We start from the raw sequence: 69813 nt of genomic DNA on the forward strand, positions 1-69813 counted from the left end.
GCATTGGAGGCAAATTACTGCTATGGATAAAGGGATGGTTGAGTGGGAGAAGACAGGGAGTGGTAATCAATGGACACTGCTCATCGTGGACTAATGTTATTAGTGGAAGTCCCTCAGGGTTCAGTATTGGATCCATTGTTGTTTTCTGTATTTATAAATGATATTGATGATGGTATATCAGGCTTAATGTCCAAGTTTGCAGATGATACGAAAGTTAGCAGGGTTGTTAATGACACTAATGACAGTACGCTGCTGCAACAGGATCTAGAAAAGTTGAGCAGATGGGCTGAGAGGTGGCAAATGAAGTTTAACATTGACAAATGTAAAGTAATACGTATGTGAAGCAGCAACCCCAAAGTGATGTATCAACTCTGTGGTACTACACTGACAGCGGTAGAGAACGAAAAGGACCTGGGGGTAATTGTACAGGCAGATATGAAGTTTTCTGAGCAGTGCAGACGATCTGCAAGAGTAGCTCATAGTGTCTTGTCAATGATATACAGGAATTTTTCTAGCAGGGATAAGGATGTGATTATCCCCTTATATAAGGCAATGGTTAGGCCACACCTGGAGTACTGTATACAGGTCTAGAGGCATCGTTTTAAGAAGGATGTAGAGCTGTTGGAACGAGTACAGAGAAGGGCAACAAGATTAGTGAATGGAACAAAGGGTTGCTCTTACGAAAAAAGGCTTAAATTTTGCAAATTACAGTGTCTGGAGACTAGGCACTTCCGAGGTGATCTGATTGAGGTGTATAAAGCCCTGACTGGTTTGGGCATGCTCAATGCTGATGGAATTTTTCCTCTTTCTCAGAATAATCATCTGATAGCGCATAAATTCAAATTGAAGAAAGACAGATGTAGGATTGATGTGCGGAAGTTTTCCTTTAGCCAGCGGGTGGTTGGTTGGTGGAACAGACTTCCATCCTTTGTTGTGGAAGTCGATAGCCTAAATAAATTTAAGGCTGAGCTGGACAGGTACATGGAACGAATGGAGGGGTGAAATGGGAGCGTGTTTTTTTTTTTTTTGGCTGATGCTGCATAAGTTTGCTTTCTTGCATCATATGGCTCTACTAATGCTAAACTGGCTTAAGTCCGCTGCCTTTCCCATCTGAAGAACAAGAGGAACGCTGATTAACCGAGCTCAGTATCAGGTGTTTTTTATACCGTGTCCTGACCCGCGCACGCGCCGCATTTCACCTACAGTTGCTTCGATTTTCATAAAGATTCACTGGTCATAATGTTTTGGCTCATTGGTGTATATAAAGAAGAAAATGAATAATGAAAGAAAGAAGGAAATAATAAGCAAACTAATGCAATCTAAGGCAGCTAATGCTAAACCTGAACAATGAATGGATGATAAAAAATAAAAAGAAATAAGAGAAATAAAGAATGAGAAGGAGAAAAAGCGAGAGAGAAAAAAGATGAAGAACGGAAAGAAAGAGATAAGTGATAAAGAAGGAAATAAGTGAACAAGGAGAGAAAGAGATAAAAAAATAAATTAATTAACCATGAAGGGATGATGCCATACAACATACAACCCTGGCTTCTTCACCAGGCTTCAGCCGCCGGAATTGCAAGAAATAACAGTAATATCATGTCTATTTCTGATGTAAACGTTTCAGTATGCATAAATATCTTGAATAGAATACCAAGGAAGTGGAAACAAGAAGGCAGAAAAATGGGAAAAAGAGGAAATGGCTCTACCATGTAAGTTATTTTTTCCAAGGCTACTTGCTTTTTAACAGGAGATGCTCGTTGGTAGGCACTGCAGAATTGCAGCGTCCCCAGCTTCTTAAATCTAAATATACAGACAAGAGAGTTATATGAAATTTTATGAAGACAATGCAACTCAATGCATATTTTTATTAACAAGGCCCGCATATAGTATACTCATCTTCTATTTCCCATAATAAAAAAAATAAATAAAAAAATTTTTAAAAATTGATAAAAAATAAATAAACAAAATAATTGTTTTATGTAATACAAGTATTAAACAGAGCCTGGGCCATTCAGACCTAACCATAGCCTAAGATAATCATTTCAATAATAAACGAATAAAAACACGAAATCGTTTTGAATATGGAAGTTTAACCGTAGGCGGAACTGTGGGCTAGATAGGCTCACATTTTGCTACCTGTGGTTGAGTTAATGTCTGGTCGGTGGGTTGCCAATACGCATTTTTTTACAGGGGACAAAACTGCGGAGTGAGCAGTGCCGATTTGATCGTTGACTGTGAAGGGTGTGCGGCCACAATGTCTGTGTTTTCTTGTTATTCTCAGGATTCGCCCGAATTCTCATAAGTAAATTATATCAATGTCAACAATGCACCAAACTTGAATGAAAGCATTATTAATCTATTTTCAACAAATATAAACCGAAGAATGGATTTTATTTTTAAATAAAATTTCAAGATCACCTAAATCTGTTAATGGTAAGTGTCCAGTTAATGATTTACAGCATTTTTAATTTGCTTATTATTATTATTACTATCTATGTCTACATGTCTTATAACCAAGACAATTTAATGTAACTTTAAAAAGCAGCACTTCCACACATCAGAGTCACTGGCCGCCATTGCTTTATACTATGTTTTCAAATCTCTATACCTTTACTTGGGTTAACCCAATAAGTTTTATCTTTTATAAATTTCTGTTTTCGATTCAGTTTTTTTTTTTTTTAATTTCTCGTCTTCATGATGTCAACTACAAAGTTCCCAATTTTCAAAATACTCCCTCCCTTTTTTAATCGTTGTGGTTTACATCAGAATTGAAGACCTATGATGCCATTTTGCTTGTAATCCTGGCCTTGCAAAATGAGCGGCAGCAGCAGCAGCAGCAGCGGCAACCGAGAAACAACTACAGCGACTACTCCGGATCACCGAAGAATTCAGCAATGATATTAGGATTGAATTTGGTCTAGACAAATGCAAAACCCAACGACTGCAAAATGGAAAATTAGTCAACCGAAACTACCAGCTGCAGACTTGTAAAGAGATCGAAACCACGACAGAGGGAGAGTCCTGCAAATACTTCGGAATAATGCAGGCTCAGCAGTTACAGCACATGGAAATCAAGGCCTGACAGACAGAAAAATACCATTAGAGACTCAGAAGCCTGCTGAAAGCAAAGATGAATGGAGGGAACACAGTTAAAGCCATAAGGACCTATGCAGCTCCAGTACTAACATACATCTTCGGGGTCATAGATTGGACTAACACCGAGCTAGATGATATCATTCGAAATCAAGGACAATGATCACCAAGAGTCACCACCCAAAGTCAGCAGTGGAGAACTAACAATAGCTTGGAAAGAGGGAGGAAGGGGCCTGATAGAGCAACAGAAAACAGCGATAGTTAACCTGAAGGTTTACTTCGAGAACAACGCAGCACCACTCCACCAGGCCATAAGGAAGATAGATAAGTGGTATACCCCACTCAACTTAAGCGAGGATCCCCCTCCCACCTAGATGGCACAAAAGAAGCTAGAAACATGGCCAAAGAAGACACGACATGGTATACACTACAATGAGTTTCATCAAGATCATATAGATAAAATTGCCTCCAATGCCTGGCTCATGAGCGGGGAGCTCATCCCCGAGACTGAAGGATTCTGGCTCGCCATCCAAGACCACGTAATCAACACCAGAAACTATAGAAAATACATCATCAAGGAGCCCGAAGTGAACGATAACACATGTCGCGATGCCACCTGGCCTCAGAAACGATCCAACACATCGCCGCGGGATGCACAAGTGATCACCAAGACTGAGTACACTCGTAGACACGACAAGGTAGCCAGGATAATACACCAGAAGCTAGCAAGAAAACACCAGTTGATCAGAGAAAGTGTACCGAGCTACAAGTACAAACCACAGGTAGTACTAGACAGAGGTGTATTGCTAAAAAAAATAGTACCGGAATTCTCGTTCTCCAGAAGACTATATGATAACGCCACATCGACTGTACAGTAACTGAATCAGACTTCAGACTCACGGTTCATAGAACAACCAGTTCAAGCATTCAGCTCATGGCGAATCAAAATGCAGCGTTCTCACGCATCACAGTATACAGGCAGTTCTCGCTTTATGAGTTCCCAGGTTTACGAGTTTTTTTTTTTTTAAAGTAACCTAAGTATCAACAAAATCGAAAATATGAACATTAATAGCAAAAAATGAATGTTAAACAGTCATAAATACCGAATTTCAAACCACGCGTGTAGCTATACAATACAGTGTACCCTGCTTTACGACATTAATCCGTTACCATCGTATCGCGAAAATATCGTAATGTGAACCCAATAACACATTGTTTTTTGGCAATTCATTCCACGACCAGAATCTTCTCTTCATTCTTTTTTTTAAGCTTCGTAAACTTGCTACTCCGCGCAAATCGTGTTAGTTGCAATTTGTGCGTTCCGCTAAAAAATGCTTATGCATGCTATTGAAATTTATAAAGAAAAGAGAAGATTATCTTGGAAATAAACGCCTCTTGAAGAATTTCTGAAGAAGATGACTCCTTGTGCAACAAACCAACGAGTGCGAGCCACAATAATGAGCGATCAACGGGTGTTCATTTAGTCGATGATGATGATGAAGAATAAAAATTCTTTAACATTTGTAAGTCATAAATAATTTCTTTATTATTATAATTTGTTTTATTTTACAGGTTATGTTTTCATTTCTTTGCTTAAATCAATCATTGTTTAAACAAACTAATTTCGTTGTTGATAACGTAACTCCTATTTTTAACATTATGTCTATGGGATATAAATTCCCGCTTTACGTGTTTTCGCTTTACGAGCGCGCGCTAGGAACGAATTAACTCGTAAAGTCGAGAATTACCTGTATCTCATTCGTTGGATCTTTTTATCTAACACATCGTACTTTAGTAAGAAACGTTCAAGTTTCATTGCGAACTTTATAATTTTGTTTCTAAATAAATTTTTAAAGAAATCTATTAATTTTAAAGATATATATAATTATGTATATAATATATATAAGATATATATAATTATATATTATTGCAATTAATATATAATTACAATAATATATAAGTAGCAATGTTGCAAGTAGTAATCAGTAAAATAGATATTTCTTCTTCCCTTTTGATTATGCCATTGTTTCATATTAGGTGGATAAATTTAATGATTTTCTATTATGACATTTAGAAAAAAAGTACCAGAAGTTGTTCCGGTGCGTTCCGGCCCGAATACACCACTGGTACTAGAGACTCCAACCCACAAGCTGTACTGGAATTGGGCCATAATAACGGATAAGACAATCCCACACAACAGACCGGACATAACCATTGTAGACAAGGAGGAAAAGGCTACCTGTCTGAATGACATAGCGGCCCAACACTGGCAACCTGCAGAAAACCCAAGAGATAAAAATCAGGAAATAGACGAACCTAAGACAGGAGATCAAAGGGATGTGACATAAGCAACAAGTAACGACCATCCCGATCATCGTGTCAACCACCGGTATGGTGCCAAATACCCTATATAACAGCCTAGTGGCAATAGGTCTCCCTTGCGACACATACAAGGAACTCCAGAAAGTCGCAATCCTGAACACCTGTAGGACAGTCAGAGAGTTCCTCGACCAACAGTAACACCAGACATAACATCAGCCGTCTGCACGGGTAGCACAGTGGTATCGTCACCGTCTTCCCCGGGGCGTCTCCGTAGCCAGGTGGGCAGGAGCAGCAGTGCGTAGCACATGCTTCTTGATTAGACGGGTGTTCGAGCCCATGACCACCAAATACGGAGGATGCGGAAAAGTCAAGAAATGACCACCGCATATTCCTGGAGCAATATGGCCTTAGTTGCTAATGCTCCTAAAAACCAAATAACACCAACAATCGTCTTCCCCACACCGGATTGAAAAGGCCCAGGTTCGAATTCCGTCGATGACGCGAGGAACTTTAATAGGCCTTTTTTCATTCTGTGGCTGAGTTAGTCGGTCACAGGCGTAGATAGCAAGTTCTTTTTTCCCCAGAATGTAAAAAATTACGGATGGCCCTAATATAATAATTTGATTTGAAAACATCGACCATCCCGTGTACTTGGTAGCAATACCGGTCGCGAGGTGGAACCCCCAATCAGGGAGAATTAATAAAAATAATAATAATTATTATTATTTCTAATAAACCATATCACTTGAATATTCCTCACTGAGTCGCAGTTATTTAGCACTCGGTCTGTCATCGGGTCTGCATAGATTTGCTCCTTTTCTTGCCTATTGCAATAATTTTTGACTTTTTGAAACATTTTTAATAGAATACGTTAGGTTTCACAATTGTGCTACGCTTGTATACAGTAACTCCCTGACTTACGTAATACTCGGCTTACGGAAATTTGACTTTACGTAAGTTTTTGCCAGCCAGTGCAAACTTAAAAAAATCGTGGAAACGTATTTTGCATCCCGTAGGAATAAATGGAAGTATCGTGAAAATGTCGTAATATGAACCCAATAGCACTTTTTTTTAATGCGTTCCAAGTCCTTGGAAGTTGAAAATTTCGCTATACTGTATAACTAAGAAGAAATCTTTATTGTACAATAAAAATACAATTAGCTTTTTATTTCTCTAAAAGGTCATATTTATAATGGAAATTGCACCACTCTTTCATCGTTATTTTATGTTCCTGTTATAAGAATCAAATTTGAACAACTTTGTTGTGATATATTTCTAAAGGAAGTTTCTGTAGGTAACGACCAAAAAACAATATGCACTTTCCCGTTTATTGGGCTTTTCTGTTAGTGCATCTAATTATAAACGGGTAGTAAACTTGTTCGATCGCATTTGCGATAATACCGATAACTGCAATTATGTGAGTTTTTGCGCTATTATGGTGACATGTGCTCCCCTTCACTGAAATCTTCAATCATATAAAAAACAATTTTTCCGAAACTTCTCTTCATTCCTGTTTACGTATTACAATGATGAAGGAAATGCGACCAACGGAAGGTGCAGGTGGTGGTAGTGCCAGGACACGAAACCAAATTGATTTAAAAATGAAGGTACGAAGTACGAAAAGACTGAGATTGAGATCAACAGTGACCACCAAACAGCGTTCAGGTGCTATATCGAAGATGGAACAGCTATTAATAAAATCGTGGAAAATCAGATTCAGAAGCAAGTTCCCCTGAGTCTAATGACCATTCAAGCAAAAGCAACAAGTATTTATAAAGATATTAAAGATAAGTACGGCGAATCCCAACTCAAGTTTGTGGCAAGCAACGGGTGGTTTAATAAGTTCAAGCCTTGAGATTGTCACAGACATTCTCTCAGATATGCCAGACAAGCTGTACTTGTTACCTGGGAGTCTAAAACGCTGATGGAACTGATATTCGGGTGACGCTCAAGTCAAGTGGACCCAATTTTGGCGAAGTCCGGATGGTCTGTGACAGTCAAATCCTCTGCTTGCACCTTCAAGATGGTGGGACTGTTAGTAATCCTGGGTATAACCTCCATGCACAAGTACATGGTGGATGACCACCCAGGTATGAACCAATGTAAGCAGGGGTCGAGGTGTGGCGCCCACACCACATGGAGGAACGCCGCCCCTCTGTTACCAGGCGTAACTAGGTGGTAGATGACTCTCATCAACCGGTGCAACACCACCACTTTGCTTATTGAAGGCTTGAAGTGGTGGAACCCATGTTTAGTCTCTAGAGCTAAGTGCCGGTCAACCCTTCCCCACCTCTTCCATCATGCAGCATGATTGATGACTTTTGAGGTTATGATGAACATCGTGGCGAGATCCAATATTCCTTACATTTCGAGGGTACAGCTCTAAAACGGTGTTCGCAGGCCAGCCGCTAGTTAGTACACCGGACCGAACCTATTGGTAACTCTCTAGGAGGCTTCTGGATCTTGCTGCCTCTACTCTGCCAGATAGTGACTGGAGGGAGTCAGAGTAGTGTGTAAGCGGACAGCATTGTCGAGGCCACGTTATGTCAAGGATCTGGGTATATTCTTACCATGTGTACGCCATATCCAAAAATTTCATTACTTCATACAGCATGTCCCACCCACTTTTTCTTACTATTGAATACACCATGAATTGTCAAATTAATAGAGCAAGCTTATCTGCGAAAAGATCTAAACCTCCCAAGCACTTCCTAATTCATTTCACAAATATACGTGGTCTCAACTCTAATCTCAATGATGTCCATTTCCACTTGCAATCTGCCAAATCCCATGTACATTTTATGACAGAATCTCAGTTATCGGTTGATTCAACTACTGCTCATCTCAGATGCCCAAATTATTCGCTGTATGATTCTTATCGCCTCAAAGGTGGTACTTGTGCATATGTCCGTTCTGATATTCCCTGTCAGAGACTTAGCAATTTGTAATCTCCTCTCTTTGATCTTCTCTGGCTTAAAATCTCTCTACCTCATTGTGTCAAATTCATCTGTTGTCTTTACCTTTCTCCCAACTCCACTAATCACTTGGAGCTCTTTGACTTCCTCTCTTTGCAACTTGACTTTCTCCAGTCCAACTTTCCTAACAGTGAGGTAATTTTCCTTGGTGATTTTAATGTTCACAACTCCAGCTGGCTTCCGTTTTCTAGTCACACCGACCCAGCTGGTCGAGATGCTGAGGCTTTTGTAATTACTAATGACCTTGCACAGGTTGTTCATTTACCTACAAGAATACCGGACAATCCTAATCATACAGCCAATATGCTTGATCTTTTTCTCACAAACAACCCTTCTAAGTACACGGTCGAAGTGAATGGTCCTTTAGGCACTTCAGATCACAACTTGGTGATTGTCTCTTTTCCAATGGAACCTTTATCTCATGGTTATTCCCAACCTCGTGTTGTTTGGCATTACAAGAATGCAAAATGGGATGACCTGCGAGACTTCTTTTCTTCTTTTCCTTGGTCGGATTACTGTTTCAAACCTTCTGATGTCAACGTTTGTTCAGATCGTGTCAGTGAAATTATTCTTGCAGGAATGGAATCCTTTATCCCACACTCCTCTTTAAAATCTCGTCCTTTATCTAAACCTTGGTTTTCCAATAAATGTGCTAAGGCTGTTCAAGAAAAGAATGTTGCATATCGTAATTGGCTTGTTTCTAATTCTTCAGTTTCATTTTCTGCCTACACCAAAGCTCGCAACAACTGTAAAGCAGTTATTAATCAGTCCAAACTAGAGTTTGAACAGGCTAAGAGTAGAAAACTTGCTTCCTGCCCTAATGGTAGCCGAGCATTCTGGTCTCTTGCCAGAATGTTCGGCACGTAAAAGGCTTCAAAGGATTTGAAAAAGACGAATCATATGAAGAATTACAGATGATATTGTAAAGTTTGCAGAGCTACTTCAGTTGGAGGTTTCATGCCAAAGACATGGAGGAGTCAATAGAGAAAGAAGAGAAGGAATTATATAACAAATAACTTATTTACTTGCAGGCAGCGATATTGAAAGAAGAAAATGCTGACGAAGCTCAAAATGAACGAAATGAAAAGCCGGAGCACGTCATCACCAGAGAGATGGCAATGTCATTTCGTGAAATTGCATCGGGAATGGCGAGGTTTGCGAAGATGGATCCTGACAGCGAACGATTCTTAAAAGTTAAACCAGAGGGGTGAATGATATGCTTGCCCGCTACAAAGAAATCTACGATGAAAACTAAAAAGCCACCATCAAGTCATTCATTAATGTGTTTTTTCGTAAGGTTGAGAGACTGACACCTTCTAAATCTCCACAGCCCTCAACCTCCGCAGTGGCGTACTTATCAGCTGAAGACGTCGATTCTGGCAACGATGCTCGAGAGTTAAAACTTACTGACATTATGCCTGTCTCCTCTCTTTTTTTGTACTGTATAAAATTTTTTTGTAATTTTATAATTTTGATTTTTTAAAATTGCACGCTTTAGTAATTTTTCCTGCGCATGAGATAAAAAATTGAATAAATACAATAAATAATTCTATTTACGTGCTCGTCGAACATTTCTTTTTTGATTCAATCAATTTAGCGAGCACAGTTGCGACTGCTGCACAAACATGGAAATTTCGACTTGTGTAAAATCTGACATACGTAGCATTCCGCGGAACGCAACGCTTACGTAAGTCGGGGAGTTCCTGTACTGTTATTAGGCGTTTCCAAAGTTTTATGTACAGGTACTAATACACGAGTCGTTGTTTGTGTGGCTGCATTTTATAAGTAAGGAACGCATGTGTAACTCGCTTGATAATAGTTATTCTTCGTACACAGTACTCAGCGAGTGTACGTACATTTAAATCTGTAGTCATTATAGGTATATCCCAAAATTGGCATTGCTAAAGTTAGAATGCCATTGACCTATTGTTATTCTTTTTTGTTTGCTTACTTAGTATGTTTGTCTTCGCTGGTTGCAGGAAGTACTGAAGGTCAAGGCAACGAAGAGGTGCTACGGGAAATACGGCAGAAATGGGGAGCATCGGAGATCGTCAGAGACTTGGCGTAAGTAAATTCTGCCTGTGATAATGTGTTGTTCTTAGAATCCAACCTTGAGGTCGAGACAGGCTGTTTGCTCTACAGTCCATAAAAAAAATCGCTTCTCAGCCTTCTGGCTTAGATTGTATTGTGTAGTTCATAAAAAAACAAAAACAAAAAAATAATAATAAATAAATAAAAAAATTGAATCACCTCATTCGCAGCGATCAACAAAATTTCGTTTAAAAACATGAGGAAAGTGATGCTAGAAGTTTTGTTTAGCCATTGTGATATTGTGCACAATACATTCATTTCTCAAAAGTGCCGCCGTAAATATGGGAAGATATCTAGAAAGACAATTCGGCAAAAGCATCTATAATGGTGGGCAGTGAAATGTTGAAATTGTTTCCTAATACCTGCACCGGTGCAAATTAAGGCCCGTGCTAATAGGGCCCTTGCCCGAGGCACAATGAGGCAAGAAATATATATATATATATCCTTAGTAAAAGGGCACCAAAAAATCAATCTGCCCGGGGTGTGGAAATACCTTGGTCTGGCTCTGACCCTCTCATTTCTCATAGATCAAGCTCACTGAACACAATATTGTGTTACCACAAATTCGTACCCGCCCCCCCATGCCACCAATTTTTTTCCTTTTCAAAAAATGAAACAGAACCTATGAAACTGTTGTGGTGAAGAAGAGGTTATTGATGCAACTCAAGGAGATATCTAGTCAGAACAGTCCTAGTTCTGACTAGATATTACCTAGTAACAATTGAACTGCTACTGTCAGCGTTAGCAAAACTACAGTATTTACGATGGTGCTGAATATTTACCAACAATTTTACAAAAGAATACTCTCCTTAGGCAATAATGTAGAAGTACATTACCATGCAAGGAGAGCACTTTAATCCTAACATAAATAAACATATATATATATATATATATACAATTGTACAAAGAAATTGAGTGGGCCAGTAAATCAGAATACCTTATAGTGGGAGGTGTCTCCATAGCCAGGTGGGAAGGAGCAGCAGTGCGTAGCACACACTTCTTGATTAGACCGGGGTTCGAGCCCATCACCACCAAATACGGAGGATGCGGAAAGGTCAGGGAATGACCACCGCATATCCCAGAGCAATATGGCCTTAGTTGCTAATGCTCCTAAAAATCAAATAACAAACAAATAATAACAAACAAAGCCTTATAATGGGAGATTTTAACTTTTCTAATATTGACTTGAACTTTTGAGTTGGTTACTCGCACACTAGCAAGAATTTTGTGGGTTTATTGGAGGAATGTTTTCTACAGCAACATGTTTGAGGGGGGACAACCAGAAGGGATAATACTCTTGATCTGATTATCAGCAGTGATTATTGATGCATTAAGAATCTGCAGATAAAGGAACCACTAGGTGGCAGTGATCACAGTGAATTGATGTGGGATTCACTTAAAGATGTAACTATCATCAAGGGTGAAGGGAAGGACTTTTGCTTTTGTAAAGGTGACTACAGTGGTCTCAGACAGTTTTTAAATTCTGTACAGTGGGATCAACTGATGATGTTACCAACAGCAAATGCTGTATGGGAAGCATTCAAGGAATTAATTTTGGAAACTACTAAGCTTTTCATACCATTAAGAAATACTGTTGAAAGTTTAGGCTTAAATCGATGTCAGATAAAGTAACGAGACTTGTGACAGAGAAGAAAAATGCATGGGATGCACATGAATTATTGATTGACACAGAAGCCTATTGTAGATATAAACTAGTCTGAAATCAAGTTACAAAGGAGTTTAGGCAAGCAAAGGCAGATTATGAGAAATCTCTGGCAAAGGATGCAAAGAAAAGTAGCAAAGACTTCTTTACTTATATTAGCATTAGCATTAGCATTAGCATTAGTAGAGGCATTTGATGCAAGAAAGCAAGCTTATGCAGCATCAGCCAAGAAAAAAAAAAAAAAAAAAAAAAAAGTAACATAAATAAATAAAAATAACCACTTCCACTTCACCCCTCTGTTCGTTCGAAATACCTGTCCAGCTGAGCCTTAAACTTATTTAGGCTATCAACTTCCACGACAAGGGATGGAAGTCTGTTCCACCCACCAACCACCCGCTGGCTAAAGGCGAATTTCCGCACGTCTATCCTACATCTGTCTTTCCTCAATTTGAATTTATGCCCTCTCAGGTGATTTTTCTGAGCTAGAGGAAGAATCCCATCAGCATTGAGCATGCTTAAACCATTCAAGGCTTTATACACCTCTATCAGATCACCTCGCTGGTGCCTAGTTTCCAGACACTGTAATTTGCAAAACTTAAGCCTTTCTTCGTAAGAGAACCCCTTTGTCCCATTCACCAATCTAGTTGCCCTTCTCTGTACTCGTTCCAGCAGCTCTACATCCTTCCTGAAATGAGGCCTCCAGGCCTGTATACAGTACTCTAGGTGTGGCCTGACCATTGCCTTATACAAGGGAATAATCACCTCCTTATCCCTGCTAGAAAAATTCCTATATATCATTGACAATACACCATGAGCTACTCTTGCAGCTCGTCTGCACTGCTCAGAGAACTTCATATCTGCCTGCACCACCACCCCCAGGTCCCTTTCATTCTCTACCACTGTCAGTGTAGTACCACAGAGTTGATACGTTGCTCTGGGGTTGCTGTTTCCCATATGTAGTACTTTACATTTGTCAATGTTAAACTTCATTTGCCACCTCGAAGCCCATCTGCTCAACCTTTCCAAATCCTGTTGCAGCAGCATAGTGTCAGTAGTGTCCTTGACAACCCTGCCAACCTTCGTATCGTCTGCAAACTTGGACATTAAGCCTGATATACCATCATCAATATCATTTATAAATACAGAAAACAATAAAGGCCCCAATACTGAACCCTGAGGGACTCCACTAATAACATTAGTCCACGATGAGCAGTGTCCATTGATTACCACTCTCTGTCTTCTCCCCCTCAACCACCCCTTTATCCATAGCAGCAACTTGCCTCCAATGCCACACTGCTCCAATTTGTGCAGCAGTCTTCCATGTGCAACAGTATCAAAAGCCTTTCTAAGATCCAAGTATATAATATCAAAGTTATTCCCTGCATCCAGTTCTTTTGTGACTGCATCATAGTATCCAATCAAATTGGTCAGGCAAGACTTCCCCTTAACAAAACCATGCTGTGTCCTAGCTATAACTGAAGTCTTGTCTAGATGATCCTGCAGTGCTTCTTTCACCAGTGCCTCCATTAATTTTCCGGGAACAGAAGTTAAACTCACAGGTCTATAATTACTTGTGTCAGCCTTTGATCCCCCTTTGTGAATTGGGGTCACATTTGCACATCTCCAGTCAATGGGTACCTCCCCTGAGTCCAAGGAAGCTCTCATAATTATGGCTAAGGGTTTGCTTACCTCCTTTGCTGCCTCCTTTAATATAACTGGATAGATCCCATCCACCCCAGGTGCCTTTCTTGTGTTTATCTTCAACAATTTCTCCTCCACTTTGCTCTCAGTTATTACAAGATTCTCTAGCTTACTGCTAGAGTTGAATACACCTCTGGCATTCCCCTCGCTGAATAACTCCTCATGTGTGAATGTCGATGCAAAATATTCATTTAGTTTGTTAGCTACCAGAGCAGGGTCATCAACAGTTGACCCATCGATCTCAAGTGGACCAATCTGATTCATCCCCTTCCTTCTAGAGTTTACATAAGTAAAGAACTCTTTGCTGTTTTTCTTCGCATCCCTTGCCAAGGATCTCTCGTAATCTGCCTTCGCCTGCCTAACCTCCTTTGTAACTTGGTTACAGATCAACTTGTATCTATCATAGGCGTCCGTGTCACGTGTTAATTTGTATGTATCCCATGCATTTTTCTTCTCTGCTATATGCCTCATTAGTTCATCTGACAACCATTTAGGCCTAAACCTTGAACAATATTTCTTAGTTGGTATGTAAAGCCTAGTAGCTTCCACGATAAGTTCTTTGAATGCTTCCCATTTTGAATTTGCTGTTGGCAATATCATCAGTTGATCCCACTGTATAGAATTTAAATACTGTCTCAGTCCATTGTAGTCGCCTTTACGAAAGCAATACCCCTTCCCTTTACCCCTAATGGTAGTTACCTCTTTGAGTAACTCCCACTTCAGCACACTGTGATCACTGCCACCAAGTGGTTCATTTATCTGCAGATTCTTAATGCATGAAGAATCACTACTGATAATCAAATCAAGAGTATTACTCCCTCTAGTTGCCTCCCGAACATGCTGATGTAGAAAACAATCATCCAATAAATCCACAAAAGCCTTGCTACTGTGTGAGTGACCAGCCCCCAAATTCCAGTCAATATCTGGGAAATTAAAATCCCCCATTATAAGACTCTCTGATTTACTGGCCCACTCTATTTCTCCGAACAGTTTCTTATTATACTCATCAGAGTCATTAGGCCTATAGCACACTCCTACTCTCAATTTTGATCTCCCAATGCTTATGTCACACCAAACTGACTCGACACTGCACTGTCCAGCGATGTCCACTGGCTTCACTTCCTTGGATTTTATGTGTTTTTTAACTAATAGCATAACCCCTCCTCCCTTCCTATCCTGTCTATCCTTTCTGTAGACATTGTACTCCCCAAATTCCAGTTCTGCATTTCTTATATCTGTGTGACACCACGTCTCTGAAATCCCCACCATATCTGCCTTTGATGTTTTGAGCAATACCTCAAATTCATCAAATTTATTTACTAAACTCCTAGCATTGGTGTACACACAAGTATACATGCACCTGTTCTTTTTCTTAGCTACCCTAACACAACCCATGTGTTTACTTGTACCCCAATGATTCCCAGCAGTCTCTGAAATATCCTGCATCTTAATTTCCAGGCTGCGGCTCATTCCAATAGAAGCAGTGCAAGAATCACTTTCACCTCTGCCAGTGGCTACTGTTAATCTATTAGTCCTTGTATCCCCCCAATCTAGCAGTTTTCCGACCCACCTAACATTGCCTCGATAGCATCAGCAAACATTCTTGCACCCTTTCTATTTAAGTGTATCCCATCCCTGTAGAAGCAGTCTCTCCTGTTAACAAGTACAGACCAGGCTGAAAAAAATTCTACCCCTTGAGCCCTGCACAATCTTTCCAGGGCCGAATTGATTGACAGGGCTCTCATCATATAGAAAGCTCTCATTATATAAACTGTAGAAGGAAGGGGATGAATCAGATTGGTCCACTTGATATCGATGATTTGACTGTTGATGATCTGCTCGGGTTGGCAGCAAACTGAATGAGTATTTTGCAGCTACGTTCACACACGAGGATGCTTTAGGGAAGTGGAGGCAAGAAGTTTATCAAACTGTAATAGGGAGCTAAATGATTTTGTAATAAGTGTGAGGAAAGTGGAAGAGAAATTGTTTAAGTTAAACATAATAAAGGCACTTGGGGAGGATGAGATCTAACCAATTATATTAAGGGAGGCAGCGAAGGAAGTAAGCAAACTTATAGCCATAATTATGAGAACATCCTTGGATTCAGGGTGAGGTCCCTGCAGACTGGAGATGTGTAAATGTATCCCTAATTCACAAAGGGTGGGATCAAAGGGTGACATGAATAATTACAGATCTGTTAGTTTAACTTCTGTCCCAGGGAAAATAATGGAGTCACTGGTTAAAAAGTAATGCAGGATCATCATCTAGACAAGACAGCATGGGCTTTTTAAGGGGAAATCTTGTCTGACAAATCTGATTGGATGTTACGATGTGGTCACAAAGGAACTGGATGCAAAAAATAATTTTGATATCATATACTTGGATTTCAGGAAAGCATTTGATACTGTTGCACATAAAACTCAATACTATTGCAATGTATTGTTTGCAACTGACTAATGACTTTATTCAATGATGTATATTTATTTATTTCAGGATCAGAGTGAACAGAGTTCAGGTTTCTTTACATTTAATGTATGAGCCTGGAACTTTTCTGACCTACATGACTGTCATATAATCAAGTGCAGATTATTAGTAAGCTAAAAATGATACGCATAAAAAGAGATTAAATAAGCAAGATTACAATAACAATTTCATTCCTATTAAACAATTCAGCATGGAATGAATAATTAATGTTCAAATTGTTTATCAACTTCAGTGTGGGAATAGAGGAGATCTGTTCAGAGAAAAGATTCAATTGGATAACAGAATCAAGGATGGTTTCCATCTTGGTAATTTTTGGAAGCACATGCTAATAAACTTTGTTTCAATTGTTAGGTGAATGATGGAGCCTAAATATACTAGCTGAATGAGTTTCTAGGGGAAATAAGGTGAGATTTTTAATAACTTCAGAGTGAAATATGGCATATGATATGCAGATTTAAGGTTAGCTCAAATTAGAAGACTACTGAATTGAAAAAAGCTGTTAGATTTAAAGATGTGAACAGCTCACCAAACGTCAGACACCACAGAGCAATGGATCACTTGGAAGTGCATTGATATACCTGAGAATAGGCTGAGCTCATCATTGGTGCATTTTTGAAATAAACACACACTGATTTTAACTAGAGAGGGGAATGTATTTATGAAGATTAGTTTTTGTACACTGCTCAAGTGCAACACGATCAGGTATCATGTCAGCAGATTTTTTTAATAAAATTGAATAGTGTTCATTTTACGAGTTCGCAATATTGTTTTTTTTTTTTTGGACTAAACTCATGATGGAGAAAAGATTTTCACTGACAGAAAAGCAATTGATTGGACAAAATTAGAAAAGGTGAACTTGAAATGGTAATGTGTTTGTCCAGTTTGATACCAAAGTCAAAAAATTCAGCATAAATATGACAATTAGAAACAGTCTATACTTGTAATCCCAGGGTCACAGTGTGAATAGGAATAAGCCTGTCTCTCATTAGCTGTATTAAATAAAAATTCTTATTCTGAGCAGTGTTTCCAAACCTTTTTTTCAGATATGGACCACTTATATTCAGGGCGGAAACAAAGACAGTTTTTATATTTGAAAGAGAGACCACAGACCACAAAAAAAAAAAAAAAAAAAAATTAAACTATACATGCAAATATATTAACAATTTTTTTTAAACACAATATGTACTCATATATATCGAAAAGATGTATGCAACACTAAAAACTAGATAAATACTAGTGCAACTCATAAAACATAAATTTGAAAATACCAGACTCATTTTGCTAGTCTTACTACTAACTTTATTAGTGGACTGCTACCAAAGCATTTGTTACTTGTGCTAAAATTAGCTCAAATCTCTTGAGTTTACATGGGCCCCCAAAGCAACTAGGGTTGACTATCTCCCTTCTTTTATTGTTATTATTTATTTATTTTTTTTTTTGCTGCCAACCTAGTGGACTTGCAAGGGAGAAGATTTGTACAAATTTTCACTATTGACAGTGTTTTCATGGCAAGAACGTTAGGAGCTGTGCGGGACAGATAGTCACCGAGAACATATGACAAGCTGCCTTAATTCAAATTCAAAATTCAAATTGAGGAAAGACAGATGTAGGATAGATGTGTGGAAATTTGCCTTTATCCAGCGGATAGTTGGTTGGTGGAACAGACTTCCATCCCTTGTGGAAGTTGATAGCCTAAATAAAGTTAAGGCTCAGCTGGACAGGTATTTTGAACGAACGGAGGGGTGAAATGGGAGTGGTTTTTTTTTTTTTTTTTGGCTGATGCTGCATAAGCTTGCTTTCTTGCATCATATGCCTCTACTAATGCTAATGATCTACTCGGTTAATAAAAAGTAATCTTTATTATAAATACTTATATACTGACCACAATTCATATAGTATTTGCAGTCCTCTGTGACTGTATTGGTTTTGCTACTTTCCACTCATTTGGAATGGTCTGAGAGTCAGAGACTGCAGGAATTTTTAAAGGCCTCTTCAATTGGAGCCTCAAGCTGGAAGAGTAGGGTTTTTTCACAGCAAGTTATTCTGGGGTTTTCAGCCAGCATAACATACACTTGTACAAACATAATACACAGTGATGCAGTGTGGCCTAATTTTGTTGATGCCCCTTAAAAAACTACAATATTATCTGCAACGAAAGAATATATGCATATATGCCACATTTTACTCTTCATTTGCCCACATATTTTTTGATGTACATTCAGTGAGTACACTTGATATCTTACATTGTCTGTATTCTTATTAAGTACTCTATTTTACAGATCATAAGATACTCCCTCCCCCCTTAGAAAATGCCCAAATACAGTATATGTATCCTCTAAGAGAAAGGTGAGTGGTTTAGATTCTGATGTAATATCATTGCTAGAGAAAGTAGTTTTACTAGGTAGATTTACAATTAGAGAGGGTATAATAGAGTAGGCATATAGAGGACGAGGATCGAAATGACCCACAAGTTAATTTATATTTTATGATATGAATAATTATCTGTTTTATATGCAGATACTGTAAATTACTTTCTTTTTATTTAAACCTTGAGGTCATCGTATGCATAACCATTTTTTTTTTTTTATTGTAAATTATATTATTTTATTTCATTTTACAAAGCATGTAATTAATATATCTATTGTAAGTTGAAATAAATAATTTTATTTAATTTTGCATAATATATTTTACTAATAGTAAAATATATTTTATGTAAAAATATCAATAATACTTTTCCACCCAAGTAACATACCTCAGCACATGCTCTTGCTGTTCCCAGACATCATTAGGAATAGAGCCTTTACAAACGGCAAGGGTTATATTCCTAATACAGTGGACCCCCGCTTTACGATTGGTTCACTATACGATCATATCACTTACGATGGACTCTCCATAATAAAATACGTTTCGCTATAGGATGTGGTAAGTGCCGGTCATTGTGATCATGTTTGCAAACTGAATTTTAATTCTATTAAATGGAGATTCTAATGATAAAAAATAGGAGGAATATTATCCACGGCTTATAAAGGTAAAGATTACAAATTGACGCTTTATTACATTATTAATTAACAAAATTAAATGATACGTGAAAATCGAAAGAATATTTTCCACAGGTTAGCAAAATAAAAATAAATTTATGCTTACATACATAGCCTAATTAATATGTACTGTAATATGTATGTACCAACTACTTGATGTGCTGTTCACTGACATTTTTGGGGGGTTGTAAAATTTAAAACAGTAAAAAAGATAAGCAATCAATAACAAAGAACACGGCATGCACAAATTGCAACTAACACGATACAAGCAAGTGAGATACAGAGTAACAAGTTTACGTAACTTAAAAAATAGGAATGAAGAGAAAATTCGGAATATTTATTTATGATCGTCTATCTTCATTTTTTATGATTGAAGATTTCGTGAAAAGGGAAACCCGCCGAATTGTGGCTATTGATTAATGCAAATGCAATAAGATCGAGTTTACTATGCATTTTATAATAGACTGCACTAACAGAACAGCCCAATAAACTGGAAACTGCAAATTGTTTTTATTGTGTTATGGTAGCAACCTCCAGAAATGTGCATTAGAAAAATATCACAAAGGCATTCGGAAATGATTCTTATAACCTGAACATATGATAATGATCCAGCACCTACTTATTTCACTTTATGATGGGCTTATGATTGTCTCCGACCAGACCACGTGGTCCTTCCTCTCAGTCAATAGCAGTATTTGTAAACATGTTGGCTGCATGTTTTGTTTTTGCATCCTTTAGTTGAAGTGATTTTTGTGTTGTGCTTTAATCAATAGTTTTAATCCATTTTTTTAATCAATATGTACAAATTCCATTATAAAAGTCACCTTTTAAAGAGATTAATAGCTTAGTTATATAGCAAAAATTTCAACTTCCAAAGGCTTGGAACGAATTACCAAAAAACAATGCCTTATTGGGTTAACATTACAATATTTTCACAATACAATGGTGTCTTTGGAACGGATTAATATAAAGTGGGGTCCACTGTAATGGGTTCCATCCTTAAGAATGTAGCCCTTGTTTGCAAGGGTTACATTCTTAAAGATGTACCTCTTGGTTCATTTAAAATTTGTATTTCCTTTGTGATTGATTTGTTTATCCATTCAAAAATTTTGACATCTTAAAATTAATTTTTTTCCCTCAGACATATCCAAGCTGATGTCAAAAACATAATGCAATTGCAAGAGACAGGAGAACTTTCTCAAAATGAAGCACTGTTTTACTTTCTCAGGTAAGAGATGATTGCATAATGATTTTTACTAATTTAATATATTTATAATGTTAACGTGGTGGGTCACGACAGGTGAAGCTTGAAAATAACAATCCCACATTAGCCATTAACATGTTCACTGTCTATTAACATATATAAGTATAAAACAGCACTAGGAATGATGTGCTGCAATGCATATCTGCATTCAATATGGACTGAAGCACTGTGCTGTAACACATACAAGCAGTCATTCTTAAGTGTCAGCCACTGAGAGCCATAAACATAAAGGCACATGAAATTAACAACTACTCAGTATTGCCAAACTGATTGCATGCTTTTCAGTAATGTTTTACTTTTGATTATAGCCTTGGCACACAGTTATGTTTTTTTGCTTGTGTTGATGTTAGATTATATACATGAATAAACTTGTTATAAAATTTTAAGATTTGTTATGATTTACAACTCAGCACAAAAGTGTGTGTGGGAGGGTATGGGTGTTTAATGGTGCACAAGCTGCTGTGGCTATAGTGCGCCTTGCACAAAAGTAAGTGTTTGCTTTTAGCATCGAATTCCTAACTTTTAAATTTCAACCATTATGTATAAAGTTTCAGAATGGTAGGAATGTTGATTTTTTTTCAACATTACAAAAATTGCTCTGCATTGATTTCTCATGCATTTAGGCAGCAGCGAATGTATTAATCAGCAATTAAAAATATGAAATTTTTTCTACCTCCCGAAAATATAGACAAACTTTTGCTACAGTCTTCTCTGAAATATTTTTTTGTTTTTCACAGAGTAAATGAATGCAAGAACCTGTCAGGTGACTTGCAATTTTTTGCAACTTAGTGTAGCAGGTCACCTGACAGATTATTTTTTTTTTTTTTAAATCACATAAAAAGTTATATACAGTACGTATTGCAATACATCCAGAAAGGATGAAATATTGGTATTGTTGAAAAAAGAAGACAAAAATCCAAAACTTTTTTTTTTTTTTCACAAATTTAGAAGAATGTTTGTCTGCCACTATGCTTGCTACAGTTTCAACTTCCTTTTAATATATACAGGTTTCTTTTTATGCAATCCCGTTGTGAATTATATGTAGGTGCCATACTTCTTAATGTTCCCATTTGCCAGTAATCTGCAGGAAGCACCTTATTTTTTTTACATCCATATTTTTGCAAAATAAAACAGCAATTTCAAATCACTGTAAACAAGAAATGTGCTTCTAGTCCACTAATAATTGCAGCACTTAAATATGTTTGCATCAGGGCTGCATGATTTAACAACATAAAAAAAAAAAAAAAAAACACCCACTACTTTAACATTTCTACTTTTCTTATTATGAGGCTGTATTGGAATTGATATTAATTACTAATCTCCAGATATGGATAAATGTATAATAATGAATTACAAAGTTCAAAGTTAAATTAGAATTTTTTTATTCATGGTGATGTGTAACTTAACTTTTTTTCTAAGTAATGTATTAAGTTGGAAAAATCTTGTAAAAAAAAAAAAAAAAAAAAGGTTTCACATAAGTTAGTTCCGATCTCTACACTTATACTGCTCTTTTTATAATTTTTTTTTCTTTAGGAAAATATAAATGAAAAATTGATAAAAAAAAAAAAAAAAAAAAAAGTGGCATGTGTGCCAAGTATGCGCAGTAGATGGTTTTATTTGAAACATCTTTTGTGTTTCTTTTAGGTATTTTGAAATTTATATATTGATTATGAAATAAAAGAGCTTTTGTATCAATAAAAATCAATAAATATTTTATTGATTATTCACAAATTTTCATGATTTCAGCTGGAAGACAAGATATAATGGATTTATGATAACTAAAGTAAGAGACGAATACTTGCAATTGCAGCATATCTAAATGTCTCTGGAAAACAGCATTGATTGAGGTACCTGATCTTGTAGTTGAAATGGCATATGCAGCTGTTGGGGGCACCTAACAGTGGAATGTAACGGAAATGCGAGGCAAAAAAATAAATTATTGACAAATATTTGTATTGTTTCAGTCATACTTCTTGCATCAGTAACTGCAGGAAGTATGATTGTCACATCAAGCTATTCAAAAATCTAAAAAGTTAGAACTCGAGATATTGTACTGGTCACGAAAAATGCATCCCGTGCTCTAATCACACTACTAGTGAGTGCTTGGCATAGACTAGTGGTGAGAGCATGGGAAGTGCCTCTGGCAGGGCAGAAGCTGCGGATGACATTACTTCTGTGACGCATTTTTTGTGACTGATCACATTTACTCAATAGGTGCCCACAAGGATGTTTCACATAAAAAAAAAAAATTCATTATCGTAGTCAGATTTTCTAGATTGTATATATTTTAAGTGGGGAAAGAATTTCAATACTAATTCCCATATTTTCGGCAGCAGTAATAAGAAACTGGTTTGTCCTGGAAGAGTTAATGAAAATGCATGGAGACTTCCTTGAACAATAACTTGCCTACCTTGCAGAATTTACATTTAATAACAAATGTATCTTAAATTTACATTTAATTATGAAAATCAATAAAAAGAAATTTTAATATTTAAATTTCTAGAAATGACCTCAAAGTACCTGCAGCTTTGTTACATGTGTATATTAAAGTATTGATTGCATGTTTATAAAACATTTGAACAGCTTGAAAGCTGATTGATGTTCTGTGAAGCTGAAGTCTATATTTGTCTCTAGACTGTCTAATTTGACTAGTCAAATTAGACAGTCTAGAGACAAAACACTGTGGGGTGAGGGGCTGGACCTGAAACCAAATGATGTAAAGAAGGAAATTTTTTCTTCATCAGCCAAAAAATAAATAAATAAAAATTAAAAAAACCAAATAAATAGAATATTCAGACTATTCCCATTCCCAAGGTAATCATCAAATTTTACTTTAAACTTAAAGACTCATTGACTCCACCAGGTTGAGAAGCAAATTTATTCAAATGTTGAACAGCTTGCTACTCATGGTGCCTCCGTAGCCAGGTGAGCAGGAGCAGCAGTGCGTAGCACACGCTTCTTGATTAGACCAGGGTTAGAGCCTGTGACCACCAAATACGGAGGATGCAGAAAGGTCAGGGAATGACCACCGCATATCCCCGGAGCAATATGGTCTTAGTTGCTAATGCTCCTAAAAACCAAATAACAACAACAACAACCTGCTACTCATAGGTGAACTTCATGAGATCCAGTCTTCTATTATTCCTTGAGATTTTATATTTGTCTCACCTGGTTTATGTCTCACTCATGAGGGAGGATAGGTTATTCTCATTCATTTTATTCAATCCCTGCAGTGCTTTATGCACCTCATTTTGATCTCCCCTTAGACATATGGTTGTCAAAGTTTGTGCCATCCACATGTTCTAAACCATTCACATGTGCAGCACTTTGAACTCGTCACCACTTCTGGTTGCCCTTCTGTGAACCCTCTGCAGAATTTTTGTTTTTTTTAGGTGTGGTCTCCAGATCTGAATACAGTATTCCAAATTCAGTCTGACCATAGCCTTGTAAAGAGGTATTGCCATAATAAAAAGATAAATTCAAATATTCCAAATTTGATCTAACCATAGCCTTGTAAAGAGGAATAATGACATTCTTCTCCCTACTAGCAAATGCCCTATAAATCATAGACAGAATGCCATGTGCCATCCTAGTTTTTCTCTGTTTACGTTGCATGGAAAATTTAATGTCACAATGAATCATAAAATCTTTTTCATCTTGAACCACATTTAGCTCCTCTCCCATGCTCTGGAGACACGCAGACTCCAGACAAATCCTGGAATTGCTTATAATATGTGACCCCAGGATTTCTGTTACCCAAATGCATAACCTTACATTTAGAAGCATTAAACTTTATTGGCCATTTTTCAAACCATATATGCAACTGATCCAAGCCTTTTGAAACAGCTTGTTCATATTCTTAATCACACTTTGACAGCTTATCTTGGATGTCCTCCTCAATATTTCTCTATACATTAAAAACGTTTTCCTCCTAGTGATATTTATTTGAGCCTATGGGAGAAGAGGGCGAGTCAATTACGTCACTACAAATGTGCAATTAAATAATTTCATCGTTGTCTTCCATTGAAAGACATTTGCCGCCATAGCATTCACCAACCTTGTGCATGCTTCACTCTGTAATACATGTCCATGCACGGCATCATTTGATTCCATTGTAATGTCAGCTGATGAAGGGATCCGATATACAGTAAGTCCCCGACTTATGTAAGCCCGAGTTACGTAAATTCGGACTTGCGTAAATTTTTTTTTCATTCAAATTTTTTATTTTTTTTAGGATTGTAAAATGTAAAAAAAAAAAAAAAAAAAAAAAAAGCAATCAATAATAACGAACATGGCACGCAAAAATTGCACAAGTGAGATACAGAGTAACTCACTTGTGCAATACAGAAAATTTCATTTTGACCGTTATTATGGTGCCAACTAAGAGAATAAGTGACAGCGGCACTAGTAAATCTACCAAGAAAAGGAAAGCGATCGATTTGGATCAGAAAATTAAAATAAAGGATATACGAAAATGGTCAAACATTAACAAGTATCATGCAGAATTTAGATTTGTCAGTGTCAACAGTGAACACAATAATAAAGGACAAAGACAGAATACGGCAAGTGGTACCAATGAAGTCAACTATAATAACCAAGGGAAAAAAAAAAAATGTGGAAGTTTTAAAAAATATAGCCAAGCATTCAGTGTTACATCCTACACTTACCAAATTTTTGAATAAATTGCATACTCTCCCTGTCCTCAGCATGTAAACTGTATAGCATCTGGCAGCATATCACAGAAAAAAAAAAAAAAAAAGTCTAATTACAAATTTCACTACTTAAATTAATTTTTTTTTTTATTTTGTTGAATAAATTTTCAAAAAATGCTCAAAATTGAAGAAAACATGAAGATAAAATAATAAATTGGGGTAGTAGTGAAATGGGCCCCATTTTTTTTCTTCATTACAAGCTCTTCAACATATATTCACATAAGCAATTTATGTTTGAGTATTCACATAAACTCAAACGGCAAAAAAAAAAAAAAAAAAAAATATATATATATATATATATATATATATATATATATGTCAGAATTTGTAATGAAATTCAATTTGGTGCAGGTTGAACCCACATATTTTCAATTGCACTAAGTTGCCATGAATCCTCATATTACTGCAGGGAAAAAAAGTTTAAACATTAAAAGCAAAAACTAACATAGCAGTATATGTAAAGTAACAATAAGTTGTATATACTGTGCTGCATTCCTGAATGTTTGATATGTCAAATATAATATGTATGATATGTCAACATTCGAGTGTTGTCATTCGAGGTGAGCGGACGCGCTTTGTCAGGGCTCCTCAGTTAAGTGGATTGGATTACTGTAAATTACTGCTTTTAAATATTTGATTTATTTAGATATTGTTGGATTATTTTGTTATAGGTTTTCGTGTAACAGTTTGATTTTTATAATATTATAGATATAATTTTTTTAAAGTTAATTTTCATTGATATTTAGCTAATTTTATAATGGTAGTTACGAGATCTGCCTTAAGCACGTCACAGGGTATCATGACTCACACGGAAATAGCCGATGGCGATTTACGGTTGAGTCATGATTTAATCCGTTGCGGAACCTGTGGAATGTTTTCCAAGGTCGACTTGGTGACTAATCATAGCTCACCTGGGGATTCTTTTCTTTGTGATCGATGTAAGGAGTGCACCGATCTTAAATTACAATTTGGTGCACTGATGGAACAATTTGAGTCACTGAAAAAATGGGTGCTTGCCCTCGAGAATAATGCATCTGGGAGCTCGTCAGGAACTCAAGACTCCTGCAATCTACCAAGTGATGCACACCTGATTCGGGCCTCAAAACAGAAAAACCAACTGCAAACTAGAGTAGGTTAAAAAGGACACTGTTTTATTAGGAGACTCCATTCAGAGAAACGGAATATTTTTTGTAATAAGGATAGGTGGAGTAGAACCAGGGTATGTCTGCCGGGAGCAACTAAAACTATTAAACAGATTGTCAGATTTTAAGGGGGATAAAGAGAATACTATTCATGTGGGGACTAATGACATTAAACATACACAATCTGACGATTTGTTGGAAAAATACAGGACCATGCTGAGGAAATGCCGCGAGCTAGGCCACAATGTCTATGTGTCTGCAATTCTGCTAGACATGATAGGAGGGATTATATGTTAAAAGCCTTGTGGATTAACTCAAGACGTGAAGGACTCTGCAAGGTTTTAGGGGAGAAATTTCTATCAGCATGGCCCACACTTGTAGTTAGAAGGAATTTGTTTTGTAGAGATGGAATACACTTAAACAAAGGTGGTGCAAAAGTTTTTACCAGTATTATTGAGGATACCTTAAAAGTTCAGGGGAAACTGCTAGTTAGGGGGGATGTGGGTAATACTGACATGCGTTTATCTGATAATATTGGTCAAAGTAACTCTTGCACATACCTCAAGAGTTCTTATCTGTTACCCCAACTGGACATATTATCTAGATGTTCTGGGGACAGAAACGTTTCAAGTGAGCAGGTAGCTAATGCCAGGGAAGAGAGCCTAAAAAACTTCAAAGGTTGTGTTAGGGTAGTTAAATATACAAGAACAGTAAGTCTTAATTGTTTATATAGTAATGTTAGAAGTGTCATCAATAAAATGAGCGAATTCGAACTGCTGGTTAAAACAAGTAACGCGGACATAATAGGGCTTATGGAGACATGGTGCCACCCGGAAATTGGGGATGATGAGTTTCAGTACGGCTTGTATAATGTATTTAGGAAGGATAGGGTAGATAGAAGGGGCGGTGGGGTAATGCTTCTTATCAGAAGCAGCCTGAGTGCGATGAAAGCTTTCCCGGATTCAGACGTTTCACATGCTAGTATAGAATCAGTATGGTGTGAGATAGTTGGAAACAAAGGTATAATGCGAGTAGGAGTAATCTACAGACCAGGTGATTGTGAAGATTATGACGAAAGCCTCTACATGCAAATGGAATGGGGAAGTAAGTGTCAATGTCTTATGGGTGATTTCAAATTGCCTCTAATTGTTTGGAGTAAATGGGAAGGAAACTTGACATGGGGAACAAAATTTTTAAATCAACAAGATGACTGTTATTTGTATCAACATGTCAGGGAAAGTACTAGAGAAAAGAATATCCTGGACCTCATCATCACCCATGAATCAGATGACAACAGGGCTGACAGTAGATGGAAGTGATCACGGAGTTCTATGGTGGATAGTAAAAGGTGGGTAGCAGTAGTAAAAGGCAAAGGAATGGGTTTTAATTTCAGAAAAGGAAATTACGATGCCTTAAGGTACTACATGGCCTCTATTAACTGGGTAGATATCGCACAGAGAATGAATATAATTAAACTGTGGTATGCTTTTAAAACATTAATCACAGATGCCTTGAATGCGTATTCACCATTAAAAAAATACTCCACGAGGAGGGTTCCGTTGGATGAATAGTGAAGTTGCCATATTACTTGAGCAGAAAAAGGTGGCATGGAAAGGTTACAGAGCAATAAAAAGTACTGAAGCCTATAACAGCTACAAGATGATCTGTAATAGAGCCACAGAAAAGGTTCAACAGGCAAAGGCAGTTTATGAGAAATCACTAGCAAACAGAGCAAAGAGGGGGGGGGGGGGATAAGGAATTCTTCACATATATAAATGCCAAGAAGAGTAGGACAAACCAGATCGGACTTTTATGTAAAGGAAAGGGGATAGTATTAAATACACCAGCTGCTGTTGCAGATGAACTCAACAGTTATTTTGCATCGATATTTACAAATGAAAAACCTTTTGTGGCAATGGGAAATTGTGGGAGCGAAGTTGAAAAATATGTAATTAATGATATTGAAATTTCGCAAGATTATTTAATGAAAAAACTTTTGAGCCTACAGGCCAGTAAAGCTCCTCGAGTTGATGGAATTTACCCTATAATCTTAAGGGAGGCGGCAAGTGAGTGCATTGAACTGTTGAGGCTAATTATGCGAGCATCACTAGACTCTGGGGAGATTCCCTTGGATTGGAAAAGTGCCAATGTATCTCCCATACATAAGGGTGGCTCTAAGAGTGAACTGGGAAATTATCGACCTATCAGTCTGACTTCAGTTGTAGGGAAAATCACGGAGGCAATGATCAAGGTATGGAATTCAGGATCATTTGGATCGAATTGAAATTCTCAGCATGGTTTTGTAAAGGGAAAATCATGTTTAACAAATCTGGTTCGCTATTTTGAAAGGGTCACTCATGAGCTGGATTTAGGGAATAATTTCGACATTGTTTATTTAGGTTTCAGCAAAGCTTTTGACTCAGTCCCACATGAGTGGTTGCTTTATAAGCAGGAACAGGTTGGAATCACTGGGAAAACCCTTAGATGGATAGCAGGATGACTTCAGGGCAGGAGGCAGAGGGTTATGATAAATGGCTATTCCTCAGATTGGGTTGATGTAAGAAGTGGGGTTCCCTAAGGATCAGTATTAGGACCACTGTTGTTTTTAATTTTCATAAACGACATCGATGAAGGGATAGGGGCGAGATGTCTAAATTTGCAGATGATGTTAAAATTGGTAGTTAATGATCACTCAAGCTGAGCTTCTTCAGAGAGACCTAGATAGACTTCAGGAATGGTCAGAAAAATGGCAGCTATGCTTTATTCCAACAAAGTGTAAGGTATTACACCTGGGAAACAGTAATCCCAAAATAACTTATTCGCTTGCTGGAGTTCAATTAAACCCAGTACTGGAGGAAAGGGACTTGGGTGTTATGATACAATCAGACATGAAATTTTCTGAGCATTGTAAACAGGTTGCAAGGAAGGCCCATGGTGTCCTATCGATGATCTATTGAACTTTTGCAAGTAGAGATAGGGACGTGATAATCCCATTATATAAGGCTTTTGTTAGACCACACTTAGAATACTATGTTGAATTATGGAGACCGCACCTAAAGAAAGACTGAGCTTCTTGGAAGGGTGCAAAGACGGGTAACTCGCCTGGTGAGATCGGCAAAAGGGTGTCCTTATGAAGAAAGACTTCGAATATGTGGGTTGCAGAATTTGGAAACTAGACACCTCAGAAGAGATTTGATTGAGGTGTTTAAGGCTCTGAGAGGCATCAGTAAAATGAATGAGGATGAAATTTTCAAGATTATAAATGATGCTAGAACTAGGGAAAGTAAAATCAAGTTACGGGTGGAAATGTTTAGATTGGACTGCAGGAAGTTTTATTTTAGCCAGCGAGTTATAAATTACTGAAATAAGTTGCCTACATGGCTGACAGTTTGGGGAAATTCAAAGGTCATCTGGATAGTACCTTCGGGTGAGGGAAGCGCATAGGATGATAGGTTTAATTTCTTTTTCTTTTTTTAATTATTATTATTTATTTTATTTATTATTATTTTTTTATCTTTGTTTTATTCGTTTTTTTTTTTTTTTTGGCTGGTGCAGCATAAGTCATATACTTTCAGAACAACACTATGTGAACAAAGTATTTTTACTTTTTGTATTGCATGTATTTTGCCATTTTAGTTATTATTGATTTTTTATTTGATTAAGCAAAATAAATCAGAAATTACTACTTCTGCATATTATAAAAGAGTAGAAAACTGCAGCAGAATTTATTTGAACAAATAAGGGTTCTTTTGAAATAATTTTCAGCAATATTCATTGGAGCAAAATTTCATTATAATGAAATAATTTTGCATTACCCATGAAGTTCATTGTAAAAGGATTTGACTGTAATAACATTTGAATTACTTGCAGATGAAGGTAATTTTTTTCAGTAATTTTACCATTAGTAGTGGCTTTTGCCACTACTAATAGTAAATGATGCTAGTTTCTGGATGCCTAGTTTCTAGATGTTGCAGTTTACATAACTGAAATCTTTCTTTGTAAAGTAGCCTTTTGAGTTCCCCAGGTAATCTTGTTGCTGTTTTCTGCACTCATTCCAACAGATCCACCTGCTTCCTAAAATGAGGCCTCAGGATTAGTATTCACTACTGAAGATGCAGACTAACTATTATAATTAGGCTGCATCTTGAGAAGAATTAATAAACATGCTTACAATTTGGCTGGTATAGTAGGTAGATAAATTCTATGAAGTTGTATGCCAATATAGCAAAGTATAGTTTGGTCAATCTTACTGATTTTTACTGTAAGATTTTTAAACTAAAAATTGGACTTATTAGATTGTTTTCTGTTATTCAGTTTAGTGTTGGTTGTGTGCCATATTTTTTTTTTGTATATGTAGTTCAATATATGATTTCTGTGCATGATTCGGTAATCACATTTAGCTTATACACCAATGAGCCAAAACATTATGACCACCTACCTAATATGATGTTGGTCCTCCAGGTGCAGCCAAAACAGCTCGTACCCGGTGAGGCATGGACGCTACAAGATTTCTAAATTGTGGTTGAGACCCCGCAGATCGGAGTTGCTGTTCCAACACAAACCACAGATGCTCGATGGGATTGATGTCCGGGGAATTTGAAGGCCAGGGCAATACCTGGAAGTCTTCCTCATGTTCCGCAAATCAGTCTCGAACAATCGGGGTGGTGTGGCATGGCGCATTATCCTGCTGAAAGATGGTACTACCAGAGGAGAAGGCCGTTGCCATGAAAGGGTGTACATGGTCAGCAATGATGTTTAGGTAAATTGCAGATGTCAGAGTGCCCGGCACATGGATGACTGGACTCAGGGTATCCCAGCAGAACATTGCACAAAGCATGACACTGCCGCCGCCAGCTTGTTTTCATCCCACAGTGCATCCAGGTACCATCACTTCCCCAAGTAAACAACGCACACATACCTGGCCATCCACATGGTGCAACAGGAAACGTGATTCATCGGACCAGACAACCTTCTTCCAATCACTCAAGATCCAGTTTCGATGCTTGTGTGCCCATTGTAGGCACTGTCGCCAGTGAACTGTGATTAGCATGGGCCTGCAGCTGCCCAGCCCCATTTTTAGCAGGGGTCGATGTACTGTGTGTTGTGACACATTACTCCCATCACCAGCATTCCAATTACTGACAAGTTGTACCACAGTCGCCCTTCTGTTGCCACGTACCATCCGGGAGAGCCTTCATTCACCTCGAGCATCGATGAGCCGTGATCATCCAAAACCTCACCGGCAGTTCGTGGGTTTTCCATCTTTGGACCACTTTCGGTATGTACTAACCATGGCTGATCATGAGCCCCACCAGCCATGCCGTCTAGCCATTACAATTTGGCCTTTGTCAAACTCGCTTAAATCTGCTGCCTTTCCCATCTGAAGAACAAGAGTAACACTGATTAATGGAGCGCAGTATCAGGTTTTTTTTTATACCATGTCTCGACCCACAAATGCCGTAGTTCACCTGCAGTTGCTTCGATTTGCATAACAACTTACTGGTCATAATGTTTTGGCTCATCAGTGTATATTGGGTGTGGCAATAGTTTCTGGACTGGTGCTTTTGCGGTCATGTTTGATGAATTTTAAAATAAATAGAAGGAGGTGCATGTTTGTAGTTCAAACTTACCTCCAACATTGGTAGTACACAGATTGTCAGTAGGCTGACATGTAACAACCGGTTCCATGTCACAATTTTGCAATGGAGCAATGAATAATTATCAGATTTTGCTTTAAACTGGAGAAACCTGCAACAAAAGGGAATATGTATAAAAATATTAAAAACTCTTTATGGTGATGAAATGTTAACTCATACTAGTGTGTTTGAATGGTATAAGTGGTTCAGAAATAGATGTGAGGATGCAAGAGATCATTGTTTGACTCTCAGAATGATGGCTATATGAGTTGGATATGAATAAGGAGACAATTAGTCAAATTCTACATGAAGATTTAGGGAAAAAGGAAGTTCTGTGCAAAATCTGTGTTGCCTAGCTTCATGGATGAGCAGAAGCAACGAAGAGTGTCATTGTGTGAAGACACTTGTCAAGACAATCCCAATTTCCTCAACTGTGTTGTCACTGGAAATGAGTGTTGGATGTTTTCAGTACAACCCAGAGACGAAGTGTGAGAGCATGTAGTGGACTTCAAAATCATCACTAAGGCATCCAAAAGTTTACTTACAGTAGTCCAGGATCAAGACTATGCTGATCATGTGTTTCGGCACACAGGGTGTGATTCACAAGGAATTTGCACCTAAAGGGGAGAGTCAATGCCGTGTTCTGTGTGCAGGTGCTTCAAAGATTATTTCCTGGGTGACACCACAATTTTGAGAGAAAGGCTGCTGTTTCTTGTTGCCCCCACCCACACTCTGCACTTGTAAAACATTTCTGATGGAACATGGCTTTGTACAGATGCACCGTCCATCCTACTTTCCCGATTTAGCACCAGCAGACTTACTCTTTTCTAAGGTGAAAACTTTCCTCAAAGGAAAGAGATTTCAGGATGTTGAGGACATAAAGAAAAACATAACTGCTGAACTGAACATTATCTCTTTTGATGCCTTTGGTGACTCTCTTTCAGAAACTTAGTACAGCCTAATAAGTGCATTCAATCAGGTGGTGATTACTCTGAATAAAAATAAAATGATATTTGAGCTCATTCACTTTGTGTTCTTTTTTTTATTGCACCAGTCCAGGACCTTTATTGCCACACCTCTCATATATATATAGATGAACCTACTGAGGTTGATCACAAATTATAGGTTTTAATGTATGGTGTTTATATAATTTATTAATTTCTCAATAAAGCTATTTCTAACACAGTGCATTGCTATTCTTTTTTTCCTTCTTACACGTTTTTTTCTAGTAAACCAGAATTTAGCAATTTTACAGCTTTGAGAATAATATATAAAATTCCATTTTATTATATTCAAGAATGTTTATTCTTTCTTTTTCTCCTTTTAGAATGCATGATTTTGATGATAGTGGAGCACTAGATGGCCACGAACTGATGGCTGCTGTTAGGCATTCCATGGAGCATGTTCCCAATGCTGAGAAACCAGTAGCTGACTTGCAGATAATTAGTGAGTATATGAAAATGATATTCCAATATAGTTCCATGTTGGAAGAGTATTATATGGAGTAATATGCTTTCAATCAATTAAGATTGGGCTTACTATATTGTGTGTCACAGGAGAAATCTCTGGAAGAATCAAGAGGTTTGTTCCTTGAGTGATTTTAAGCAAAAAAGTTCATATTGACTAGGGTCAGATTTTGAACTGGTATAAAGATCTGGTAATTCTAAGATAAAACTATAAAAACTGTGTTAAATATTTATTTTAGAATTAGAAATTCCAGACTGTTTAAAATCATCTTGAAACTTAACTCTTAAGCTGGAAAAGCAATTTTAAGAAATGAATGTTAGATGCTCCTATAATTGTTCTCAAAATTCTATTTGAATATACATTTCTGTGAATTGTTCTTGCTATTGTTGGTTGGTTACTTCAAATTTGCCCATACAGTGCATCCCTGTTGTTAACCTTTTACATGTACTAATGCTTTTATGTTATCCTAGATGCAACTGTTTAAAGGTTAAGATTGGGAGAACCAGCTGGCCAGGATAAGGATCTCCTTGACCAATCCAATGGTTGGGATAGTGAAATGTCAGATAATTGGAAAAAATTCAGTTAAGCTTCATCATGAAGGAAATATATGCACTGTTGTATCAATAAAGAAACATCCTCCAAAAGGCTTAGCAGCTCATTTTGCAAAAAATTAAGGTATGTTTCCCTGCCAAGATGCCTGTTGAATATTTATGGTTTAAGTAATTGGTTTCCAACAACTCTGCACCATACATTCATTGGAAATTGGTTTCAACCATTGCTTGCAGATTGCAACCAGCCCCCACATGCTCATTTGAACTATTATTTGCTCCATCTCGAGTGAACATAGTTTCATTGATGAATAAAGTGTACTTACATAGATGATGATTAGTGAGCACCAAACAAGCGAAGTTTACTTGTGGCTCTCAGTCTTCCTCTTTAAGGCACCTCCGTAGCCAGTTGGGTAGAAGCAGTAGTGCGTAGCACACGCTTCGTGATTAGACTGGGGTTCGAGCCCGTGACCACCAAATACAGAGGATGCAGAAAGGTCAGAGAATGACTGCTGCATATCCCCAGAGCAATATGGCCTTAGTTGCTAATGCTACTAAAAACCAAATAACAAACAAACTTCCTCTTTAAAGTAGTGTACTTGTTGAAAATGATATGGACGCAACTATCTTTACTTTTCACCCTCCAAACATCATTTTAGCAACTCTAGTCTGCAGATATTTGTCAAATACTTGTGCCAGGACTGCACTTACTGCTCAGATCACATTATTTTGAACATAGTTCAAATCAGTGTTGTGTTCAAATACAACACCAAATGATAAAGTTGCTCCAAAAGGGTCAGTGTGTATTACGTGGTAGCATATTCTGTGGTAGCACATTGTGTGTATGCAGGGGGGGGGGGTTGTCACCCAACTTGTATGCACTTGGTCGCAAGCCTGTGACAATGTGTTAGAATTCGTATGAACGTGTCCTGACCCTCCCGATAATGTTTGTAATTTGTTAACGTGTCTGTTTTTTATTTCTGAGGCCTGTGCTTCCTGTTGAAGATCTATGGAGGTCTTCAATACAGACCAATCGTTAGGATGTAGATAATTTTTTAATTTATCGCGAAGCTTCCTAACCTGGGAAAGGTATTTTTGTTTATTAGAATATTATGATTTTAAGGAAGTTTAACAAAATTATGCGATGTGGCAAGTGCTAGTTGTTTTATGCCCAAAATTTTTTGATTTAAATTAACTCTGGCAAACTTAGGAACGATGTTGTTTTGAAGGAAATATTTTAGAAAATAAATATGGTAACTTTGGGCCGAGTATCTTAGTGTTAATTTAATGTAATTTTGTACCAAGCTGTTCAAAAAATCCCCTATAATGTGTGTATCGATAGGTTATACCTGGAGAGAAAGGAAGTGAATGAAATAGTCAATAAGAGTTTAAAAAATTAATTAGATAGTATGAACCAGAGCTGTAATGCTCAATATTGATATCATCATAGAACGTATTGAGCATTACAGCTCTGCTTCTTACTATATAATAATAGTTGCTTAAATAGTAACAACTGAACAAATGTCTTACCTTACAAACTGTGATACTATGTCAGATAATGTACGTTCATTTAATTTTCTTCCTCTTTATCGCTACTAACCACAATCTCTTCTGCAGCATCTAGATTTTGTGTACCTTCTGCTCTCTTTAAAGTCACAAATGCTTTGAAGTCACAATTTTTTATGGTCTGAAACAAGCACAAGTTCAATAGCATAGAACCTAACCCAGGGATCTCCCAACAAAATACAGTGGACCCCCGTTTTAAATGATATGTGAAATTGGAAGAATATTTTCTAGTTAGCAAAATAAAAATAAATTTATGCTTACGTACATAACTTAATTAATATGTACTGTAATATGTACATACTAATTGATATTTCTGTTTACTGATTTTTCTTTTTTTTTTTTTTTTGTAAAATTTAAAACAGTAAAAATGATAAGCAATTAATAACTAAGAACACGACATGCACAAGCTCAACAAACACAGTATGCACAAGTGAGTAATGAGTTTTTTAAAATTGAGTTTCTGAAAATTTATTTATGTTTTTTATATGAATTGATATTTCATGGAAGGGGAAATACATTTCACCATAATAACATGAAAACCCACAGAATTTCAGCTATTGGTACTTTAACAAATGCAAGAAGACAGTTTACTACCCATTTATAATTGATTACACTAGCAGAAAAGACCAATAAACCAGAAACTGCAAATTGTTTTTATTGTTTTATGGTAGTGACCTCCAGAAATATGCTTTAAAAAAATACTATGAAGGCGATAATGATTAGTGAGCCAACAGCAGGGATTCACAAAAAGAACTGGAAATGTTGAAAATTACATGTAACATAATATGTAGCAGAGTTTTCCTAGCACAAAAGCTCAAAAATACCACATTGTGCAAGAATTTCCACAATTTATTAATTGTGTTAGAGCAAAATGTGTTGTAGACGTACTGTGTTATATGGGGATTGCCTGTATATGTGTTTTTCTTTTTTGCATTATATCTAATTATTAAATGGTACTGAATGAACTTGCTTTAATTGTTATTTTAAATGGAGACAGTGCTCTAACTTTTCAAGACATCTTTCCAAAGCAATTAGTATTAAAATTCACATATACCTTGATAGTCACACTTTGATAGTCATTTTAATTTTCATCCCCCCCCCATATGCCATTGTGGCTGTCACCAGATTAACTATTGATTCCATTTTCTTCCCTGGCATAGATGTCAATTTATAGGTCTATAATTCCTTTGAACCACTTACAAATAAGAAATACATTTGCAAGTCTCCAATTCATAGGGACTTCTCATGAATCATGAAGCATTTATTATCATGGGTATAGGTTTACCTATTTTGCAGTTTCTTTTAACTGGATATATTTCCATTAGTTGGAAATATCATCTAGTTTATTTTAAAATTTTGTCCTCCATGGTGAATTTCCCTTCCACTTGCTCCTGTCAGTAAGGTGCAAATTGAAATAACCCATTCCCTTTGTGCATAGATATCTCTATATAATTTGCAGTTTATTCTGAAGTTAAGTGCATATCTATATTACTTTATTAATGTTATTTATAATATTTAAATGAATTGGTTCAAACTTTTTTTTTTTTTTTTTTTTGGTAATTCACTTAGTAAATTCCATCTATACTTGGAAAACTGACGTATGATCCACTCTGTGCATATATATGTATGATCTCTCTCTCTCTCTCTCTCTCTCTCTCTCTCTCTCTCTCTCTCTCTCTCTCTCTCTCTCACACACACACACACACACACACACACACACACTTGAAGCTCTTTATAATGCTCCAGCATCCTATAACAACCTATGTGCTAGATCTTGGCCAATTTCCCATAAATTTAATGCTATTTTACATTTGTTATAACAACTTTGAAAAGTGAATGAATTCTTTTTTTAAGTATCCAGAAGTTTCCACCACTCTATCTTGTTTTTCACTTTTTTACTAAAATATTCACATTTCAAAATGAAAGAATATTGAAGCTCATGACAATCTTGCAGGCTGACAATACAATGAGAAATCACTCACTGGTTTTTTCTTCTGCTTGTTTGTGTAATGATTAACAGTCCTCACATACTGTGTAATGAAATTAACTTAAATTAACTAGAAGTTAATTTCATTATACAGTATGTAGAGACAGTTGGTTTACTGGCGTCGCTCCTACAAGGCAAGTTGCTTATCAATAATTGATTAAAAGCTTAGAGAAATCTGCTGCACTGGGTAGGATCAGAGCACAAAGGCAAAGTATGTAGACCTTGAAAAGGTACTGTTGGAATGGCTAATGATGGTATGTGCAAAAAAAAAAAAAAAAAATCCCATAAACAGAAATCTTTTAAAAAATTAATGTTGAGTCATTTGCACATTGGATGAATATTGAAGATTAAATCTTCCAGTGGATAGTGCCTGAAATTTAAGATTCATCATGCACTTTCTTTAAATGAAGTGCAGTGAAGGTTCAGCTACTGACACTCATATTACAAAGGAATGGAAAGAAAATTGTTTAAAAAATGTTTGTTGACCAGAATGACATCTTCATTGCTGATGAAACTGTTTTTTTTTTTTTTTTTTTCTTAAGTTGCGTGATAGAATGCTTAGGTTTAAAGGTGGGCAAAAAAAAAGTCAAAATGATAGATTGCCATTCTTACAATGGCAAACATGTCTAGCACAGAGAGACTTTCTCTCTTAATCATTGGGAAAGCTTAGAAGCCCTAATACTTTAAAAGTTTGAAGGCATTGCTGACTGTGTGTATGGAGCAAACCAAAAGGCTTGAATGTCATCAAAAATTACACAAAGAATGGATCAGCCACTTGGACAGTGAGCAGGGATAATAGAAAAATTTTGTAATTTTGTTGTTTGTGGATAACTGCACCCCTCATTGCCAAGTGAATGGCCTACATGCAATCACTGTCAAGTAAGTACCTGCCACCTAATATGGCATTGGTTCTTCAGCCACTTAAAGTATAATCCAGTGCTTTAAGAAAAACTATTGAAAAATGCTATTAAACAAAAAAATTGTGCTGCATCCTAAAAACAAAACAGTGCAAAATCAACATGCTGCAGGCAATGTATTTATATGCTTCATCATGGGATGAGGTTAGTGAAAAAAGTGATCAACTGTTTCAAACAGATATTTTGCCTTAAATGATGCAACAAATGAAGCTTCACATGCTTCTTTCTCTATGAATCTCGAAGAACAGTGAATTAACTAATATTGTGCACCTTCGTGATTCTCTTTTAAAACATGCTCTGCCGCCAAAATGCATACATTTTGACAGATTTTAACGTCTGAAATGAATTCCCATCTATGGTTAGGCCTTGATATATATATACAGTGGTACTGTATATACAGTACACATATACAGTGGTAAGGTATATATGTGCCACTGTGTATAGTACTTATTGTACATACATAATTATAAATTAATCTTACTACATCAGTTAGTGCAGAATGTACAATTTTCATTTCCTTGTTTAATACTGTAGTACTTATGAATTACATTACATTATACTGTACTGTAACAGTAAATTACATCAAATGCTTAACTTTTTTTGTTGTTTTGTTGATTTTATGAATTATCGATTTAATGTCCTTTTGGTATAATTGACCAATTTTCTTATTTCCTGGGAGTCACTATAAAGAGCTTCAACTTCACGCACACAGTAAAAGTATATTTCCTTCCCATGTGTGTGTGTGTATTTTCTAGTGAAAATACAATAGATATCAGTCTGTTGGTGTCTGTTATCTATTAAAATTAATATTTTTTTAGCATGCGTGCATGTGAGCACACACATTTACACAATAAAAGTGATATGACATGTTTTATAATTATCAAATTTTTCTCTTCTGTAGCTATTGTTGACAGTTTCTTTGCATATGACAAAGATTTAGATGGATTTATTAGTTATCCTGAGCTTCGACAGCAGCTGGGTGAACCTGAGGTTCCTAAGTGAGAAATATGTACTTTATATTATAATTTAGGACAATAAATAAAATATGCCTATTTTATTCAATATTGTTGTGGTGTTAATTTTTATCATTTTTTTCATTAACTTTATGGTGGTTAACATTAATATGCTCTAGAGGCCAGGTGTCTTCAAAGGGATTTAGAAAAAGCCAATACACCAAACAATCTTACAGTTTTCTGGAGTGCTACTTTGCAGATCTCTGGTGAGAGGCAGATGGTTAGTTAAAAGTGGCCCCAGGAAATTTTTGAGGTGGGAATCATCAATGTCTTTTAATATCAGGAAGAGTGGATTGTTTAAGTTAAGCAAACTTTTAGTGAATCATACATTGTACTGCCAGTTTATTAGGTGTACTTCTGTTATCTAAGGAATCATCTGCTGTCAGGTGGCTGTGCTACACAGTAGGCTATGAGGGGCATTTTAAAAGTTTGTGGTCAGAGTATGAAAGGTTTATTTGAGGAGTCTGGTAACATGTTACTTTTCAACATAGTCCCCTTTGGAGTTGATACTTTTACCACCAATTTTGAAATTTGTTGATTCCAACTCCTGTGCTACCGGGAATGCATCCACTGCAGAAATGACATCACTGTTGGTGGGAAAATGGATGCCACCAGGTTCAAATTAAGAAATGAGTAAAAGTCCAATGGTGCTAAATTTGGGTAAATATGGTTGGATGGTTCAAGATTTCAAGATTCATGCAGTGGGGCCGTGGCAGTGACAGACTTGAGAGCGGGCACATTGTCCTGACGGAACAAGGCTCCTTTTCTAAGCTTTCCTTGGTGTTTGTCTGATAATTTCACACAAATGCCGCACAAGGTCTGCCCGAGATCTGTGTAATATGCTCCTATGACTGTCTGGTTTTTCTGAAGCTAATCCAATAGCAACACTCCATCAGCTTCCCAAAAAACCGATGCCATCACCTTGCTAGCAGGAAGAATCAACTTGGCTTTCTTTCGAGGGGAGAAGAGCTGTGTTTTCACTGTTTGAACTGCTCCTTTGTCTCTGGCATAAAGTGATGAACCCATGTCTCACTCATGGTAATAAACCTTGCCAGGAAATTTGCTGGATCTACTTGACTTGACAGTTCATGTGAATTTTGATCTGCTGTCAACAACTTTGGGACCCATCACGTTTGACACCTTTTTCATAGTGAAAACCTCTGTTATTATGTGGTACACACATTAAGATGAGATGCCCAAGAAGCTGGCAGTATACCAAACTGACACTCATCAATCGCTCATCACTAGATCGTGCACACTGTCAACAACTGGAGTGATGGATGCTGCAGGCCTTCCACAGCATAGGTCATCTTCAATGCTCTCCCTCTAGTTTAGATTCTGCTGCCCATTTCTTAACCATGAAATAGGAAGGGGCATCTTTGCCCCACCTCCAATTTTGTAACCATATTCTCACAAATTGCTTTTAGTATTAGTTCTTTTTTTCTCAAATATTGGATGACTGCACAGTGACTGATTTTGCCCATCTTTCCTCATTTGCACAACTTTGTTGACTTCAGGACCTATAATTAAAAAAAAATATTTTTGAACTTGCATGAAATTTGGAAGCAATGGATTTTGTTGAAAGTACCTTTATATTAAGACTCCTGAAACTAAGACCTGAAATACTTCTGTTTTTGTTTAACGAATGTCTTTGAAGGGGTACTTTTCCAGAGGCTTGGAAAATCGCACTGGTCAAACTCATAACTGTATAACATAATTTCATCCGAGGTCTTGCAGACCAATAGCACTACAATATCTAAATTAAACTTTCCCTGAACGATGGATCAGCTGCAGTGGCCCATTCATTGGCCACCAAGGTCTCCAGACCTCGCTCCGTTAGATTTTTGTTTGTGGAGATGGATGAAAAGCGCAATATACAAAGAAAAGGTGAATACAAGAGACGAATTGCTCACTTGCATTTTGGATACTGCTGCCTTCATAAAGGAACGTCAAGACGACCTCAGAAGAACAACACATCATATTACCACAAGAGTTGCAAAGTGCATTGAGGTTGGCGGTGGGATTTTCGAACATTTACTGTGAAGTGTAAAAAATCTGTCAATTATATGTGTTTTGAATCATTCAAAAAGTCAATAAATACAAGGGGCATTCAAAAAATAAGTTACATCTGCCGCCATCTCTTGGTATAATTGCGCAACAAATGTGGCACCTGCACAGAATGGAGTTCATATCATGCGCCCCTGGTAGGCGAGCTTTGTTGACGTAGCGCTAACAGTTGTGTAGGAGCAAGCGTTCATAATGGCATGTCGGCTAGAATGTACTCCAAGTTCAAGTTACACGGACAATTTCTGTGGGCGAAACATCTGAATTGTTCCAAGATCAATTGAGAAATAATGGCGGTATATGGGGAAAATGCATTGTCGCGTCCAGCCATAGTGAAGTGGTGCCAGCAGTTTGAAAGTGGTCGCACAGAATTGACAGATGATCAAAAAGGAAGGCCATGAACATCGACCACTGCAGATGTGATGCAGGTTGATGAAATGATTTGCAATAATCAAAGACTGACAGTCACAGAAATGGCAAAGGAGTTGCATATTTTGATAGGCAGTGTTCATTCCATCGTCTGCAAACATCTTGACTATCGCAGATTGTGTGCACAATGGGTTCCTCGTTCACTGACAGACGAACACAAAGGTCAACATTTTTTTGTCTTCCTTCAGTGCTATTCTGTGGAAGGTCATGATTTCTTACACCGCATCATCACTGGCTATGAAACATGGGTGCACCATTTCACCCCAGAAACAAAGAGAGCTTCTATTGAATGGAGACACACAACATCGCCTGCGTGTAAGAAATTCAAAGTTGCACCATCAGCAGGAAAGATCATGGCCACTGTTTTTCGACTGTGAAGGAGTTGTTTACACGGAATTTATGGCAAAAGGCACAACAATTAATGCTGCCTCATACTGCCAAACATTACGGTCTTTGCAGAGTTAAGCAAAGGTGATGTTCACATTCAGGAATACGCCACACAATGCACGCGCAACATGACACTTGCTCCAAAGTTTTGGATGGGAGGTATGGCAACATCCACCGTATAGTCCCGATCTTTCGCCTTGTGATTATCACTTCTTTGGCAAGCTGAAAGAACATCTAGGGGGAACAATGATCAGCAAACGATGGGCAGGTGCAAACAGCAGTTCGACAGTGGCTAAATGACCAAGGAGTGGATTTCTATCATCAGGGAATCAAACGTTTGGTCACATGTTCTGAGAAGTGTTTACACCAACTCGGTGACTATGTGGAAAAGTAGTGCAGGGTATGTGCTTTCTATTGCATAATGTTACATACCTCAATAAATGTCTCTTGGACTACAATGATCAAGTGTAACTTATTTTTTGAATTATCCTTGTACAAACAAGTCATTTATCATTCTTTAATACCTCTCATAATGGCTTTGTGCTCCACTTTCATATAGCTGTATCTCTGTATCCATTGAGAATTGGACACAAGTTTACATGAACTTTTTTACCCAGAATAATCGATACTATAACCTCCCAAAATATTTACTATTCCTCCTGATTCATCCTGTATATATGAGGTAGAAGTAATAAATCTATTGAAAATCGAGAAGATGGAGGTGTAAATTATATAAAATGCCAAAACTAATAGGAGAAGAATAGCAGAAATTGGAAATATTGAAGGTGGGAGAAAGAAAGAAACAATGTGAATATCCTATATGATATAATGAATTAAGTAAAATTATAGGCTGAATTGGAAAGCCAATTAAAGAGAAGGGAACTGTAAAGCAAAAATGATTAGTTAAATATATGAAGTACAGTAGAACATCGGTTAACCGCAAGTCGGTTATCCAGAAAGTCAGTTATCTGGAATAATTTGAAAAGCTGATCTTTTTTTTTTTTTTTTTTTAATTAATGGTAGTACGGTAAGCGTCGGTTGTGGACGATCATGTTTGCAAATTGAATTTTGATTCTAATAAGCGAAAGGTCGAGTTTACTAGCCATTTATAACAGATTGTACAAACAAAAAGCACAATAAACCGAAAACTGCAAATTGTTTATATTATTTTATGGTTGTGACCTAGTCTAGACTTCAATGTGACCTTCAGAAATGTATAAAAATATCACAGAGACTCCTAGGTTTTCTTGGAAACTTATGAGTGAATATCATATTAGTTTAGCTCCAGATTCAGTAAGAATGATATCTGCCTGAAACTGCGATTTATTATTTTTCTCAGTTTTTTACAGTAAAATGTGAACGAAAAGAAAACGCGTAGTTTGCAACAAAAAACAGAAATTATTAATAGAATTAGAAAAGGTGAAAATTTAGGAAATCTCTCCAAAGCGTTTATTGTGGAAACTTCAACAATTTACGATATTAAGAAAAATCCCAATGCTATAGCAGAATTTATCGATTATGGACAGTAAAGGAGGGTCTAGCAGGAAAAAGATGATTTCGAAATTTGAAAATGCTGCTTTAGAGAGTGCACTCATTTTATTTTTTTGTTTTCTTCAGAGCAAAGTTTAGGTGAACCAGTGTTTGGCCCATTGTTGTGTGAAAAAGCATTGGATTTTAATCGAAAGTTAAGAGGTAATGAAGATTTTAAGGCAAGCACAGGTTGGCTGAAAAACTTTAAACTGGGACACTGTATACGTGAACTAGATATTCGTTGCAAGAAACTTTCTGCAGAAGAATCAGCAGCGGTGTCCTTGTAAGTTTGCTTCAGTTATAGCAAATTACAAGAAAGAAAACGTTTATAATGTAGATGAGACAGGCTTATCACGGAAAGCATTACTGAGAAAAACCCTAGCCACTAAAAGAGAAATGCCTGTACCAGGTTTTAAGATGAGAAAAGAGCGAGTTACAATTGCTATGCGTGCAAATGCTAATGGGATGCACAGATTGTCCGTGCTCATTATGGGAAAGTTGATAATACTGAGAGCATTTAAAAATATTTCTAATTTTCCTGTTTTGTATAAAAATCATAAAATGCCTGGATGGATGTTTGTTTTCCGAGATTGGTTTATAATCCTTTTATTTAATTAATCTTAATTATTTAATTTAATGGTAAGGTAAGATTAAATTTATTTAATCTTACCTTACGTTCAATTATCCGGAAATTTTGGCTATCCGGAAGAGGTCTGACATCAATTATTCCGGATAACTGATGCTCTGCTGCAATAGGTCCTTGAACTGGAATTTGGGGAGTAAAATGTGTACAGAAAGAAATTCCAGCATGAACTGGAATTTGGGGAGTAAAATGTGTACAGAAAGGATAGACAGGATAGAAAGGGAGGAGGTGTTATGCTGTTAATTAAGAAAAACATAAAATCAAAAGAAGTGCACCCAGTTGATATAGATGAACAGTGCACTGTTGAGTCAGTTTGGTGTGACATAAAGCACTGCGAAAGCAAAAATAAGAGTAGGAGTGTGTTATAGGCCTAATGACTCGAATGAGTACAATGAACAATTGTACAGAGAAATAGTGGGCTAGTAAATCAGAATGTCTTATAATGGGGGATTTTAACTTCCCAGATATTGACTGGAACTTGTGGGTTGGTCACTCACACACTAGTCAGACTTTTGTGGGTTTATTGGATGATTGTTTTCTGCAGCAGCATGTTCGAGAGGCAACCAGAGAGAGTAATACTCTTGATCTGGTTATCAGCAGTGATCATTCGTGTATTAAGAATTTGCAGATAAAGGAACCACTAGGTGGCAGTGATCACAGTGTACTGATGTGGGATTTACTTAAAGATTTAATTACCATCAGGGGTAAAGGAAAGGGTTTTTGCTTCCGTAAAGGTGAGTACAGTGGTCTCAGAAAGTTTTTAAATTCTGTACAGTGGGATCAACTGACGATAACATCATCAGTTGATTCCACATCAACAGTAAATTCTAAGTGGGAAGCATTCAAGGAATTAATCATGGATGCTACTAAAAGTTTCATACCTATTAAGAAATATTGTTCAAGGTTTAGGCCTAAATGGTTATCTAATGAACCAATGAGACTCGTAACAGAGAAGAAAAATGCATGAGATGCATATAAATTATCAAGCGACTCAGAAGCCCATGGCAGATATAAGCTAGGTCTGTAATCAGGTGACAAAGGAGGTTAGGCAGGCGAAGGCACATTACGAGAAATCCTTGGCAAAAGATGCTAAGAAAAACAGCAAGGATTTCTTTACTTATATAAACTCTAAAAGGAAGGGGATGAATCTGATTGGTCCACTTGACATCGATGATTCGACTGTTGATGATCCTGCTCAGATAGCAAACAAACCGAATGAGTATTTTGCATCTACATTCACACATGAGGAATTATTAAGGTTTGAAAATGACAGAAGGTTATCAAATTGTAGCAGGATACTTAATGATTTTGTAATAACTGAGAGCAAAGTGGAAGAGAAATTGTTGAAGTTAAAATAAGAAAAGCACCTAGGGTGGATGGGATCTATCCAGTTATATTAAAGGAAGCGGCAAAGCAACTAAGCAAACCCTTAGCCATAATTATGACAGCATCCTTGGACTCAGGGGAGGTTCCCACGGACTGGAGATGTGCAAATGTATCCCCAATTCACAAAGGGGGATCGAAGGGTGGCACGAGTAATTACAGACCAGTTAGTTTAACTTCTGTTCCGGGTAAAATAAAGGAGTCATTGGTTAAAGATGCATTGCAGGATCATCTAGACAAGACTGCAGCAATAATTCAGACACAGCATGGGTTTGTTAAGGGAAAGTCTTGTCTGACAAATTTAATAGGATATTATGATGTGGTTACAAAGGAACTGGATGCAAAAAATAATTTTGATATCATATATTTGGATTTCAGGAAAGCTTTTGACACTGTTGTGCATGGAGGACTATTGTACAAATTGGAGCAGAATGGTATTAAGGGTAAGTTGCTACAATGGATAAAAGGATGGTTAAGTAGGAGAAGACAGAGGGTGGTAATCAATGGGTGCTGCTCTTCGTGGACTAATGTTTATTAGTGGAGTCCCACAGGGTTCGGTGTTGGGTCCACTGTTGTTTTGTATATTTATCACTGATATTGATGAAGGTATATCAGGCTTAATGTCGAAGTTTGCAGATGATACAAAGGTTGGCAGGGTTGTTAATGACAGTAATGGCAGTGTGCTACTGCAACAGGATCTAGATAATTTGGACAGATGGGCTAAGAAGTGGCAACTGAAGTTTAACCTTGACAAATGCAAAGTACTGCAATGGGTACTTTGCATGAAGTAACCCCAGAGAAACGTACCAACTGTGTGGTACTAAACTTAAGGTGGTAGAAAATGAAAAAGACCTGGGAGTAATTGTGCAGTCAGATAAGAAGTTTTCTGAGCAATGCAGACAGGCTGCCAGGGCAGGTCATGGGGTTTTGTCAATGATATATAGGAATTTTGCTAGCAGGGAAAAGGAGGTGATTGTCCCTCTGTATAAGGCAATGGTCAGGCTAGGCCTTGAGTACTGCGTACAGGTCTGGAGGCCTCATTTTAGGAAGGATGTAGATTTGCTTGAGCGTGTACAGAGAAGGGCAACCAGATTGATGAGGGGAATGAAGGGATCCTCTTACCAAGAGAGGCTTAAGTTCTGCAAATTGCAGTGGCTGGAGACTAGGCACCTGCGCGGTGATCTGATTGAGGTGTATAAGGCCTTGACTGGGTTGAGCACGCTGAATTCTGATGGGATCCTTCCACTTGTTCAGATTACAAACCTAAGGGGGAATAAATTCAAATTAAAAAAGGACAGATGTAGAATAGATGTGTGGAAATTTGCCTTTAGCCAGCGGGTGGTTAATTGCTGGAACAAACTTCCATCTGTCGTTGTGGAAGTTGATAGGTGGAATAAATTTAAGGAGGAACTGGACAGGCATTTGGAGGGAATGGTGTGATTTTTTTTTTTTTTTTTTTTGGCTGATGCTGCATAAGCTCATACACTTGCTTTCTTGCATCACATGCCACTATTATTACTACTAATAGCAAGCATCAGATAAGAGTGGTATAATTTGGTCGAAGGTCTAAAATCGAGGAAGGGAATTACAAAATTAAAATCTGATGCAAGCTAAAAGTAAATATTGATATATAATCAGATATTTCATCAGGGGACTATACCTGATCATGTATCAAAAACTGCATTTCTATACTCTTCCATATTTGTGGAAGAAAAAGAAATTTAAAAATGAGTGAAGTAAATAGCAGGGTAAAGCAGCAGAATTTCCATAAAAATAGATAAGGTAGTCGCAATGCAGTGTTTGTTGCAAAACATAATTGATTTGATTTAATTTAATTTTTTAAAAATTTTATTTAAATTAATTAATTTAATTAAATTAATACTAATGCATTGTACAGTTTAAACTTTACATACACTTAAATCAAGGAAATTTCAATAAAACATTGTTATGCTAATGTGTAATAACATTGCATATGGTTGTCAGTCCAGAGAACACTGCAATCTATGGATAAATAAATGAAAAAACCTTGATCGAAGAGGATATTAGTATTTTCTCCAGTCATCAACTGGAATCAAATCCAGACCTCTTCAAACAAGTGGCACACAGTGGTGTTTCATGTTGACTGAGTCACTATGGAGGACTCCAACAACGGCTCCAATATGGCCTATCGCTAACAAAGCAACCGTTGATGTTTTGCTGGGAATAATAAAAGCAGATTGAACAAAAGCTCTTGCTTAAACAGGTCATGACAGAAATTGGAACATTCAGGAACTTTTACACAGACATGAAATAAAAACCACAGAAAAGGAAACAGACACCTGACATTAGTAGTAAGGCATCTGTTTCCCCCACCCCCCAAACTCTTTTGTGTTATTTTATTTTATTATTTTATTTATTTATTTTTTTTTGTTAATAAGTGTTGGTGTTCGTGGGTGGTGCAGAACAAGGTTCCTAACTTTATTTTGGGCAGTGGTTGTGCCTTATCCCATTCGACTGCACTTCCCTGAATGAGAACCTGACTTTTTGCTTTTTCATGTTAGTTTTGTAATATTTTTACTGAATATTTAATTGCTTGGTTGTAAGTTTTACTGCTCAAGTGTCACTTATCTAATTTGAAATATCAGTTGGTTACACAAGTTTATTTATACGATCCCAAGTAAGGACCAGTTAGAGTGCAGTATTACTGATGTGACATCTTATGAAAGAAACATAAATTAAATTTAAAAAAATAATAATAATAATAATAGACAGCAGTGAAGTACTCTTGAAAAGTGTTTAACTAAACAAAAATAATCAATCAGAAAATTAATGTTGCATTAATGGGCAACCACCGGCATTTATGATAGATTATCAGAAACACAAAAAAATTTTGTTTTCAAGAACAATACGAGATAGAATAAAAGAAAACCATTTTTGTAATGCATAATAGGTTATTATTAGAGATTTTTAAATTTCCTTAAAAACTAATAACCTATATTTTCTGCAGCAAAAAAATTACACCTGGGCAGGATACAGTAATTCAGTAATTCTCAGAAATATAAGAGCCAGATATCTAAGTTAATTATCTTTATTAGCTCTGAACTAAACTTGAGTGCCTGTTCTCTTTAAAAGTGGCTTCTGGCTACTCTATTCTTATGTGGGATTCAAGAGCCAAGTTTTTTTGATGTAATAGGATATCACTTAAACTAAGGACATTATGACAGAGTTCATCTTTATCATACAGTTGAATTGTTATAAAGCCATACATTTTATCAAGCATTTGCTCATTAAATTCAAGAACTAACTTTAACAAAGTTTAAAATTTGTATGATTGTATATTTAATAGGCATTGCTGCTTGGGTCATGGTAATGGGAGATCCACTGGGAAATTTTCCAGTATCGCAATCACCCAATCCACCCATGTATGTAGTCATAACTAGCAAATGTCAAATAATATGCAGAGAGGTCATCGTTTGAAGTTTCGCACAAAGATCCATCCTGGGCCCTGTACTAGAATGTGTTTCAAAATCAATGCCTGCAAAGATATTGAATATTTACACCACTGGACAGCCATTTTATTAGTAAACCTACCTAATAGTGAGTAGGTTTCAGCTGTAGTCCTCAAAATAGTCTGGATTTGTTGTTCATAGACTCAACAAGGTATCTAAAACATGTAACAGGGGTGCTGGTCCATGTTAACTCAAATGCTTCGTACAGTTGCAAATTGGATGGTTAAGGTTTGCTACTGTGAACAGCTCGTTTCACCTCATCCCACAGGTGTCTGAATTGAGATCTGGTGATTGGGGAGGCCACTGCAATAGGCTGAATTTATGCACATGTTCCTGGAACAAGTTCTGTTCAATTCTAACCTTTAATTTCACATGATCATGCTGGAAGAACCCATTTACAGAAGTATACACAGCCATGAAGGGATGTGTCAGGCCGGCAACAATTTCCAATTAACCTGGCATCCAAGTGTTGCTCCACTGCTTTCAAGAGGCCCAATGTACAATATTGAAAACACTCCCTACACTATTATGCTGCCACCACCAGCCTGCATTCATATCTGGCTGGATGGGTTTATGGAGTTGCACTATTTTTGCTGTGTTCTGTTCTGTTCTTCACAGTGTGAAACAGTAACCAGGATTAATTCCACCAGGCAACATTTTCCCAATCCTCCAGTGTTGCTGTTCCTGAGCCCAATGTAATTGTTCCTTGTTTTTTGCTGATAGGAAACTGGTTTAGTCATCAGCTATAATACCCCATCTGTGACAAAGTACAATGAGTTTTGCATTCTGAAATGCCTCTTTGGTTACTACTGTTGTACTGAATTGTTATAATATGACTGATAGCCTTTCTGTTTGCTATGTAAGTCTTGTTAGCCTTTGTTTGTCTGTTGCATTAACAAGCTCTCCAACTACTGATCACTGTTGGCTGGATGTTATTGTACCAATCTTAATAAGCTCAAGATACTGCCCTACATGAAAATCACAGCAGGAGTTTTCACATAATGCATATCGATGCATCTGGTACCAGCAGTCATGACATGTTCGAAGTCACTTAAATTTTGCCCATTCTTGTGCTGAATTGCATATGCAGCATCTCACGTATCCGCCTACCTGCTTTACATCGCATGGTACAAATTTGATACTGCATATGCAATTCAGAAAGGGTAGGTGTACCTAATACTCCATTTCATGAAAGGGTAGGTGTACCTAATAAAGTGGCTAATTAGTCTATACCACTGCGTATGCTCACAGTCTCTTCTTTCTGCACACATTTTCAAGGTCAGACTCGGAAGTGAAATCCAATGTGGTCCTCCAACTCACATGATCCACTACCACATACCCTCATTGTCATTCAAAAAAACTAAACAAATGTTACTCTAGGAAAGCTAAATTTCCACTGACCATCACTTTTGCAATACAATCAATAGTCCACCCCCATATACTGCCTTCACAGATAGAACAGTGATTATAATTATCTTTCCACACTGGGCAGAAAAGGTTTGATTTTGAACCATATCAATGACATGCGGATTTTTTTTTGTTTTGCGTAGGTGAGGGTTGCATGGTTTGTTCTCAGAAACTTGGACTTTTCATCCTGCAAACAGGCAAACTGAACTAAAAATACACACAATTACGGACAAAGTACACTGATGTCTCGTAGCCTTATTTGCTTTGGAGCTTAACATAACCTAACTTGGTGCTTGAGGTTGTCACAGACATTCTCTCAGATATGCCAGACAAGCTGTACTTGCTACCAGGGAGTCCAACATGCTGATGGAACTGATATTCGGGTGACACTCAAGTCAAGTGGACCCAATTTTGGTGATGTCCGGACTGTCAGACTGTCCAGACATCGGACTGTCACAGACTGTCTTATTACTTAAATGTGGGATTTACTTAAAGGAAAACTGCTAGCTTGGGGGGGGGGGATTCACAGACTAAAAGGTTAAAAGTAGCCACAGGTTACTTTTAACCTTTTAGTCTGAATGTGGTTACAAAAGAACTTGATGCAAAAAATAATTTTGATATCATATACTTGGATTTCAGGAAAGCTTTTGACACTGTTGTGCATGGAAGACTACTGTAAAAATTGGAGCAGAATGGTATTAAGGGTAATTCTTGCACTACTTCTATTAGAATAAGCAGCGGTCTGGAACGAGGGGTGCTGGGGGTTTCAGGGACTGAGGGCAGTCATCATGAAACAAGTGGGTATACGGGATGTGTTAGGGTAACTAAGAATAAGAATAGGTGAATGTATATCAGTGCTAGAAGTATAGTAAATAAATTTGATGAATTTGAAGTGTTGTTTAAGAAATCAAAGGCAGATATTATTGGAGTATCAGATATGTGGTGTCACACAGATATTAGGAATGCAGAATTGGAATTTGGGGAATACAATGTGTACAGAAAGGATATACAGGATAGGAAGGGAGGAGGTGTTTGCTGTTAATTAAGAAAAACATAAAATCAAAAGAAGTGCATCCATTTGATATAGATCTTATAATGGGGGACTTTAATTTCCCAGATATTGACTGGAATTTGTGGGTTGGTCACTCGCACACTAGCAAGGCTTTTGTGGATTTATTGGATGATTGTTTTCTACATCAGCATGTTCGTGAGGCAACAAGAGGGAGCAATACTCTTGATCTGATTATCAGTAGTGATTCTTCATGCATTAAGAACCTGCAGATAAATGAACCACTAGGTGGCAGTGATCACAGTGTGTTGAAGTGGGATTTACTCAAGGAGGTAACTACCATCAGAGGTAAAGGGAAGGGTTTTTGTTTTCGTAAAGGCGACTATGATGGTCTGAGACAGTATTTAAATTCTATACAGTGGGACCAACTGATGATGTTACCAACAGCAAACTCAAAATGGGAAGCATTCAAGGAACTAATCTTGGAGGCTACCAGGCTTTACATACCAACTAAGAAATATTGTTCAAGGTTTAGGCCTAAATGGTTGTCAGATGAGCTAATGAGACATGTGGCAGAGAAGAAAAATGCATGGGATACATACAAATTAATGGGTGACATGGAAGCCTATGATAGATATAAGTTGGTCTGTAACCAAGTCACAAAGGAGATTAGGCAGGCAAAGGCAGACTATGAAAAATCCTTGGCAAAGGATGCAAAGAAAAACAGAAAAGAGTTTTTTACATACTTGAACTCGAAAAGGAAAGGGATGAATCAGATTGGTCCACTGGATATTGATGGTTCAACAGTTGAGGATCCTGCTCAGGTGGCTAACAATCTAAACGAGTATTTTGCATCTACATTCACGCATGAGGAGTTATTCAGGAAGGAGAATGATGTAGGTAAAGTAAACATTGGCAGTGAGCTGGATGATTTTGTAATAACTGAGAGGAAAGTGGAGGAGAGATTGTTGAGGATAAACATAAAAAAGGCACCTGGGGTGGATGGGATCTATCCAGTTATATTAAAGGAGGCAGCAAAGGAAGTATGCAAACCCCTAGCCATAATTATGAGAGCTTCTTTGGACTCAGGGGAGGTGCCCATAGACTGGAGATGTGCAAATGTAACCCCAATTCACAAAGGAGGATCAAAGGCTGACACAAGTAATTATAGACCTGTTAGTTTAACTTCTGTTCCAGGTAAATTAATGGAGGCACTGGTTAAAGAAGCACTGCAGGATCATCTAGACAAGAATTCAGTTATAGCTCAGACGCAGCATGGTTTTGTTAAGGGCAGGTCTTGCCTGACCAATTTGATTGGATACTATGATGTAGTCACAAAAGAACTGGATGCAGGGAATAACTTTGATATTATATATTTGGATCTTAGAAAGGCTTTTGATACTGTTGCACATGGAAGACTGCTGCACAAATTGGAGCAGTGTGGCATTGGAGGCAAATTGCTGCTATGGATAAGGGGATGGTTGAGTGGCAGAAGACAGAGAGTGGTAATCAATGGACACTGCTCAACGTGGACTAATGTTATTAGTGGAGTTCCTCAAGGTTCAGTGTTGGGTCCGTTGTTGTTTTCGGTGTTTATGAATGATATTGATGATGGGATATCAAGTTTAATGTCCAAGTTTGCAGATGATACAAAGGTTGGCAGGGTCGTTAAGGACAATACTGACGCTATGCTGCTGCAACAGGATCTGGAAAGGTTGAACAGATGGGCTGAGAGGTGGCAAATGAGGTTTAACATCGACAAATGTAAAGTGCTGCATATGGGAAACAGTAACCCCAGAGCAACGTATCAACTCTGCGGTACTACACTGACAGTGGTGGAGAATGAAAAGGACCTGGGGGTAATTGTGCAGGCAGATATGAAGTTCTCTGAGCAGTGCAGACGAGCTGCAAGAGTAGCGCATGGTGTCTTGTCAATGATATACAGGAATTTTTCTAGCAGGGATAAGGAGGTGATTATTCCCTTGTATAAGGCAATGGTAAGGCCACATCTTGAGTACTGTATACAGGTCTGGAGGCCTCATTTCAAGAAGGATGTAGAGCTGCTGGAACGGGTACAGAGAAGGGCAACAAGATTAGTAAATGGAACAAAGGGTTGCTCTTACGAAGAAAGGCTTAAGTTTTGCAAATTACAGAGTCTGGAGACTAGGCACCGGCGAGGTGATCTGATAGAGGTGTATAAGGCTTTGAATGGTTTGAGCATGCTCAATGCCAATGGGATTCTTCATCTTTCTCAGAATAATCACCTCAGAGGGCATAAATTCAAATTGAGGAAGGCCGGATGTCGGATAGATGTGCGGAAATTTGCCTTTGGCCAGCGGGTGGTTGGTTGGTGGAACCGACTTCCATCACTTGTTGTTGAAGTTGATAGCCTAAACAAATTTAAAGCTCAACTGGACAGGTATTTCGAACGAACGGAGGGGTGAAATGGGAGTGGGTGTTTTTTTTTTTTTTTTTTTTTTTTTTTTTTTTTTGGCTGATGCTGAATAAGCTTGCTTTCTTGCATCATATGCCTCTGCTAATGCTAATGCTAATGCTAATGCTAGATGGACAATGTACTGTTGAGTCATTATGGTGTGACAACCACTGCGAAAGCAAAAATAATAGTAGGAGTGTTACAGGCCTAATGACTCGATTGAGTACAATGAACAATTGTACAGAGAAATAAGAGTGGGCTAGTAAATCAGAATGTCTTATAATGGGGGATTTTAAATTCCCAGATATTGACTGGAACTTGTGCGTTGGTCACTCGCACACTAATAAGACTTTTGTGGATTTATTGGATGATTGTTTTCTGCAGCAACATGTTTGAGAGACAACCAGGGGTTAATACTCTTGATCTGGTTATCAGCAGTGATCATTTGTGTAATAAGAATTTGCAGATAAAGGAATCACTAGGTGGCAGTGATCACAGTGTACTGATGTGGGGTTTACTTAAAGATATAATTACCATCAGGGGTAAAGGAAAGGGTTTATGCTTCCGTAAAGGTGACTATAGTGGTCTCAGACAGTTTAAATTCTATACTGTGGGATTAACTGATGATGTTACCAATAGCAAATTCTAAGTGTAAAGCATTCAAGGAATTAATTGTGATTAATTCCTATTAAGAAATATTGTTCAAGGTTTAGGCCTAAATGGTTGTCAAATGAACTAATGAGACTTGTGGCAGAGACGAAAAATGCATGGGATGTATATAAATTATCAGGCAACAGAAGCCTATGGCAGATATAAGCTAGTCTGTAATCAAGTCACAAAGAAGGTTAGGCAGGCGAAGGCAGATTACGAGAAATCTTTGGCAAAGGATGCTAAGAAAAACAGCAAGGATTTCTTTATTTATATAAACTCTAAAAGGAAGGGGATGATTCAGATCGGTCAACTTGATATCGATTGTTCGACTGTTTATGATCCTGCTCAGATAGCAAACAAACTGAATGAATATTTTGCATCTACATTCACACATGAGTTATTAAGGATTGAAAATGCCAGAAGGTTATCAAATTGTAGCAGGGTGCTTAATGATTTTGTAATAACTGAGAGCAAAGTGGAGGACAAATTGTTGAAGTTAAACATAAGAATGGCACCTGGGGTGGATGGGATTTATCTTGTAATATTAAAGAAAGTAAGCAAACCCTTAGCCATCATTACGAGAGCATCCTTGGACTCTGGGGAGGATGCGACGGACTGAAGATGTGCAAATTTATCCCCAATTCACAAAGGGGGATCATAGGGTGACACGAGTAATTACAGACCAATTAGTTTAATTTCTGTTCTGGGTAAAATAATGGAGTCACTGGTTAAAGATGCATTGCAGGATCATCTAGACAAGAGTGCAGCAATAATTCAGACACAGAATGGGTGTGTTAAGGGAAAGTCTTGTCTGACAAATCTGATTGGATATAATGACATGGTTACAAAGGAACTTGATGCAAAAAATTATTTTGATATCATATACTTGTATTTCATGAAAGCTTGGGACACTGTTGTGCATGGAAGACTACTGTACAAATTGGAGCAGAATGGTATTAAGGGTAAGTCGCTACAATGGATAAAGGGATTGTTGAGTGGTCAAAGACAGAGGGCAGTAATCAATGGACACTGCTCTTCGTGGACTAATGTTATTAGTGGAGTCCCACAGGGTTCACTGTTAGGTCCACTGTTTTTTTATTTATCAATGATATTGATGAAGGTATATCAGGCTTAAAGTCGAAGTTTGCAGATGATACAAAGGTTGGCAGGGTTGTTAATGACAGTAATGGCAGTGTGCTACTGCAACAGGAACTAGGCCGACCGGGCTAGCCGAGTGGGTAAAGTACCTGCCCGGCAACCCAAAGGTCGCGGGTTCGATTCCCGCCTCGGGCTTGGATCAAAGTACTGCAAAAACCTTGGGAGGTGCATTATGGCCACAGAAGCCGATGCACCAACAACTTCCAAATCAAAAAAAAAAAAAAAAAAAATCAACAGGATCTAGATATTTTGGGAAGATGGGCTGAGAAGTGGCAACTGAAGTATAACATTGACAAATGCAAAGAACTGCACATGAGTAGAAGTAACCCCAGATAAACGTACTAACTGTGTGATACTACACTTAGGGTGGTAGAAAATGAAAAAACCTGGGAGTAATTGTGCAGTCAGATATGTTGTTTTCTGAGCAATGCAGACAGGCTGCCAGAGCAGGTCATGGGGTTTTGTCAATGATATACAGGAATTTTGCTAGCAGGGAAAAGGAGGTTATTGTCCCTCTGTATAAGGCAATGGTCAGGCGACGCCTTGAGTACTGTGCACAGGTTTGGAGCCCTCATTTTAGGAAGGATGTAGATTTACTTGAGCGTATACAGAGAAGAGCAACAAGATTGGTGAGGGGAATGAAAGGATCCTCTTATCAGGAGAGGTTCAAGTTCTGCAAATGGCAGTGGCTGTAGACTAGGCACCTGCGAGATGATCTGATTGAGGTGTATAAAGCTTTGAATGGGTTGAGCACGCTGAATTCTGATGCGATTCTTCCACTTGTTCAGATTAAGAACCTAAAGGGGCATAAATTCAAATTGCGGAAAGACAGCTGCAGAATAGATGTGCGGAAATTTGCCTTCAGCCAGTGGGTGGTTAATTACTTGAGCAAACTTCCACCTGTTGTTGTGGAAGTTGATGGGTGAAATAAATTTAAGGAGAAACTGGACAAACATTTAGAGGGAATGGTTGTGTGAATTTTTTTTTTTACTGATGCTACGTAAGCTCATACGCTTGCTTTCTTGCATCACATGCCACTATTACTATTACAACCAAATCCTCTGCTTGTGCAATCACGTGGTGAGTCTGTTCGTAATCCTGGGTATAACCCCTATGCAGAAGCACACTGGGTGACCACCCAGGTGTGAACCAATGTAAAAGGATCAAGGTGTGGCAACCACACCACATGGAGGAATGCCGCCTATGTTACCAGGCAATACTAGGTGGTAGATGACTCATGAACTGGTTTAACCTCACCACTTTGCTTATTGGAGGTTTGAAGTGGTGTAGTCAATATTTAGTCTCCAGAGCTAAGTTCTGGTCAAGCCTTCCCCATCTCTTCCATCATGCAGTAAGACTGATGACTTTTGAGGTTATGATGTACATCATGGTGAGATCCAATCTTCTTTACATTTCGACGGTACAGCTCTAAAACGGTGTTTGCAGGCCGGCCGCTAATTAGTACACCGGACTGAACCTATTGGTACTCTATAGGAGGTTTCCGGATCAGCTAGTGTATAATCTTGCTACTTGTACTCTGCCAGATAGGGACTGGAGGGAATCCGAGTATTGTGTATGCGGGGGGCATGTCGAGGCCACGTTATGTCAAGGATCTGGGTATGTTTTTACCATGTGTACGCCATATCCAAAAATTTCATTACTTCATACAGCATGTCCCCCACTTTTTCTTACTATTGAATACACCATAAAATATCAAACTAATAGATTAAGCTTATCTGCGAAAAAGTCAATCTCCCAAACACTTCCTAGTTCATTTCAAAAACACACGTGGTCTCAGTTCTAATCTCAACGATGTCCTTTTCCACTTGCAGTCTGCCAAACCCCATGTACTTTTTCTGACAGAATCTCAGTTATCGGTTGATTCATCTACTGCTCATCTCAGTTGCCAAAATTATTCACTGTGTGATTCCTTTTTCCTCAAAGGTGGTACTTGTACATATGTCTATTCCGATATTCCCAGTCAGAGACGGTAATTTGGAATCTCTTTTCGTTCTTCTCTGGCTCGAAATCTCTCTACTTCATTGTGTCAAATTCATCTATTGTCTCTACCGTTCTCCAAACTCCACTAATCACTTGGAGCACCTTGACTTCCTCTCTTTGCTTCTTGACTTTCTCCAGTTGAACTTTCCTAACAGTGAGGTAATTTTCCTTGGTGATTGTACTGTTCACAACTCCAGCTGGCTTCCGTTTTCTAGTCACACCGACCGAGCTGCTGAGGATTTTGCAATTAAATGACCTTGCACAGATTGTTCATTTACCTACAAGAATACTGGACAATCCTAAGCACACAGCCAACACCCTTGATCTTTTCCTCACAAACAACCCTTCTAAGTACACGGTCGAAGTGAGTGGTCCTTTGGGCACCCCAGATCACAACGTGGTGATTGTTTCTTTTCCAGCGGAGCCTTTATCTCATGGCTATTTCCAACCTTGTGTTGTTTGGCATTACAAGAATGCAAAATGGGATGACCTACGAGATTTCTTTTCTTTTCCTTGGTCGGATTATTGTTTCAAAATTTCTGTCAACGTTTGTTCAGATCGTGTCAGTGAAATTATTCTTGTAGGAATGGAATCCTTTATTACACAGTCCACTTTATAATCTCGTCCTTTATCTAAACCTTGGTTTTCCAATAAATGTGCTAAGGCTGTTCAAGAGAAGAACGTTGCATATCGTAATTGTCTTGTTTCTAATTCTTCTGTTTCATTTTCTGCCTACACCAAAGCTCCCAACAATTGTAAAGCAGTTATTGATCAGTCCAAACTAGAGTTCGAACAGGCTAAGAGTAGAAAACTTAGCTTCTTGTCCTAATGGTAGCCGAGCATTCTGGTCTCTTGCAAAAGCTATTGGCTGCAACTTTTGCCCATCTCTACTCCCACCTGTCAAAACTAGATAGTTCTGTTGTCACTTCAGCCAATGATAAAGCTGACCTGCTACCATCCCATTTTTCTTCCAACCCATGTATTAATGATCTTGGTAAAACACCTCCAACCATTCCCAACATGCTCCATTTAAAGCTTCCGGTGGTCTTCTGTCAAAAGGATGTCAGAAGAATTTTGATGAATCTTGATACTAAGAAACTTCAGGTCTCGATGGTATTTCTCCACTTGTTCCCAAAACCTGTGCTCCTGAACTTACTCAAGTTCTTTGCCGCCTTTTTTTTTCACTTTCTTATTCCAAAGGTGTTTTTCTTTCTGCTTGGAAATTTGCTCATATCCAGCCAGTTCCTAAAAAGGGTGACAAATCCCTCCCATCCAATTATCGTCCCATTGTAATTACTTCTATTCTTTCTAAAGTAATGGAGAAATCAAATAACCGCCAACTCTTAAACTAGTTAGAAATCATCCGTCTGCTCAACGAGGGCCAGTAAGGATTCCAGCAGTGTCGATCCACTGGTGATATTCTAGTTTATGTAACCCATTTATGGACTAATTCAATGGAAAAGTTCGGTAAAACACAAACAGTTGGGCCGACCGGGCTAGCCGAGTGGGTAAAGTACCTGCCCGGCAACCCAAAGGTCGCGGGTTCGATTCCCGCCTCGGGCTTGGATCAAAGTACTGCAAAAACCTTGGGAGGTGCAATATGGCCACAGAAGCCGATGCGCCAACAACTACCAAATCAAAAAAAAAAAAAAAACAGTTGCCTTTGACATTTCAAAGGCTTTCGATCGTGTTTGGCATAAAATTTTTCTAAACAAGCTTCCATCTTATGGTTTGCGCACCTTTTTTATTAATTGGTTATCCAGTTTTCTCTCTGATCGCTCACTGAGGGTGATGGTAGATGGCTCTTCGTCTGCTAACTTTTCCACTAATGCTGATGGCCCCCAATGTTCTTTTCTTTCTCCCACTCTTTTCCTCTTGTATATTAATGACCTTCTTCCATTGACTGGAAATCCTATCCATAGTTTTGCCGATGACAGCACATTGCATTCCACTTTCCATTTTGAGAAACCTTACCCTGCTCAATCACCTTCAACTTTTCGAATATCCGCCACAAATTCCTTAAATGCCGATCTCCAGGTAATTTTCCAGTAGAACAATAACAATTTAGTTGATTTCCATCCTTCTAAAACTGAGTCTTGACTTACAACTTGCAAAAACGATTCTTCTGTTCCTATGCTTATCTTTGGTGACACTCCGATTTCTAGGCAAGTTGAGATATCTCTTTTGGGATTACCCTGACTTCTAATCTCTCTTGGCATAAACACATTACAAATATTGCTTTCTTTGCATCTAGAAAACTTGGTTTCTCTTTCACTCTCGGCGTTACTTTTCTTCCGAAGAACTGTTCACTCTGTACAAAACAACCTTACCATGGAATATTGTTCCCACATCTGGGGTGGTGCCCACAAAACCTCTCTCAGGCTTCTAGATTCCATTCAGAAGAAGGCATTTGGGTTAATTAATGACTCATCTCTAACAGAATATTTCCAATCTCTATCTCATAGACGTTCTGTTTCTGCTGCATGCCTTTTCTACAGATACTTCCATGGGCACTGTTCTTCTGAATTGACTTCTATAATTCCCGCTCTCTCTTTAAATAGCAGTCCAAACGTGCCGCCTCCAGCTAACATCCATTTACTGTCTAACTTCAAACTTACAGAACCAACTTTTAATCTTTCTCGTTTATTCATTCAACTGCCGTAACCTTCCTTCACACGTATTTCCTGAAAATTAGTCTACAGAAGTTCAAGTCTAATGTGAATAAATATCTTCTCTCGTCTTCTCAACCCAACCCAACCCAAGCAAGGTACTAAGTACTATAGGTTCTAATACCTCTCGTGTTTGGGGTTTTCATAAAAAAAAAAAAAAAAAAAACACCTAATAACGTGTAGAACAAGCATCAGTTATCTTTTCTATCTGATATCTTGCCCCAAAGCTAGGACATCAGATGTCCTATCTTTGGTGCAACCGTATCACCAAACAACTCAACTACATCAAAGAGATTAAAAAAAAAAAAAAAAAAAAAACGATTGTCCAGTCATTAGTAAGAGCTTGGCCATAATCTCGGATATCAATGCGTATTAGTACTATTTACAGTCATGCACAGATCACACGTTTAGTACCACATAGTAAAAAAAATTTAGCCATGTAAAAACAGGTACGCCTAACCAGAGGCGGACTGGGTCAAAAATTCTTATCTAGGAAAACTTGTAGTGGGCTCATAATATTGTTCATGGCCAAAATCACAGTGTCCTCTGGCCCGCTGGGATTTCCCCGATAAGTCTTATGGCCAGTCCACTTCTGCACCCAACTCATGATATGGTCTCTTCAAAATTATAAAAGCCTGAAGAATACAGATTTCTGGAGCCCAATGGTTATTACTCAACCTGTGGAGTATCTCAAAACAGCATCTGCAAAAGCAAGGAGTGCGTGAGTACATGCCAAACGCTGCATATCGTTGAAATATATATACGTTAAAACTGACAGGAAACATTGTGCCTGCACATCATGTACATAACTTTCTTAGCATTGGAGATTATCTTGGGGAAAATATTGCTGGAAAATTCTCCAGCACTAGAAAACTTGGGAGATAATGCTACTGGACTTTAGAGTAATCTGCTAAGTACTAACAGGATTAGAAAAAATAATCCCCCACATTCCATAAGCATCCAACTAATAACAGATAGCAATATTGAGAGAGAAAAGTGTCTTCAACAAACTCAAGTATATAACAGCAGATGGAAATAGATCTAAATTTTTTCCTCAGGTTTATCACAACTGCAAGAAAAGAGTATGGTTTGCCCGGAACTAAATAGCAACTTAATACTATCAGGCATCATTGATAGTTACCATATATTCCGGCGTGCAAGTCAACCTCTAAAGCACATAAAAATTGTCTAAAATTTCAGGGTTGACTTATACATAAGTATAAACATTAAGCATGAATTGAAGACATTTTTTTTAGGGTTAGAAGGACATGAATTAATACCAATATAATTATAATTATATACAGGGTGTCCCAAAAGTCACTGTGTATTTTGGTGAAACAGTGTGATTTTCAAATAAATTTCATTATGACAAGTATATTTATTATTTTTTTGTAATGTGTTAGAGATATTCATTTTTTAATGTTTTCTTTTCAGACCCATAATTCATGATGAATGTCGAAGAGTGATTTTTTTTTTGTAACATCCTGCATCAAAGGAATGAAGTTTTGTGAAATTAGGGAAAGATTTTCAAGGAGATTTCATAGTTCCGGTCCTACACACAATGCAATTCGTGCACTGGTTAATAAGTTTAAAAGAATTGGGTCTGTGCATGACGAGGAGAGATATGGACACCCAAGGAACAGTACGACATTGAATCAATTTGAGAAATGTTCGAAGAGGACCCAAAATTATCAGTTAGGGAGAGATCTCGAAGACTAAATATACCCAAGACATCATTTCGCAGAATTCTGTGTTCGACACTGATGAAAAAGCTCTACCACATTCAACTATTGCATGACCTGCATGAAGAAGATTTTCCACGCTGAGCAACAAGTGTGCAGAACTTGTTGATCAAATCCAAAACAACAGCTTAATAGACCACACTATGAAATCTCCTTGAAAATCTTTCCCTAATTTCACAAAACTTCATTCCTTTGAAGTGGAATGTTATTACAAAAATTTGCTCTTGAACATTCATCATGAATTATGGGTCTGAAAAGAAAATATTAAAAAATTAATAAAAATTATAATAACATCTCTAACATGTTACAAATACTAACGTTTTATGTAAAAAATAATATACTTGTTGTAATGAAATTTATTTGAAAATCACACTGTTTCACCAAAATACATAGTGACTTTTGGGACACTCTGTATATACAGGATGTTTCAGTTAAACGTTTCAGAACTTCTAAGAGGGGTAGGGTACATCCTGACAACTCGAAATCATATAGCAATGTGGGGTCGGAAATGCTTTCCTGAAGCGGTGTTGTACACAGAAGCACCAAAGAAAGAAAAGAGACCGTAAGTGAGAAATCGTTTTAATAATACATGAAAAGAAGCAAAAGGTACATGGATTAAAGTAAGTGTTCGAAGTTTCTTCCACGGGCTACAATGCACGCCTCGCATCTCCGACGCATGGACATCCGAACATTCTGGAATACTCCAGGCGAATTTCGAATTTCTTCGGCAGCTACTGCGATTCTTGCAACCAGCTCCTCAGCATTGTCAACAGGGGTGTCATAAACTAGCGATTTCATATGACCCCAGAAATAAAAATCAAGACATGATAGGTCGGGTGACCGAGCAGGCCAACGCACGGGACCACCACGTCGGATCCACTGTTGACCAAATGTGACATCCAGGTAGTTACGAACATCTCCGCTATAATGGGCAGGGGCTCCATCGTGTTGGAACCACATTGTCTGTTGCGTCGATGCAGAAATCTGTTCATCTCTCAAAAGTTGTGGCAATACTTGCTGCAGAAAGATCAAGTAGATAGGTCCGGTTAGACGACACGGTAACAGGTAAGGTCCGATGAGGTGATCTCCCATAATACCGGCCCATTCATTGACCGAAAATCGAATCTGTGCTGCACGACGTCGCACGACGACTTCTGTGTACAATACCGCTTCAGGAAAGCATTTCCGACCCCACATTGCTATATGATTTCGAGTTGTCAGGATGTACCCTAACCATCTTAGAAGTTCTGAAACGTTTAACTGAAACACCCTGTATGTATACGAGAAGCGGTACGAAAGTAATGGCTCCTATTTTTTCATCAGAAAATTCAATTCCTACAACTATGCCTTTTGCACTAATAAACACTGTTATTTTCCCACAAAGTCATTTTTCTATGTACTTCCGTCATCTCCGAGTCAGACTCTGTATTCGAATCCTGTAAAAGTCCTTACTTTTGCTCCGGAGGGCTTTGCAAACGCTGTGCTTGAGCTGGTCGTCCGCAGAATGGGTTCCATGGAGTGCATCCTTCAGTGGGTCGAAGAGGTGATAATAGGAAGGAGCAAGATCTGAGCTTGCACATATCCCATGTTTAGTACCACACAGTAGAAAAAAGTTAGTCATGTGAAAACAGACACGCCTAACCAGAGGCAGACTGGGTCAAAAATTCTTACCGGGAAAAACTTGTAGCGGCCTAATACTAGTGTATGAAGAACAGTGCACCCCAGTTTTGTAATGGCCTCCATCATGTCCAAGCTGGTGTGGGGGTCGTGCGTTGTCATTAAGAAGAACCTCATTAAGGTTTTTGTCTGGTCGAACTATGGATTCGAGCTTTCAACTTTTTCAATTTTTTCACATATTGATCTGAGTTGATTGCGATGCCATGCTCCAATAAGTCCACAATCAAGACCTCATCTTTGTCCCAAAATACACTCCATGACTTTACCGACAGAAGGCTGTCTTTTTGAACTTGTTGCTCAGTGAATTTTGATGGTGCCACTCCATCGACTGTCTCCTCGTTTCAGGGTCATAATGTTGTACCCAAGTTTCGTCAATTGTGACTGTGTGAAAGAAAAAGCTCTCCACTCTGGTGGCACCTGGAGGAGTTCAGTACAAATGACTCCATGCTTATTTGTGCTCGTGTCAGCATTTTCGGGACCACCAGACGTCAGACTTGTAGCCTAGTCCCTTTATGATGGTTATCACAGCAGGTTTCCCTATACCTATTGCATCGCACAATTTGCGTGTAGTGATGTGGCGGTCCACATTGAACAGGGCATTTTTCCCCTGGTCCTCATTGATCAGGAATTTTTTCGTCCAGCAAACAGACAAATGGACCATAGAACACACGCAATTAACAGACATAAGGCAACACGACAAGGCAGATGAATTTAATTATTCGGGTGGCCTAATATAATAGTTTGGTTTTTTTTTTTTTGTCACTCCTCCCCCAAAAGGCCGGGTTCGAATCCCGTCGATGACGCAAGGAACTTTAATGGGCTTTTTTCACTCCGTGGTGAGTTCGGTCTCAGGCATAGATAGCAAGGTCTCTCTCCCCAGATGTTGGGGTTTTTTCGTCCAGCAAAACAGGCAAATCGACCATAGAACACATGCAATTTACAGACACAAATACGGGATAATGTATTCAATTACGGGCAACCCTAAAATAATAATTTAATTTTTTTTTTGTCACTCCTTCCTTTGGTATCTGTCAGGATCGGGGCTCCTACGCTTGCCTGATAGCCCCAGTGAGTGTCTCTGGTTGAAACTGGACCCTGCCGACCCTCCTCGTGGCCAAGGTTTGGAGTCAGGGGACCTGGTGTCCCTTGGCTGCGAAGTCGCCAGGTGCCAACACTCAACATAACAACACAAATACACATACATACAGTTGCTGGCCTAAGGCCTTTTGCCATTTCAGAAGCTACACCGGTATATAGGATAAACCCTGGACACTGCAATTAAACAAATACACCTTGACCTTGTTATCTGTCAGGAAGCTCAGGTGACTCTGGCAGAGATCAGCCAGATATTTTTGGACTGCCTGGCTACCTCCCAGAGGTTAGTCGCAGGCAACATAGGGGCCCCGCGGCAGAAAACCAGATGAACAACACAACTGGACACTACAATTGCACCAAACAACACACAACTCGCACTACTGGCTTTTACAGAGTTCTGTTTTACTGCACAAGAGAAACAGTTACACAGTTGTAGGAAACATTGGTGGCGCCTCAACCCAAACGCTATGCTACTATGTCACTTTCCCCACTCTTAAAGTGTCTTACCCAACATCTAACTGTACTTACATCTACAGTATTGTCACCATGAATATTTTTGAGATGCGTATGGATTTCGATAGGCGTCACTTCTTCGTTGGTAAAAAATTCAATTACCCACTCTTTTCTAGAAACATATACAAATATGATCTTTATTGTAAGGTGCAAAGGTACATGCAAGCACCGTGACTTTATAAAACCCTTCGCAGCAGAGCCAGAGGTTAATAAGCTGCAGAGATATCATCTTGCCAGAAATGTAATACAGGATACGCACAATAGCTTGAATGCGATTAAATTAAATTAAAGAAAAATGCATAAATAACAAAGCAGATTATATTCAAAGTAAAATTATAATAATAACACATCAAATTAAAATAACACAGGATAGTTTTTTTTGAGTTCGGGTTTCCTTGAAATTCTTGCCGAGCCAGAGCGATCTCTCATCAGTTGATAGTTGTGGAATACACTGAAAGGACAGAATTCAAGGGATACCCGGTTCCTTGGTAATGCGACGCTGTCACTCCTCTCACTAGTGGACGAACCCACCACTTGGCAGGTATATAGGTACATTACATTCACGCAGACGGTAATTCGATGTCAGTATGGAAAAACGTGAGTTAACCAACTTTGAAAGAGGGATGATAGTGGGTGCCTGATGTATGGTTCACTATTGCAGAGGTGGTATCCCCATTCGACAGAATCAAGAGTGCATCGGGAGTATCCCATTTCCGGAATAACATCTCACCGTGGACAGCATTGTGGGCAGAGAAAGGTGGTGGATGAACGTGGCTGCCGACATCTGTCTCGCTTTGTTTCAGCCAACTATTGGAGAGCAACAGTGGTACAAATCATCACTGACTTCAACGAGGGAGGTGCCAGAAACGTTTCCACTAAGACCAGGTGATCATTAGCTGCAATAGGTTATGGGAGCCACCAATCCACCAGAGTCCCATTGATAACACCATGAAATAGGACTCTACACCTCAACTGGACGAAAGAACATCGGCACTCGCTGGAATGGTCTCCTGGTCCAATGAGCCCCGTTTCCAGTTATTTCGACCGGACAGGAAGGTGCGTATCCAGCGGAAACCGCACAAAGTTATGCACCTGTCATGTCAGCAAGGAACTGTTCATGCAGATGGACGGTAGGTAATGTTCAGGGCGTGTTTAACTGTTACATGTTGGGACCTCTGGTCCCAACATGTAACAATTAAACACGTAATCTGGACCATTCATGTTGGAATGGTCCAGATTACGTGTCCATCCTTGCAGACTATCTGCGTCCCTTCACGGTCGTGCACCCACAGGCAATGGACTCTTCCAGCAGGACAATGCGCCCCCATAGAGCCATGGTGACTAGAATATTGTTCGAAGAGCATTCCACAGATTTTACCACCATGGAACGGCTTCCCTGTTCACTAGACATGAACCCTGTGGAGCATCTTTGGGACGCTGTGGAAAGGTCCATTCAAGCTTTGGCTCGTCCATTCTGGGTGGACGAGCCAAAGCTTGAATGGACCTTTCAATGGAATTGAAATTATGGAGAGAGGTGCAGCAAGCGTGGATGGAAATACCTGTGGAAAGAATGCTTTTGTCAACTAGCGGACTCAATGCCTCACCGTGTGGCTGTCCTTATCCGGGGGAAAGGTGGGCCTACCCGTTACTAGATAGGTACCCATGATTTCTGTCCACTCAGTGTACACGTGCAAATATAGAACGAGACTTCTAAACTTCTTGTTGTCTACGGTCTTAACACAGGTCGGCATCCAAGGATTTGGCTTGATGGAGCTTTTGATAAGGGAGGAAGCGACCTTTAAGATGTAGCTTCGAAGGAAGAAGAAGAAGCTTAGGAGTGGAGTGAAGAGCTTGTTGGAGGATCCACCAACTCATGTCCCACATGTTGGACACTGAGATAAAAAGGCATCTCCAAAATTTAGGAATGCCTTTTTATGGTTAAAAAATGCAAAACTTCCAAAAGAACAGTTTTCAAGGGGCGCCAATTTTTTTATTTGCCCTGGGCGCCAACAACTCTAGTTACACCACTAGTCCTGATATATGTTTTTATCAGATTTGTGTTCTGAATATGTAGCTAGTGCTGCTTGGCAACCCACAGTTCCTTGCTGAATTTGGCAGAAAGCTCTTCTACATGATAATGGAATCTTAATTTTCTGTCAAATATCATCCAGATATCTCTGCTTTTCGATGCGGGGAATCAGGACTCCGTCAATCGCAGGTTGAATTATGGTTGGCGTGGGTTTTTCAGGGTTAACGTGCAGGTCAAATTTCGTACCGCTGTATTTCTGATGAAGTCTTCTTCATGGTTACTGTAGTGTCTATTACTTTATCCGCCGATTTTATTTTTCTTAAGAGCTTCAAGTCATCCGCATATAATAGCATATTATATGCGGATGACTTGAATATAATAGTTCTGTTGTGCATTAGCAAGTTAATGATAGCCGTAAAAAAAAGAATGCCAGCCAGGACTCCCTCTTGTGGCACACCTGCTTGTATTTGCCTAGTATACGTTTTCTTTCCATAGGTAAGAAAACATAAACTAAAAAAAAAAAAACGTATATTTCTTTCCTATATCTGTAACATCTACCATTTTGAACTATCCGTGTGCTGCCCTCACGAGACCGATGTGATCGATCTCGTGAGTGCACATCGGTCTCGGGCGAACAGCAAGCCCTCCCCCAAGGGTTTTTCATCAAGAAAACAGACAGATCGACCAAACAAAAACTGTCATATTAGTCACCCAAGAGCTCACTTTATATGCCCATGTGTATGATGCCTATAAGTTGTGTCTTCTGGTAATTTTCCTATATTGCTGGACGACAAACCTGAGTTTCCAAGCGGAAAACCTTGCTATCTACGCTTGAGATCGACTCACTCTTTCTCTCTCGCTCTCTCTCAGGGTAATTCAGTAAATTTTTTTTTTTTTTTTTGGCTGGTGCAGCATAAGCCTCAGGCTTCGTTGCACTATATGGCTAATAATAATAATAATAATAATAATAACTCAGCCACAGAATGAACCCGAATTGGAACCCAGGCTTTTTCCATCCGGTGTGGGAAGGATGTTGATTATAACCACTGTGCTACCGCGCAGACTCTTTGGAATTGGAGCCACAGCATTGCCAGGACCCCTATTCTATGCCCTGACAATCATTATTTCAGCCATTAGCATCTTTTCGCCTTCTGGTTGCAGATATATGCCCACTGTCTTCGACTGTTATCCATGCTTTCTGGATCATCAATAGGTCACTGGCAATTGCTCAATCACCCCCCCCCCCCATTATAACCAGTGGACCTCTGTTCATCCCTTCTCCATATAAAGTGCCAGCTTTCATTGGCTTTGTCACCTGGACAAATCATTAGGTACCTCCAGTACCTCACTGTAGCCATCGCCTTAGCAGCTTCAGCTATTTCCTGTTCATTGTTGTACATAATCTTAAACAATAACAGGTAAGAATACAAGTAGCTAACATGCTCATCACCCTTTCGGACAAAGACTTTTGAAATGCTAGACTGAACTTTCCAAACGGATTAAATGATGGGTTTAACAAGTGACAATCATGATAATAAGCAAGCCCATTGATTGTGTAGTTGATGGTAATTAACAAGTAGCTTATAGCTAATTGAAGACTGTAAATTAAGGTATATTTATAAAAGAATCCAATCGGTTTCAAATCTTGCTTTTTAAAGATTCAAAACAGTACTGTACAGGTGTGTTCTGTTTTGAATCTTTAAACCATTTTAAATCTTTACAACACACACACACACACACACACACACACACACACACTGAGATTGTTACTATAGCGAAGGATCGTTTCTTTCTTTTTGCACCAGAGCAACTAAAGTCATGAGGTAACAATGTATTAGTCACTTTACTACTATAAAAAACGTGGTCATGTTTCCAAGATTATTGT

General features: G+C 38.1%; 1 protein-coding gene across 1 annotated transcript; it reads left to right on the forward strand.

The window, feature by feature from the left end:
* Positions 1-10023: 10023 nt before the first annotated feature.
* Positions 10024-39668, forward strand: LOC150086938 (longistatin-like). Its single transcript, XM_090371695.1, has 4 exons — positions 10024-10454; positions 20509-20595; positions 33449-33567; positions 39508-39668. Exons 1-4 carry the CDS (start codon positions 10303-10305, stop codon positions 39606-39608), a joined length of 459 nt encoding a protein of 152 aa, XP_090227821.1. The 5' UTR covers positions 10024-10302; the 3' UTR covers positions 39609-39668.
* The last annotated feature ends 30145 nt before the right edge of the window (positions 39669-69813 follow it).

The sequence above is a fragment of the Mastigoproctus giganteus genome, chromosome 4 (genome assembly GCF_048544385.1).
Source record: "Mastigoproctus giganteus isolate SK-2022 chromosome 4, ASM4854438v1, whole genome shotgun sequence".
NCBI lineage: Eukaryota > Metazoa > Arthropoda > Arachnida > Uropygi > Thelyphonidae > Mastigoproctus > Mastigoproctus giganteus.

Bases quoted from the DNA above. Each gene is read 5' to 3' on its own strand.
- LOC150086938 (XM_090371695.1), top strand. From the start codon at position 10,303: ATGCCATTGACCTATTGTTATTCTTTTTTGTTTGCTTACTTAGTATGT. The intron at 10,455-20,508 runs GTAAGTAAATTC...TTTTTCCCTCAG, and splicing joins GAGATCGTCAGAGACTTGGC to ACATATCCAAGCTGATGTCA. The intron at 33,568-39,507 runs GTGAGTATATGA...TCTCTTCTGTAG, and splicing joins AGCTGACTTGCAGATAATTA to CTATTGTTGACAGTTTCTTT.